The sequence below is a fragment of the Triticum aestivum genome, chromosome 2A, assembly GCF_018294505.1.
Source record: "Triticum aestivum cultivar Chinese Spring chromosome 2A, IWGSC CS RefSeq v2.1, whole genome shotgun sequence".
Lineage (NCBI taxonomy): Eukaryota > Viridiplantae > Streptophyta > Magnoliopsida > Poales > Poaceae > Triticum > Triticum aestivum.
Window position 1 is genome coordinate 665057094 of NC_057797.1, and position 72089 is coordinate 665129182.

Here is a 72089-nt window from a genome sequence, read left to right on the forward strand (position 1 = left end):
ATAGATATGGAGAAAAATAATATGTCTACAACCCTTAAACATTGCAAATCGGCTGAACTTCTGACTTTTGGAATGTTCCTATTTCTTAGATGACCGCTTCTGTTAAAAAACACGATCCACAAATTCAAAGGCCAACCGAAAATAGAAAAACAAACATGGGCATGAAAATGAGCCCACTTGATTAAAGAAGAAAAAAGGCAGGGCTACAACAAATAACAAGGAAAGCGAATCAGGCCCGAGCACATGGATGACATCATCTCGATGAGACTTACTAAGTGAGCAAAAGGGAGGAATATGGAAATAACTAGTTTTTTTAGGGAACAGAAATAACTAGTTACCCTTTTGCAAAAGTCACTCCCCACCTTTTTAGGTGGTTACAAGTAGCCCACCTGGGATTTTGTCGTTTTTCCTAGACTGGTTTATTCAAAATATTTTATCTTTTGAATCATGTGTCCTAATCCTGAATCATTTTCGTGGTTGGATTTCTCGCTTTGAGATTTTCAAAACTTCCCATGTTAATAGGGTTTGACCCAAAAAACATGAAAAACCAGCAACGAAAAAACAAATTTCATAAAAAACAAAAAGCAAAAAATAACGGCAACCAAAAAAATACCAATTAACAAAGAAGGCGAAAGAAAAAAAACCTAAGCCCGAAAGCATAGTTATGGCTTTTCACCCTTTTTCCACTTTTCGAGAAGCACAAAATATCTTTTCCCGAGAAGTATATCGTGGAAGCAAATATGTGCCTCTCATGGAAGCATATTTAAAAAAACAGAATTGTGTTTCTAGCGAAAGCAAATCTATACTTTTCATGGACGTACATATTTTTTTTTTATTTTGAGAACCACAGTTGCACTTCTCACGGAAGCAAATTCATGCTTCCATGAGAAGCAAATATGTGCTTCTTGTAAACTCATAGTTTGTTTTCCTTTTCGAGAAGATAGTTGTACATCGCAAAAAGTTTTTCCTAAACCTGGGAAATACCAAGCAAAAAACAAAAGACCAAAAAAGAAAAAAAAACTCAAAATGTGAACAGAAAAAATTCAGATGGAGCATCCAGTACGGACATGTGACGCGGCTGGATGCACCACTTGGCACGCTCACATGCCACAAAAGTGACCCTTGCGAGGCTTAGTTAGTCTCCAGAAATTCTAAAACAAAAGGTGAGCACCAGTACCGGGCCTGGTCCATTTTCGGCCCTGTGATCGAGCGATCGCTACAGGCGATAAATACTAGTCCCCTGTATGGACTAAAAAAATCAATATCAGTCTTTGTATCCGCAAGCCGCCGGGCGCCGGGCACAGCATTGCCACCAGTTGACCTGCAAAGTGAAAACTGTGGCAGTAATCACTGTCTAGGTAACTTCCATCAAACACATTAAGCTACGCTACAAGGGCGCCTCCTTGTGCGTGCCACGTCGAACACATTGGTTGGGTAGGAAAAAAAGAGGGGTAAAAAGAAAAAAGGGAAACTAAAAAGGCCTCTCGGGAAACCCTAGAGCCAATCACCACCGCCACTCTCTTCAATCCCCTCCGCCACGCCCGTGTCCCGTCTCCCATTCCAATCCCCTCTGATCCAGCTGCTGTGATCTGCATCTCCTTTGGCTCCTCTCCTCGTCTTTCTTGCGCGACTCCTGCTCGAGTGCGGGGCATGGAGATGGCTGTCCGCGACGCGGGCACACGATGCGGACAAGCGGCGGTGGCGTGCCGTGGCTGTACTGGGTTGGCCGGCCGATTCCGCTCGGATCTTGTTCGACGAGATTGTTGGCGACGTGTTGCGGGAGCAGGAGAGTGGGTTTTGGTCCCGGCAGTTTGGGGCACGCTGTTGGTGCTTGTGCAGGAGAACGGTGGCTGCAGCGGCGCATTCGAGGAGAGCTGCGTCGACCCCCTCTTCGTTATACATGGCAGCCGACTGAGCTCCGCGCGCCGGTGAATCCAGGCTCTCTCTTTTTTGTGTGAGAGGATATCGTTGTCGAGCCTGAGGTGCAGGCGGCCATGGAAAGACAGGAGACGCCACACCTCGCTGCCTCGCCCTTGCGTGCTGTACAGGCCGCTATCTCTCTTTCTCCTCTATCTTGATTCAATCCTCAAAAAATCTCATTTTTGTCTCTATGCCTACAAGGTATTCAATGAAAGAGCATGTACATATGTGATGTTTATACTCGTATGTGTTATCCATTGTCTGTCTTTTAGTTTCAGACGATTTCTTTAAATTTTTATCATTTTCAATTTCATGATGTTACTTCAGGAGCTGAAGTAAGAGAAAATGAAGGATGTTGTGCTGATGCAGGTCTGGAGCACTACTCGGAGGCCTCGTTGAGTGGGAGGCCATGCCGAGTGGATCTACAACAGTCGTGTCAGGTTTGGTGCCCGGGAGCTGGAGGCAGGAAGTCAAGGTCATCGATGTCGCAGTCCATAAATCATCCTCCTTGTTGTGCCACCCCATGGACACTTTCATCTTTGGTCGCCCCTCCTCACGGACGCTTCAGAACGACATCTCAGCACGATGTCGGTGGAGGAGAGGATCACTATCGTGCGCTCAGCGACGGGAATAAGCCGAGGTCGTCATTCGACCTTAATTTCAAGGTACCTTTGTTGTTTAATTACATTCCCTCCTAGCTAGCTAAAAAGAGACATTCACTTCTATGTGTGCAGAATTACGTGAGTTGTCAGTGAAAAGTTAGTAGAGCTTGCTTAATCATGATGTAGTAATTAGTGCATTGCTGCTTATGTGAATTTTTTTAGGAATGAACATAGCCACGAAATAAAATTGACCACTATGCTAAAGAGGCTTATTCTAAACATGGCATCTTTATGTTAGTTACCTATAGTGTCTAAATGCTTACTTCCTAATTTTCCTAGAAATTTTTGTGTCCTTCCTCTTAGCCTTTAGGCACTGCAAGTTACATATATGTGAAATTGTCTGTCTCCAGCAGTAGCATTTCATTCATTTCGTTTGGAGCAAGTGATGAATGCCTTGATGCGCAAGATCTTGAACTTACATGCTGGCAAGAGAATATATTCCTACCATTGACATGGTTCAGTCTCCATGGGTCAAACTGCACAACAGCTTGTAGGCAACTAGAGATGATAATCAAGCCTTTATCGCACACCTTGGACTCGGCACGAAACTGTACCTCCTATTCAAAATCATGTCCTGGTAAGATGAGATGTAACCAAACCTATAGGTAATGTGATTTTATAATTTTGACGTGCCAAGGGATTATGGTGGATGTTGGTTGTTTTTGAAGGAAATATGCCCTAGAGGCAATAATAAAGTTGTTATTTATATTTCCTTATATCATGGTAAATGTTTATTATTCATGCTAGAATTGTATTAACCGGAAACTTAGTACATGTGTGAACACATAGACAAACAGAGTCTCACTAGTATGCCTCTACTTGACTAGCTCGTTAATCAAAGATGGTTAAGTTTCCTAGCCATAGACATGAGTTATCATTTGATGAACGGGATCACATCATTAGAGAATGATGTGATTGACTTGACAAATCCGTTAGCTTAGCACTATGATCGTTTAGTTTATTGCTATTGCTTTCTCCATAACTTATACATGTTCCTATGACCATGAGATTATGTAACTCCCGAATACCGGAGGAACACTTAGTGTGCTATCAAACATCACAACGTAATTGGGTGATTATAAAGATGCTCTACAGGCGTCTCCTATGGTGTTTGTTGAGTTGGCATAGATCAAGATTAGGATTTGTCACTCCGATTATCGGAGAGGTATCTCTGGGCCCTCTCAGTAATGCACATCACTATAAGCCTTGCAAGAAATGTGACTAATTAGTTAGTTGCGGGATGTTGCATTATGGAACAAGCAAAGAGACTTGCCGGTAACGAGATTGAACTAGGTGTGATGATACCGACAATCGAATCTCGGGCAAGTAACATACCGATGACAAAGGGACAACGTATGTTGTTTTGCGGTTTGACCGATAAAGATCTTCATAGAATATGTGGGAACCAATATGAGCATCCAGTTTCCGCTATTGGTTATTGACCGGAGATGAGTCTCGGTCATGTCTACATAGTTCTCGAACACGTAGGGTCCGCACGCCTAACGTTCGATGACGATCGGTATTATGAGTTTAAGTGTTTTGATGTACCGAAGGTAGTTCGGAGTCCCGGATGTGATCATGGACATGACGAGGAGTCTTGAAATAGTCGAGACATGAAGATTGATATATTGGAAGGTTATGTTTGGACACCGGAATGGTTTCAGATGAGTTCGGGCATATACCGGAGGTACCGGGGGGTTACCGGAACCCCCCGGGGGCTTAATGGGCCTACATGGGCTTTAGTGGAAGAGAGAGGAGGCGGCCAAGAGGTGGGGGCGCCCCCCAAGCCCAATCTGAATTGGGAGGGGGGGCCTTTCCTTCTTCTCCTCTTCCTCTTCCTTCCCCCTCCTATTAGGACTAGGAAAGGGGGGAAACCTACTCCTAGTAGGAGTAGGAATCCCCCCTTGGGGCGCACCATAATGGCCGGCCGGCCCCCTCCTCCCCTCCTTTATATACGGGGGAGGGGGAACCCCATAGACACACAAGTTTACAATTGTTTTAGCCATGTGCGGTGCTCCCCTCCACAAATACACACCTCGGTCATATCGTCGTAGTGCTTAGGCGAAGCCCTGCACTGGTAACTTCATCATCACCGTCAACATGTCGTCATGCTTACGAAACTTTCCTCGGCCTCAACTGGATCAAGAGTACAAGGGACGTCACCGAGTTGAACGTGTGCAGATCGCGAAGGTGCCGTGCGTTCGGTACTTGATTGGTTGGATGGCAAAGACATTAGACTACATCAACCGCGTTTCTTAACGCTTCCGCTTTCGGTCTACGAGGGTACTGATATGTCTCCAACGTATCTATAATTTTTGATTGCTCCATGCTATATTATCTACTGTTTTGGACTATATTGGGCTCTATTTTCCACTTTTATATTATTTTTGGGACTAACCTATTAACCGGAGGCCCAGCACAGAATTGATGTTTTTTGCCTATTTCAGTGTTTCGAAGAAACAGAATATCAAACGGAGTCCAAACAGAAAAATCCTTTTTGGAACGTGATTTTCTTCTTGGATAAGACCCAGGAGACTTGGACCCTACTCCAAGAAGTACCGGAGGCAGTCACGAGGGTAGGGGCGCCCCCCCTACAGGGCGCGCCCCCTGCCTCGTGGGCCCCTCAGTGCTCCACCGACGTACTCCTTCCTCCTATATATACCCACGTACCCCCAAACGATCAGAACAAGAGCAAAAAAACTAATTCCACCGCCGCAACTTTCTGTATCCACGAGATCCCATCTTGGGGCCTGTTCCGGAGCTCCGCCGGAGAGGGCCGTCATCACGGAGGGCTTCTACATCATCATATCCCCTCCGATGAAGTGTGAGTAGTTTACCTCAGACCTTCGGGTCCATAGTTAGTAGCTAGATGGCTTCTTCTCTCTTTTTGGATCTCAATACAATGTTCTCCCCCGCTCTTGTGGAGATCTATTCGATGTAATCTTCTTCTTTTGCGGTGTGTTTGTTGAGACCGATGAATTGTGGGTTTATGATCAAGTCTATCTATGAACAATATTTGAATCTTCTCTGAATTCTTTTATGTATGATTGGTTATCTTTGCAAGTCTCTTCGAATTATCCGTTTGGTTTGGCCAACTAGATTGGTAGTTCTTGTCATGGGAGAAGTGCTTAGCTTTGGGTTCGATCTTGCGATGTTCTTTCCCAGTGACAGAAGGGGCAGCAAGACACGTATTGTATCGTTGCCATCGAGGATAACAAGATGGGGTTTATTTCATATTGCATGAATTTATCTCTCTACATCATGTCATCTTGCTTAAAGTGTTACTCTGTTTTTAACTTAATAATCTAGATGCATGTTGGATAGCGGTCGATGAGTGGAGTAATAGTAGTAGATGCAGAATTGTTTCGATCTACTTGTCACGAACGTGATGCCTATATACATGATCATGCCTAGATATTCTCATAACTATGCTCAATTCTGTCAATTGCTCAACAGTAATTTGTTCACCCACCGTAGAAAACTTATGCTCTCGAGAGAAGCCACTAGTGAAACCTATGGCCCCCGGGTCTATTCTCATCATATCAATCTCCATCACTTTAATCTTGTTTTGCTATTTACTTTGCTTTTACTTTTTACTTTGCATCTTTATATCAAAAATACCAAAAATATTCTATCTATCAGATCTCACTCTCGTAAGTGACCGTGAAGGGCTTGACAACCCCTAATCGCATTGGTTGTGGGTAGCTATCGCTTTGTGCAGGTACGAGGGACTTGAGCGTGGGCTCCTACTGGATTGATACCTTGGTTCTCAAAAACTGAGGGAAATACTTACGCTACTCTGCTGCATCATCCCTTCCTCTTCGGGGAAAACCAACGCAAGCTCAAGACGTAGCAAGAAGGATTTCTGGCACCGTTGCCGGGGAGTCTACGCAAAAAGTCAACATACCAAGTACCCATCACAATCCCTATCTCTCGCATTACATTATTTGTCATTTGCCTCTCGTTTTCCTCTCCCCCACTTCACCCTTGCTGTTTTATTCGCCCTCTCTCTCTCTATCCTCCCTCTCTTTCTCTATTTGCCTCTTTTTGCCCGTTTCTTGTTTGCTCGTATGGTTGGATTAGTTGTTTATTTATTACTAAACAGAGAACCTAAGATCTATGGATCCTCATCCACTTGCTAATCTTTTTAAGAGACCCAATTATGATGAGCCAATTGCTAGTGAGTTTTGTGCACTAGATTATTTTTATGAAGTTTTGCTTGAAATTCGTGGATCTGAAAAGTGTGATGAATTACTTTATGAAGCGATTCACAATAGATCTTTGAATAAAAAGCATGATTGCAATGATTTTACTATAAATTCTCTTGATGTCAATTGTGCTAATAGTATGCAAAACCCTAAGCTTGGGGATGCTAGTTTTGCTATGTCTACTACTTGTTGTAATGATCATGATTGGGGTGATTCTTCTTATGATATTGAAAATTTATTTATACCCCATGATGAATATGAGATTGATAATAGTGTTTGCAATATTATTGAAAGTCGGTTTGTAAAGGTCATGACTTTAGTTAATGTGAATCCCACTATTTTGGAAGAATGTCAACTTTGCATGCATATGGATAGTGTTGAAAATATTTTGTGTGATACCTATTTTGTTGAATTTGCTTACGATCCCTCATGCAATTATTATGAGAGAGGAAAAATATGGTGGTAGAAATTTTCATGTTACTAAATTACCTCGTTATGTTGAGATTGCTATTGTTTCTTTCCGCTTCCTTGCATATGCTAGTTTTTGCTTGCGTTGACAATTTGTTTGCCTATAAAATACCTATGCATAGGAAGTATGTTAGACTTATATGTGTTTGTCACTTGTTTTATGATGTTCTCTTTGTGTTTCAATTCTTGTCTTTCATGTGAGCATCATTAAAATTATCAATGCCTAGCTTTAAGGATTTAAAGAAAAGCGCTTGTTGGGAGACAACCCAATATTTATCCTTTCATGTTATTCAATAAATAAATTATTTATCCTCTGTTTTGGTTGTGTTTTTTGTGTTTAATTAGTGTTTGTTCCAAGTAGAACCGTTGGGAAGACTTGGGGAAAGTCTTGTTGAACTTGCTGTAAAAAACAGAAACTTTAGCGCTCACCAGAACTGCTGTCATTTTTATTTCAAGAGTGCTATTTAGTTAATTATTTTTGAAGATGATTAATAGATAAATTACTCACTTACAGAAATTTATTTTAGAATTTTTGGGGTTCCAGATCTTGCGCTAGCTACAGATTACTACAGACTGTTCTGTTTTTAACAGATTCTGTTTTTCGTGTGTTGTTTGCTTATTTTCATGAATCTATGGTTAGTAAAATAGTTTATAATCCATAGAGAAGTTGGAATACAGTAGGTTTAACACCAATATAAATAAATAATGAGTTCATTACATTACCTTGAAGTGGTCTTTTGTTTTCTTTCGCTAACGGAGCTCACGAGTTTTCTATTTTGAGTTTTGTGTTGTGAAGTTTTCAAGTTTTGGGTGAATTCTTTTGATGGATTATGGAACAAGGAGTGGAAAGAGCCTAAGCTTGGGGATGCCCATGGCACCCCAAGATAATCCAAGGACACCAAAAAGTCAAAGCTTGGGGATGCCCCGGAAGGCATCCCCTCTTTCGTCCACTTCCATCGGTAATTTACTTGGAGCTATATTTTTATTCACCAACATGATATGTGTTTTGCTTGGAGCGTCTTGTATTATTTGTGTCTTTGTTTGTTAGTGTGCCACAATCATCCTTGCTGTACACACCTTTTGAGAGAGTCAAATATGAATTAAAATTTGATAGAATACTCTATGTGCTTCACTTATATCTTTTGAGCTATGTAGTTTTGCTCTACGTGCTTCACTTATATCTTTTGAGCATTATAATTTTGCTCTATGTGCTTCACTTAGATATTTTAGAGCACGGTGGTGGTTTGTTTTAAATAAACTATTGACCTCTCATGCTTCACTTAAATTATTTTGAGAGTCTTAATAGCATGGTAATTTGCTTAATATAAATATGCTTGGTGTTCAAGATATGTGAAATTTTCTTTTGAGTGCGTTGAATACTAAGAGAAGATTGAAGCATGATAATTGTTTTGAGATATGGAGGTGATAATATTAGTGTTATGCTAGTTTAGTAGTTGTAAATTTAAAGAATACTTGTGTTAAAGTTTGTGATTCCCGTAGCATGCACGTATGGTGAACCGTTATGTGATGAAGTCGGAGCATAATTTATTTATTGATTGTCTTCCTTATGAGTGGCGGTCGGGGACGAGCGATGGTCTTTTCCTACCAATCTATCCCCCTAGGAGCATGCATGTAATACTTTGCTTTGATAACTTCTAGATTTTTGCAATAATTATATGAGTTCTTTATGACTAATGTTGAGTCCATGGATTATATGCACTTTTTCCCATCCTTCCACCATTGCTAGCCTCTCTAATACCGTGCACCTTTCGCCGGTATCATACACCCACCATATACCTTCCTCAAAACAGCCACCATACTTAGCTATCATGGCATTTCCATAGCCATTCCGAGATATATTGCCATGCAACTTTCCACCATTTCGTTTATTATGACACGCTCCATCATTGTCATATAGCTAGCATGATCATGTAGTTGACATCGTATTTGTGGCAAAGCCACCATTCATAATTCTTTCATACATGTCACTCTTGATTCATTGCATATCCCGGTACACCGTCGGAAGCATTCATATAGAGTCATATTTGTTCTAAGTATCGAGTTGTAATTGTTGAGTTGTAAGAAAAATAAAAAGTGTGATGATCATCATTTTCTAGAGCATTATCCCAAGTGAGGAAAGGATGATGGAGACTATGATTCCCCCATAAGTCGGGATGAGACTCCGGACGAAAAAAGAGGCCATAAAAAAAGAGAAGAGGCCCAAATAAAAAAATGAGAGAAAAAGAGAGAAGGGACAATGTTACTATCCTTTTACCACACTTGTGCTTCAAAGTAGCACCATGATATTCATGATAGAGAGTCTCTTGTTATGTCACTTTCATATACTAGTGGTAATTTTTCATCACAGAACTTGGCTTGTATATTCCAATGATGGGCTTCCTCAAATTGCCCTAGGTCTTCGTGAGCAAGCGAGTTGGATGCACATCCACTTAGTTTCTTTTGATGAGCTTTCATATACTTATAGCTCTAGTGCATCCGTTGCATGGCAATCCCTACTCACTCACATTGATATCTATTGATGGGCCTCTCCATAGCCCGTTGATACGCCTAGTTGATGTGAGACTATCTTCCCCTCTTTTTGTCTTCTCCACAACCACCCTTCTATTCCACATAGTGCTATGTCCATGGCTCACGCTCATGTATTGCGTGAAGATTGAAAAAGTTTTGAAAAAGTTAGAGTATGAAACAATTGCTTGGCTTGTCATCGGGGTTGTGCATGATTTAAATACTTTGTGTGGTGAAGATAGAGCATAGCCAGACTATATGATTTTGTAGGGATAACTTTCTTTGGCCATGTTATTTTGAGAAGACATAATTACTTTATTAGTATGCTTGAAGTGTTATTATTCTTTTATGTCAATATGAACTTTTGTCTTGAATCTTTCTAATCTGAATATCCATACCACAATTAAGAAATTTTGCATTGAAATTATGCCAAGTAGCACTCCACATCAAAAATTCTCTTTTTATCATTTACCTACTCGAGGACGAGCAGGAATTAAGCTTGGGGATGCCTGATACGTTTCCAACATATCTATAATTTTTGATTGCTCCATGCTATATTATCTACTGTTTTGGACTATACTGGGCTCTATTTTCCACTTTTATATTATTTTTGGGACTAACCTATTAACCGGAGGCCCAGCCCAGAATTGATGTTTTTTGCCTATTTCAGTGTTTCGAAGAAACAAAATATCAAACGGAGTCCAAACAGAAAAATCCTTTTTGGAACGTGATTTTCTTCTCGGATAAGACCCAGGAGACTTGGACCCTACTCCAAGAAGTACCGGAGGTGGTCACGAGGGTAGGGGGCGCGCCCCCCTACAGGGCGCGCCCCCTGCCTCGTGGCTCCCTCGGTGCTCCACCGACGTACTCCTTCCTCCTATATATACCCACGTACTCCCAAACGATCAGAACAGGAGCAAAAAAACTAATTCCACCGCCGCAACTTTCTGTATCCACGAGATCCCATCTTGGAGCCTATTCCGGAGCTCCGCCGGAGAGGGCCGTCATCACAGAGGGCTTCTACATCATCATAGCCCCTCCGATGAAGTGTGAGTAGTTTACCTCAGACCTTCGGGTCCATAGTTAGTAGCTAGATGGCTTCTTCTCTCTTTTTGGATCTCAATACAATGTTCTCCCCCTCTCTTGTGGAGATCTATTCGATGTAATCTTCTTCTTTTGCGGTGTGTTTGTTGAGACCGATGAATTGTGGGTTTATGATCAAGTCTATCTATGAACAATATTTGAATCTTCTCTGAATTCTTTTATGTATGATTGGTTATCTTTGCAAGTCTCTTCGAATTATCCGTTTGGTTTGGCCAACTAGATTGGTAGTTCTTGCCATGGGAGAAGTGCTTAGCTTTGGGTTCGATCTTGCGGTGTTCTTTCCCAGTGACAGAAGGGGCAGCAAGACACGTATTATATCGTTGCCATCGAGGATAACAAGATGGGGTTTATTTCATATTGCATGAATTTATCTCTCTACATCATGTCATCTTGCTTAAAGCGTTACTCTGTTTTTAACTTAATACTCTAGATGCATGCTGGATAGCGGTCGATGAGTGGAGTAATAGTAGTAGATGCAGAATCGTTTCGATCTACTTGTCACGGACGTGATGCCTATATACATGATCATGCCTAGATATTCTCATAACTATGCTCAATTCTGTCAATTGCTCAACAGTAATTTGTTCACCCACCGTAGAAAACTTATGCTCTCGAGAGAAGCCACTAGTGAAACCTATGGCCCCCGGGTCTATTCTCATCATATCAATCTCCATCACTTTAATCTTGTTTTGCTATTTACTTTGCTTTTACTTTTTACTTTGCATCTTTATATCAAAAATACCAAAAATATTCTATCTATCAGATCTCACTCTTGTAAGTGACCGTGAAGGGCTTGACAACCCCTAATCGCGTTGGTTGCGGGTAGCTATCGCTTTGTGCAGGTACCAGGGACTTGAGCGTGGGCTCCTACTGGATTGATACCTTGGTTCTCAAAAACTGAGGGAAATACTTACGCTACTCTGCTGCATCATCCCTTCCTCTTTGGGGAAAACCAACGCAAGCTCAAGACGTAGCATGTATGTTTTCATACTCTCCCCTCTCGTTGCTATGCATCCCTAGATAGATCTTGCATGATCGTAGGATTTTTTTTTGAAATACTACATTCCCCAACAGTGGCATCCGAGCTAGGTCTATGCGTAGATGTTATATGCATGAGTAGAACACAAATGAGTTGTGGGCGTGGGTATATACATATTGCTTGCCGTCACTAGTTGTTTCTTGATTCGACGGTATTGTTGGATGAAGCGGCCCGGACCGACATTACATGATTGCGTTCATGAGACTGGTTCTACCGACGTGCTTTGCACACAGGTGGTTGGTGGGTGTCAGTTTCTCCAACTTTAGTTGAATCGGATTCAATGAATAGGGTTCTTACTGAAGATCAAAAAGCAATCACTATACCGCGTTATGGTTTTTGATGCGTACGTAAGAACGGTTCTTGCTAAGCCCGTAGCAGCCATGTAAAACTTGCAACAACAAAGTAGAGGACGTCTAACTTGTTTTTGCAGGGCATGTTGTGATGTGATATGGTCAAGATGCGATTATATAAATTATTGTATGAGATGATCATGTTGTGTAACACTGTTATCGGCAACTGGTAGGAGCCATATGGTTTTCACTTTATTGTATGAAATGCAATCGCCATGTAATTGCTTTACTTTATCACTAAGCGGTAGCGATAGTCGTAGAAGCAATAGTTGGCAAGACGACAACGATGCTACGATGGAGATCAAGTTGTCAAGCTGGTAACGATGGTGATCATAACGGTGCTTGGGAGATGGAGATCAAAGGCACAAGATGATGATGGCCATATCATATCAGTTATATTGATTGCATGTGATGTTTATCCTTTATGCATCTTATTTTGCTTAATACAGCAGTAGCATTATAAGATGATCTCTCACTAAATTTCAAGGTATAAGGTTGTAACACCCCGGATATGATTTGCCTAATATGTTATCCAACTCTTGCCGTTTCCGGCGTTAAGTTATTTTATTTTCTCGGGTTCGGGTTTTTGTCTCCGTGTGTTGTTGTCGTTGTCATGCATCTCATATCATATCATCATGTGCATTGCATTTGCATACGTGTCCATCTCATGCATTCGAGCATTTTCCCCGTTGTCCGTTTTGCATTACGGCGCTTCGTTCTCCTCTGGTGGTCATTTCTACCTTTCTTTCGTGTGTGGGGATTAAACATTTCCGGATTGGACCGAGACTTGCCAAGCGGCCTTGGTTTAATACCGGTAGACCGCCTGTCAAGTTTCGTACCATTTGGACTTCGTTTGATGCTCCAACGGTTAACCGAGGGACCGAAAAGGCCTCGTGTGTGTTGCAGCCCAACACCCCTCCATTTTGGCCCAAAACCCACCAAAACTCTCTCCATCATCTAGAGCGTTCGATCACAATCGTGTGGCCGAAAACCGCACCGCATTTGGACACTCCTAGCTCCCTCTATGTCTATATATAGACCCCTCCAAAAAATCCGCGGTTCCACTCTCCCCCAAACCCTAGCCCCGCTCCATCCGCGCGCCGGACAAATCCCGCCACCGCGCCCGCGCCAATCGGCGCGTGACACGTGGCACGCCCCCGCCGCTCCGGCCCGGGAGGCCCGAGTCGGGCCCCCGCGAGCCCGTCGCCCGCGCCGCCCGGTGGCTCCTCCTCCGCCGGCCTGCTCCGCTGCCCGCCGCCACCACCTCGTCGCCGGCCGCCGCGCCACCTCACTACCGCCTCGCCGCCCGACCTCGGCGGCCTGCTCCACCGCCCGCCGCCACAGTCCTGGCCGGCCGCCGCCTCCTCCCGGCGCGCGCGCCTCGCCTCCGGCCAGATCCGGCCGCGGGAGGGCCGGATCCGGCGACCCCGACCTCGCCGGCCGTCGTCGTCGTCATCTCCGGCGAGATCCTCCACCGCCTCGTTTTGCGTGCCCGGGTCAACCCTAATCCGCGAGGTGGAATTTTCTTCTAAGTCCCCGATTCCCAGATCCATATGCCCATGTTCATCGCATCGTAACTCCGCATCCGTAGCTCCATTTTGGGCATATAGCATATCAAAATGTTCGCCTCAGAGAGAACATCATTTCATCTCATTGCATCATTTTCATTTGAGTTCGTCTTGATACCCGAAATGCTGTTGGAAGAGTGCTATTTGAGATAATTGTCAGATGTGCTGCTCCAATTAGACATTTGTCATTTTTGCCATGATTATTGTGTGCATGATATGCCCCTGAGCTCTACATGAGTTTTGTTATATGCTTTACCATCTATCCAGAGGTGCAACCCATGTATTTTTGTGATGTGTGTGGTGACTAGCACAAGCTTGCAAAGTGGAGCATTCGTTAATGCTGATTTCAGGGACTTAGCATTTCCACTAAGTCCTTGATCTGTTTATCTCCATATGCCATATGTTCATGTTGTTTCCTAGTGATCCGTGCCTCTTTTGAGGATGATCAGTAAGGATGTTTTGTTAATCTTGTAGTGCTATATCCATCCATGTCTTTGTTTGCAATTATGGAGCACCCTAGCTTGAGTCAATCGAGCTCTACTTTTGTCATTTCGTGAATCTGGGCAGATTGTCTACTTGTTAGCAATTTTGCCGAGGATGTTGTAGTTGATCCGTGCATGCTATGTTATTGTTCTTGCCATGTCTAGCTTATATTATGTGTTTTCTTGATGGGTGTATGCTTAGATTGTCGTGACTTGCTCTGTAGTGAGTGCATCAAGCTCGTAAACATGTCTACTTGATATCTGTTTCAGCATGCTCCAGTTTTCACCAAGTCTGAGAACTGATTATGTTTTTGCCATGTTCACATGCTTGCAAATGTATTTTCTGATCCCTTTGGGCTCAAGGTCACTAAGGGACTTTTGTTAAGCTCTTTGAGTAGCTCCATGACATGCTTTACTTTGCCATGTTCAGGTCCTGTAGCATATAGTTTTCATGCTCCAAAGTGTGCTACCTGATCTAAAATTCCAAACAAGTGTTGATTTCACTAAGTCTGAAATCTGTTTACCAAATGCATTTTTGCCATGCTTGTTTGAACCTGTTAATGGATGAATTGGCCATAGCTCAGTGCTAGTCTTTTGTTAAGCATCATGGATGGATCCCTGCCATGTATTTTGATGCCATGTTTGGGTGCTATAGCATGTTCATCTTGTTGCATGTTCATCTTGTTGCATTTAGATGGCTACTTGTAGCGTGGTTGATTGTGTCCTTGTTGCTTGTTTGTCTTGTTTGTGTAGAGCCGGGAGACGAGTTCGCTAACGAGGAGCCCGTTGAGTTTGCTTTCGAGGATCCAGTCAACTCTGACAACTTTGCAGGCAAGATGATCATACCCTCGAAATCACTAATATCTTTGCTTTGCTAGATGCTCGCTCTTTTGCTATGCCTATGCTACGATGCCTACCACTTGCTTATCATGCCTCCCAAATTGCCATGTCAAACCTCTAACCCACCATGTCCTAGCAAACCGTTGACTGGCTATGTTACCGCTTTGCTCAGCCCCTCCTATAGCGTTGCTAGTTGCAGGTGAAGATTGGAGACCGTTCCTTGTTGGAACATTATTTACTTGTTGGGATATCATTATATTGCTTGTTATCTTAATGCATCTATATACTTGGTAAAGGGTGGAAGGCTCGGCCTCTCGCCTAGTGTTTTGTTCCACTCTTGCCGCCCTAGTTTCCGTCATATCGGTGTTATGTTCCCGGATTTTGCGTTCCTTACGCGGTTGGGTGATAATGGGAACCCCTTGATAGTTCGCCTTGATTAAAGCTTTTCCAGCAATGCTCAACCTTGGTTTTACCATTTGCCACCTAGCCTCTTTTTCCCTTGGGTTTCCGGAGCCCGAGGGTCATCTTATTTAACCCCCCCCCCCGGGTCAGTGCTCCTATGAGTGTTGGTCCGAACCAGGCAGCCTGCGGGGCCACCTCGGGGAAACTCGAGGGCTGGTTTTACTCGTAGCTTGACCTATCTGAGTGTGACCTGTGAACGAGATATGTGCAGCTCTAATCGGGATTTGTCGGCACATTCGGGCGGTGTTGCTGGATTTGTTTTAACTTGTCAAAGTGTCTTGTAGAACCGGGATACCGAGTCTGATCGGAATGTCTCGGGAGAAGGTCTATTCCTTCGTTGACCGTGAGAGCTTGTCATGGGATAAGTTGGGACTCCCCTGCAGGGATTTGAACTTTTGAAAGCCGTGCCCGCGGTTACGGGCAGATGGGAATTTGTTAATGTCCGGTTGTAGACAACTTGAACCTTAACTTAATTAAAATGAATCAACAGTGTGAGTTACCGTGATGGTCTCTTCTCGGCGGAGTCCGGGAAGTGAACACGGTGTTGGAGTAATGCTTGCCACAGGTTGCTCTCTAGTTATTCGTTCGCGCTTTGCCTTCTCTTCTCGCTCTCTTTTGCGAACAGGTTAGGCACCATATATGCTAGTCGCTTGCTGCAGCTCCACATATTTTACCTTGCCCTTACCTATAAGCTTAAATAGTCTTGATCGCGAGGGTGCGAGATTGCTGAGTCCCTGTGGCTCACAGATTACTTCCAAACCAGATGCAGGGCCTGATGATTCCGTTCCAGATGACGTGCTTGAGCTCAAGTGGGAGTTCGACGAGGACTCACGCCGATATTATGTGTCTTTCCCTGATGATCAGTAGTGGTGCCCAGTTGGGGTGATCGGGACCGTGTCGCATGTTGGGTTTATCTTTTATTTTGGCGCCGTAGTCGGGCCATGAGTGTTTGATTGATTTAATGCTATTTATGTACTTTGATTGGCGTGGCGAGTGTAAGCCAACTATGTATCTCCCCTTTATTATCTATATTACATGGGTTGTTGTGAAGATTGCCTAACTTGCGACATTGCTTTCAATGCAGTTATGCCTCTAAGTCGTGCCTCGACATGTGGGAGCTATAGCCGCATCGAGGGCGTTACAAGTTGGTATCAGAGCCTTCCCCGACCTTAGGAGCCCCCATTGCTTGATCGTTTTTAGCGGCCGAGTTGAGTCTAGAAAAAAATATTTTGAGTCATTTAGGAATTATATATTGGAGAGTTTAGGAATTCTTTTTACTCCCCATTCTCCTCATCGCTCTGGTAAGGCATCCTGACGTAGAGTTTTGACTATTCTCTTCTCAAATTTCACTAAAAAAATTTAGGATCACGCGGGTATCTTGGAATCGTTTCGATGGTTTTGTGACAAGAACATTGTTCTTGGTGCCTCCTGTCTTTAGGGGTTGTGGCAGTGTCCCAGAGAGTTGAGCTCTGAGGTGTTGTCGTCACAATTTTATCGTTGCAGTTCTGGAATACCTGATTTTAGTATGCTGACATCGAAAATCTCTTTTATGCAGTTCGTTGGTGAGATAACCTCGACGCCACCCAGTACTGGGGCGGGAGTTCGGGAGTATCACCATAACTTGTATAACGGATGCTTTTCGAAGGTTGAGGTAGATGGTTTCCGAAGTTTTTCTCGGTTATGTGTTGAAGGATGGATATAGCTGGATGTAGGATTTGCTAGATTTGGGTGAGATATTATGCTTCCCCTGTATCCCCAACACCTGATTGCATAACCGGAAAGGTTCGGGAGTTTCATAGGTGGGAATTCTTGTAGCTCTAGTTCTTCTTCCACGGATATTGGTTTGAGATTGGGATTTCTTACCGAGTATTTGTTCTTGATCCGTACCTTGTTAATTTATTTCTCTACCTAAATTCTAAGTGGCTTATCAATTTATGGATATGTGACCATTTCAAGTGGAATGCATTCGTTCTTATGTTCGGATGTGAAGACTATATGTTGCAATTTCAACCCGTTTGATTCAGCTTCATTTTATCTATCAATGTGCTAACGGTTGTCACCCTCTTCAGGATGGCTCCCGCTAAGAGCACCAACCAGAATCAGAATCAGGATCCGCCACCACCTCCTCCTCCTCCAGAGGCATGGCAAGCTGTGATGGCCGCAATCAATGCAAACACACAGTTGATCATGCAAATTCTTCAAGAGCGCAATCAAGCGAACCAAGGCAACCAAGGCAACAATCAGAATCACTTTGCTACACTCAACCAGTTCCTTGCTAACGGGCCAAAGACTTTCAGCAATTGTGTTGAGGCAACTGATGCTGACGATTGGCTCATGGATCTGTGCAAGCATTTCGAGTGCAGTAACGTCAGGCCTGAGGACTTTGTCAAGTTCGCTTCCTTCCAACTCAAAGACCAAGCTGCAGAATGGTTCCTGCAGTACAAGGATTCCAGAGGAGGCCGTGTGATTACCTAGAATGAATTCCGTCAAGACTTCAAAGCTCATCATATTCCTCAGAGCGTGGTTGAAAGCAAGCATGAGGAATTCCACAACCTGAAGCAAGGCTCTTTGTCTGTCTATGACTACAACAAGTCGTTTCAGAAGCTCGCCCGCTTTGCTAAGCAGGACGTCCCCGACGACAAGAGCATGATATACCAATTCAGGGGTGGTCTCAGAGAAGAAATTCAGCTAGCTCTTGTTCTCTTTGAGCCCTTGAGATACGATGAGTTCTACAACATGGCATTGAAGCAAGAGGCCGCTCAACTAAGGTGTGATGCTTCCAAGAAGCGAGTCAGAGATGCTACTCCTTCTTCCTCTACTCAAGTGGCCAAGCAGCAGAAGTTTTGGCTTCCTCCTCCTCCATTCCGTCAGCCGTACCAACAAAAGAGCAAACGTGGAAGTGGATGTTCCCACCCACCCAACCCTGGCTTTCAGAACAAGACTTCGTCTCAAGCTCCAAGATCGAGTGCTCCGTATCACCGTCCGCTTTCAAAGGTCACGTGCAACAAGTGCCAACAGAAGGGTCACTATGCCAACAAATGCTTCAATCAGAGGCGTCTTCCTCCTCCTCCTCCTGTGAGATCGGCAAGTACAGCTGTGGTCAAGCATAACCCCAAGCACGCCAAGGTCAACTTGATGAATGCAGCTCAGGCAGAGGACTCGTCAGATGTCATCATGGGTAACCTTCCTGTTAACGATATTCTTGCAAGAGTTCTTTTTGACACTGGTGCATCGCATTGTTTCATGTCAAAGCCATTTTTTACCAAGCATGAATTCGTTTCTTCTCATTTGGGTAAACAAATGGATATCGTTTCTCCTGGCAAACGTTTGAGTGCAAGTCTGGAGGTGCCAGATGTTACTATCACCTTGGGCGACTACAAGTTCCTTTCTTCCCTAATGGTTCTTGGTGACTCGGACATTGATCTTATTCTCGGAATGGATTGGCTTTCTAAGCACAAGGCTCAGCTTGATTGTGCAGCCAGACAGATTCAATTGACTCATTCGTCTGAGGATGTAATTGTCTTTGCCGCTCGTGATGATACCATCCGTCTGTTCTCTCTCAATGAGAAGGGTGAACTGGATGCTATCTCGCAAATTCCAGTCGTTTGCGAATATCAAAACGTCTTTCCAGAAGAGCTTCCAGGAATGCCTCCACACCGGCCAGTTGAATTCGTCATCGATCTTGAGCCTGGCACGGAACCTGTGTGCAAGCGTCCTTACAAGCTCGGACCTGAAGAGTTCAAGGAGCTGAAGAAGCAACTCGATGTTCAAGAGAGAATGGGCCTCATCCGACCTAGTTCTTCTCCGTGGGGTTGTGGTGTTCTTTTTGTGAAGAAGAAGGATGGAACGGACCGACTTTGTGTTGATTACCGTCCATTGAACAAGAAGACCATCAAGAACAAATACCCACTTCCCAACATAAACGAGCTGTTCGAACAACTCAAAGGTGCCCAAGTATTCTCCAAGCTTGATCTCCGTATGGGTTATCATCAGATTCGAATCCGCGAGCAAGATATTCCCAAGACGGCTTTCAGGACAAGCTTTGGTTCATATGAATACACTGTCATGTCTTTTGGCCTCGTCAACACTCCTCCGACTTTCTCTCGCATGATGAACTTCATCTTCAATGCCTACACCAATGACTTTGTTTTGGTCTATCTCGACGACATTCTGGTCTTTTCGAAGAACAAGGAAGATCATGCCAAGCACTTGCGTGTGGTACTCGATAAGCTCAGGGAACACAAGTTCTACGCCAAGTTCTCCAAGTGCGAATTTTGGTTCGATGAGGTTCTTTATCTTGGTCATATCATCTCTGCCAAGGGCATTGCGGTGAATCCAGAGAAGGTGTCTGCAATTGTGAATTGGGAACCACCTCAGAACGTGAAGCAACTCCATAGCTTCCTCGGTCTCACAAGCTACTGTCGAAGATTCGTTGAAAACTTTTCTAAGATCGCGAAGCCTCTCTCAAATCTTCTCCAGAAGCACGTCAAGTACGTTTGGTCTCCGGAGTGTGACATTGCTTTCAACACTTTGAAAGAGAAATTGGTCACTGCTCCAGTTTTGACTCCGCCTGATGAATCCAAGCCGTACGAGGTCTTTTGCGATGCCTCTCTCCAAGGTCTTGGCGCAGTGTTGATGCAAGAGAAGAAAGTTGTGGCTTATACCTCTCGCCAGTTGAAGCCCAACGAGAAGAACTACCCCACTCATGACCTTGAGTTGGCGGCAGTTGTGCATGCTCTTTTGACTTGGAGACATCTTTTATTGGGAAGAAAAGTGGACATTTTCACTGATCACAAGAGTCTCAAGTACATCTTCACTTAGCCTAATCTCAACCTCAGGCAAACTCGATGGGTCGAAATGATTCAAGAGTATAATCCAAGTATCGAGTATACTCCAGGCAAGGCCAATGTGATTGCTGACGCATTGAGCAGGAAGGCTTATTGCAACAGCCTGATTCTCAAGCCTTATCAACCCGAGCTTTGTGAAGCTTTCCGCAAACTTAATCTGAAAGTTGTTCCTCAAGGTTTCCTCGCCAACCTTCAAGTCTCTCCTACCTTGGAAGACCAGATTCACCAAGCCCAGCTTCTTGATGCTATGGTGAAAAAGGTGAAGATTGGGATTGCCAAGAGTCAACCCAAGTACAAGTGCTACCGCCTTGATGACAAGGATACTCTCTTCTTCGAGGATCGTATTGTTGTGCCCAAAGGTGACCTTCATAAAGTGATCATGGATGAGGCTCACAATTCTCTCCTCCCATCCACCCTGGGAGCACGAAGATGTATGAGGACCTCAAGCAGGCTTATTGGTGGACTCGAATGAAGCGCGAGATTGCTTAGTTCGTGAATGAATGTGATGTCTGCAGAAGAGTGAAGGCAGAACACCAAAGGCCAGCTGGTCTCCTCCAACCTCTTGCCATTCCAGAATGGAAGTTTGACCACATTGAGATGGACTTCATGACTGGGTTTCCAAAGTCCAAGCGTGGCAATGATGCTATATTCGTTGTCATCGACAAACTCACTAAAGTGGCTCACTTTCTGCCTATCAAAGAGTCAATCACTGCAGCTCAATTGGCGGAGCTCTATACCTCTCGAATTGTCTCTCTGCACGGTATTCCACAAGTGATCTCTTCAGACCGTGGCAGCATCTTTACCTCCAAGTTTTGGGATTCTTTTCAGAAGGCCATGGGCACCAACATCCGCTTCAGCACAGCTTTCCATCCTCAAACTAGCGGTCAAGTCGAGCGTGTCAACCAGATTCTTGAAGATATGCTCAGGGCTTGTGTGATCTCCTTCGGCATGAAGTGGGAGGATTGTCTTCCTTATGCTAAATTCTCCTACAACAACAGTTTTCAAGCAAGTCCGGGCAAGGGCCCATTTGAAATTCTGTATGGCAGGAAGTGCCGTACCCCTCTCAACTGGTCTGAAACCGGTGAACGTCAGCTTTTGGGTAATGACTTAATCACAGAGGCAGAGGAAATGTGCAAAGTCATTCGAGATAACCTCAAAGCAGCCCAATCCCGCCAGAAGAGCTACTATGATAGTAAGCACCATGATTTGGCTTTCGAGATCGGAGATCATGTTTACCTCCGCGTCTCTCCAATGAAAGGTACTCATTGCTTCGGTATCAAAGGGAAGCTTGCCCCTAGATACGTGGGACCTTTCAAGATCGTCAGCAAGAGAGGCGATCTCGCCTATCAACTCGAGCTTCCTTCAAACTTTGCAAATGTTCATGACGTGTTCCATGTCTCTCAGCTCCGAAAGTGCTTCAAGACTCCTGACCGCACCGTCAACTTTGAGGACATTGAGCTCCAAGAAGATCTCTCTTATCGTGAGCACCCCGTTGCTATTCTTGAAGAGACTGAACGCAAGACTCGCAACAAGTCAATCAAATTCCTCAAAGTCAAGTGGTCACACCATTCCGACCATGAAGCTACCTGGGAACGCGAGGATCACCTCCGTTCTGAATACCCAGTGTTCTTTCAGTCCTAGATCTCGGGACGAGATCCTTTCGTAGTGGTGGAGTGTTGTAACACCCCGGATATGATTTGCCTAATATGTAATCCAACTCTTGCCGTTTCCGGCGTTAAGTTATTTTATTTTCTCGGGTTCGGGTTTTTGTCTCCGTGTGTTGTTGTCGTTGTCATGCATCTCATATCATGTTATCATGTGCATTGCATTTGCATACGTGTTCCTCTCATGCATTCGAGCATTTTCTCCGTTGTCTGTTTTGCATTCCGGCGCTTCGTTCTCCTCCGGTGGTCATTTCTACCTTTCTTTCATGTGTGGGGATTAAACATTTCTAGATTGGACTGAGACTTGCCAAGCGGCCTTGGTTTACTACCGGTAGACCGCCTGTCAAGTTTCGTACCATTTGGACTTCGTTCGATGCTCCAACGGTTAACCGAAGGACCGAAAAGGCCTCGTGTGTGTTGCAGCCCAACACCCCTCCATTTTGGCCCAAAACCCACCAAAACCCTCTCCATCATCTAGAGCGTTCGATCACGATCGCGTGGCCGAAAACCGCACCTCATTTGGACACTCCTAGCTCCCTCTATGTCTATATATAGACCCCTCCTAAAAATTCGCGGTTCCACTCTCCCCCAAACCGTAGCCCCGCTCCATCCGCGCGCCGGACACGTCCGGTCAGCGCCGGACAAATCCTGCCGCCGCGCCCGCGCCAATCGGCGCGTGACACGTGGCACGCCCCCGCCGCCGCCGCTCCGGCCCGGGAGGCCCGAGTCGGGCCCCCGCGAGCCCGTCGCCCGCGCCGCCCGGTGGCTCCTCCTCCGCCGGCCTGCTCCGCCGCCCGCCGCCACCACCTCGTCGCCGGCCGCCACGCCACCTCACCGCCCGACCTCGCCGGCCTGCTCCGCCGCCCGCCGCCACAGTCCTCGCCGGCCGCCGCCTCCTCCCGGCGCCCGCGACTCACCTCCGGCCAGATCCGGCCGCGGGAGGGCCGAATCCGGCGACCCCGACCTCGCCGGCCGCCGTCGTCGTCATCTCCGACGAGATCCGCCACCGCCTCATTTTGCGTGCCCGGGTCAACCCTAATCCGCAAGGTGGAATTTTCTTCTAAGTCCCTGATTTCCAGATCCATATGCCCATGTTCATTGCATCGTAACTCCGCATCCGTAGCTTCGTTTTGGGCATATAGCATATAAAAATGTTCGTCTCAGAGAGCACATCATTTCATCTCATTGCATCATTTTCATTTGAGTTCGTCTTGATGCCCGAAATACTGTTGGAAGAGTGCTATTTGAGATAATTGTCAGATGTGCTGCTCCAATTAGACATTTGTCATTTTTGCCATGATTATTGTGTGCATGATATGCCCCTGAGCTCTACATGAGTTTTGTTATATGCTTTACCATCTATCCAGAGGTGCAACCCATGTATTTTTGTGATGTGTGTGGTGACTAGCACAAGCTTGCAAAGTGGAGCATTCGTAAATGCTGATTTCAGGGACTTAGCATTTCCACTAAGTCCTTGATCTGTTTATCTCAATATGCCATATGTTCATGTTGTTTCCTAGTGATCCGTGCCTCTTTTGAGGATGATCAGTAAGGATGTTTTGTTAATCTTGTAGTGCTATATCCATCCATGTCTCTGTTTGCAATTATGGAGCACCCTAGTTTGAGTCAATCGAGCTCTACTTTTGTCATTTCATGAATCTGGGCAGATTGTCTACTTGTTAGCAATTTTGCCGAGGATGTTGTAGTTGATCCGTGCATGCTATGTTATTGTTCTTGCCATGTCTAGCTTGTATTATGTGTTTTCTTGATGGGTGTATGCTTAGATTGTCATGACTTGCTCTGTAGTGAGTGCATCGAGCTCGTAAACATGTCTACTTGATATCTGTTTCAGCATGCTCCAGTTTTCACTAAGTCTGAGAACTGATTATGTTTTTGCCATGTTCACATGCTTGCAAATGTATTTTCTGATCCCTTTTGTCTCAAGGTCACTAAGGGACTTTTGTTAAGCTCTTTGAGTAGCTCCATGACATGCTTTACTTTGCCATGTTCAGGTCCTGTAGCATATAGTTTTCATGCTCCAAAGTGAGCTACCTGATCTAAAATTTCAGACAAGTGTTGATTTCACTAAGTCTGAAATTTGTTTACCAAATGCATTTTTGCCATGCTTGTTTGAACCTGTTAATGGATGAATTGGCCATAGCTCAGTTCTAGTCTTTTGTTAAGCATCATGGATGGATCCCTTCCATGCATTTTGATGCCATGTTTGGGTGTTGTAGCATGTTCATCTTGTTGCATTTAGATGGCTACTTGCTGTAAATCGCAGAACGTGGTCATATTTGAATTGTTTGCCATTTTCAAACCGTAACTCTGATTCCGGCGTTCTTTATATCGTTTTCAAGCGGTTTGACCTCACCTTTCCAGTGGCACACTTGGATTTCCAAGTTGAGGCCAGGTTCATGCTTTCTTTGTAAAATCTTGCATGTGCATCCCATATCGCATCCCGCATAGCATACTATCTTTGCGTCATTTTGTTTGAGCCTTGCGCGTGGTTGATTGTGTCCTTGTTACTTATTTGTCTTGTTTGGGTAGAGCCGGGAGACGAGTTCGCTAACGAGGAGCCCGTTGAGTTTGCTTTCGAGGATCCAGTCAACTCTGACAACTTTGCAGGCAAGATGATCATACCCTCGAAATCACTACTATCTTTGCTTTGCTAGATGCTCGCTCTTTTGCTATGCCTATGCTACGATGCCTACCACTTGCTTATCATGCCTCCCAAATTGCCATGTCAAACCTCTAACCCACCATGTCCTAGCAAACCGTTGACTGGCTATGTTACCGCTTTTCTCAGCCCCTCCTATAGCGTTGCTAGTTGCAGGTGAAGATTGGAGACCGTTCCTTGTTGGGACATTACTTACTCGTTGGGATATCATTATATTGCCTTGTTATCTTAACGCATCTATATAATTGGTAAAGGGTGGAAGGTTCGGCCTCTCGCCTAGTGTTTTGTTCCACTCTTGTCGCCCTAGTTTCCGTCATATCGGTGTTATGTTCCCAGATTTTGCGTTCCTTACGCGGTTGGGTGATAATGGGAACCCCTTGATAGTTCGCCTTGATTAAAGCTTTTCCAGCAATGCTCAACCTTGGTTTTACCATTTGCCACCTAGCCTCTTTTTCCCTTGGGTTTCCGGAGCCCGAGGGTCATCTTATTTAAACCCCCCCCCCGGGCCCATGCTCCTCTGAGTGTTGGTCCGAACCAGGCAGCCTGCGGGGCCACCTCGGGGAAACTCGAGGGCTGGTTTTACTCGTAGCTTGACCTATCTGAGTGTGCCCTGAGAACGAGATATGTGCAGCTCCTATTGGGATTTGTCGGCACATTCGGGCGGTGTTGCTGGATTTGTTTTAACTTGTCAAAGTGTCTTGTAGAACCGGGATACCGAGTCTGATCGGAATGTCTCGGGAGAAGGTCTATTCCTTCGTTGACCGTGAGAGCTTGTCATGGGCTAAGTTGGGACTCCCCTGTAGGGATTTGAACTTTTGAAAGCCGTGCCCGCGGTTATGGGCAGATGAGAATTTGTTAATGTCCGGTTGTAGACAACTTGAACCTTAACTTAATTAAAATGAATCAACAGTGTGAGTTACCGTGATGGTCTCTTCTCGGCGGAGTCCGGGAAGTGAAAACGGTGTTGGAGTAATGCTTGCCGCAGGTTGCTCTCTAGTTATTCGTTCGCGCTTTGCCTTCTCTTCTCACTCTCTTTTGCCAATAGGTTAGCCACCATATATGCTAGTCGCTTGCTGCAGCTCCACATATTTTACCTTGCCCTTTCCTATAAGCTTAAATAGTCTTGATCGCGAGGGTGCGAGATTGCTGAGTCCCTGTGGCTCACAGATTACTTCCAAACCAGATGCAGGGCCTGATGATTCCGTTCCAGATGACGCGCTTGAGCTCAAGTGGGAGTTCGACGAGGACTCACGCCGATATTATGTGTCTTTCCCTGATGATCAGTAGTGGTGCCCAGTTGGGGTGATCGGGACCGTGTCGCATGTTGGGTTTATCTTTTATTTTGGCGCCGTAGTCGGGCCATGAGTGTTTGATGGATGTAATGCTATTTATGTACTTTGATTGGCGTGGCGAGTGTAAGCCAACTATGTATCTCCCCTTTATTATCTATATTACATGGGATGTTGTGAAGATTGCCTAACTTGCGACATTGCTTTCAATGCGGTTATGCCTCTAAGTCATGCCTCGACACATGGGAACTATAGCCGCATCAAGGGCGTTACAAAGGTTCTCCCTGAGTATGCACCATTGCTATAGTTCGTCATGCCGAGACACCACATGATGATCGGGTGTAATAAGCTCTACATTCACATACAACGGGTGCAAGCTAGTTTTGCACAAGCAGAATACTCGGGTTAAACTTGACGAGCCTAGCATATGTAGATATGGCCTCGGAACACTGAGACCGAAAGGTCGAGCGTGAATCATATAGTAGATACGATCAACATAGTGATGTTCACCATTGAAAACTACTCCATCTCACGTGATGATCGGACATGGTTTAGTTGATATGGATCACATGATCACTTAGATGATTAGAGGGATGTCTATCTAAGTGGGAGTTCTTAAGTAATATGATTAATTGAACTTTAATTTATCATGAACTTAGTACCTGATATTATTTTTGCATGTCTATGTTGTTGTAGATAAATGGCACGTGTTATTGTTCTATTGAATTTTAATGCGTTCCTAGAGAAAGCTAAGTTGAAAGATGATGGTAGAAACTACACGGACTGGGTCCATAATTTGAGGATTGCTGCACAGAAGAATTACGTCCTGGAAGCACCGCTAGGTGCCAAACCCGCCGCAGGAGAAACTCTAGATGTTATGAGCACCTGGCAGAGCAAAGCTGATGACTACTCGACAGTTCGGTGTGCCATGCTTTACGACTTAGAACCGGGACTTCAACGACATTTTGAACGTCATGGAGCATATGAGATGTTCCAGGAGTTGAAGTTAATATTTCAAGCAAATGCCCGGATAGAAAGATATGAAATCTCCAATAAGTTCTACAACTGCAAAATGGAGGAGAATAGTTATGTCAGTGAACACATACTCAGAATGTCTGGGTACCACAATCACTTGACTCAGCTGGGAGTTAATCTTCCAGTTGATAGTGTCATTGACAGGGTTCTTCAATCACTGCCACCAAGCTACAAAAGCTTCATGATGAACTATAATATGCAAGGGATGGATAAGACAATTCCCGAGCTCTTCGTGATGCTAAAGGCTGCGGAGGTAGAAATCAAGAATGAGCATCAAGTGTTGATGGTCAACAAGACCACCGGTTTCAAGAAGAAGGGCAAAGGGAAGAAGGGAAACTTCAAGAAGAACAACAAAAAAGTTGCTTCTCAAGTAAAGAAGCCCAAGTCTGGACCTAAGCCTGAGACTGAGTGCTTCTACTACAAAGGGACTGGTCACTAAAAGCGGAACTGCCCCAAGTATTTGGTGGATAAGAAGGATGGCAAAGTGAAAGGTATATTTGATATACATGTTATTGATGTGTACCTTACTAATGCTCGCAGTAGCACCTGGGTAATTGATACTGGTTCTGTTGCTAATATTTGCAACTCGAAACAGGGGATACGGATTAAGCGAAGATTGGCTACTACTATGCACGTAAGCGTACACGCATGGTTAGCTGAGTGTTGCAGGTATTCGGGTACATATGCACGCGAGCTTGCCGGCCGGCTGAGACATCAGAATACATACACCTAGGGCATGTTTGGTTACATTGCCAATCCAGCCTTGCCCGGCGAGCTTGGCTCTAGTAAGCCGGTTTGAGGGGATGCAGGCCAAAAAAACATCAGATGCACATACTTTGGTTGCCTGCATGCCCCTAGTTGCATGACACAACCATTTTTGACCCGGTGTTTGGTTGCCCGTATTGCATTAGACACACATATGACATGGTGTTTGGTTGCAACCTGCATAAGGTGTTGTCACCACTTCTAACTAGTGGTGACCTTACCAACATAATCTGAACATGTAGCGTCAGCTAGTTAAACAAATGACAGTTCATCCTAACTACTATCAAATGACAGTTCAAATTATTAAGAGCCATTGGCCAAATAGGGGACAGTTCATCGGTGTTGCTGCTACCAGATCTTCCTCTTCCACTTCCTATTCTTCTGCTTCTGCTACTGCTTCTTCTTCTTCTTCTTCTTCTTCTTCTTCTTCTTCTTCTTCTTCTTCTTCTTCTTCTTCTTCTTCTTCTTCTTCTTCTTCTTTCATCTTCTTCAAATCCTACACTGACCTTTGTTAAGCCACATTGCCTCTGCCCACTCCAACCTTTTGTTCTTCCAAGCGTCATTGTCAAATGCCTACACACCATGGCCGGAGCTAACAACATCGTCAGGCTCGACCTCTTCCTCCTCAGGCACGTGTTCATCAAAGCCCCACTGAAGGATCCAGTTATGCAGAATGCAACAAGCAAGAACAAGCTTAACCTGAGTGGATTATGAGTGGAATGGCTTCTGATCCAGGATCTTAAACTTATTCTTTAGAGCTCTGAATGCCCTCTCAACGGTTACTCTAAGGTTGGAGTGTTTGATATTAAACAACTCTTGTGCAGTCCTAGGATGGTTCCTGCCAGAGAACTCGTTGAGATGGTACCAGGTTTTCCTGAACGGGGGAGAATACCCGGCCGACATGCATAGCCAGCATCTCCAAGGTAGAACTTGTCGTCAGGGATGTTGATCCCATCAGGTCGACTTATGTTGTCACTGAGAATGTTAGCATCATGCGCTGACCCCTCCCTGCCAGTTAGCACATATGTAAACTTCAGATCAAAGTCAACAGTAGCAAGCACATTCTGGCTTGTGTAGTGCTTCCTTCCCCTGCATGCTGCAGACTGTGACCTAGGAACTCTGGCAGTGACATGAGTACCATCTATTGCCCCAATGCAATCCTGAAAATGGCTTCACAAGTCTATGTTGGTGCTCAACTTGAACAATACAAGCATATCAAGCCATGAAAAGTGTATATTGTCAATGCTCACCTTGAAGTATGGATGCCATCTTGGGCTTCCACGAATCTTGGGTGGAGTCTGACCAGATGGTCTCCTCATCATCTCTCCTCTAAGCTCCCCAATAGCAAAAAGCACCTGCTTGAAGTACCTAGAGATGGTCTCCATTGATCTCCTGAACGTGTTATGAATGACACCTGAACCTCTGGTTATGGCCAACAACATGGAGGAACATGGCCACTTGCTCTTCGACACTGGTGTTGATGCTATCTTATAGCAGCCCCCTGCTCCTGAAGGTCTCGACAAGCCTGCCAAATGGTGATTTTTTAATTCGAAGCATCCACAGAGCGACGTCATTGCAGTTGTAGATGTAGTTCAGATTTTGGATCCTCTCCTGTTCACGGAGAAACAATGGACCATAGCGGATCAAAGGTCTCCTAGCATGATGAACAGCTCTCTGGTGCATGAACATGACCCATGCCTGAATCACACTAATCAGTGTTGCTGCCTGAATTATCAGCCTCATCCATGTGTCGATAACCTAGTCGACATCGACGGTTCGTTCAGTGGGAAATCGATCCTACACCTAGCCTAACGGCCTGACCACCGAGCTAACAAAGGGGGGAGGGGGTGCTGCTTACCGGCATCGGAGACGAGGATGGCGTGGGGGAGCCATGGCACCGACTAGGTCAACCAGATGGTGGCCAACAGCAAGGGGATCACTAGATCCGCCGCAAATGCCGCCACCTCTTCCGCCGCCGCAGCCGCTGCCTCTAGCGCAGATTTGAAATTGCAGCTGCCGCCGGTGGTGAGGCGATGGGAAGAAAGGGGGTACTGGCTATGGGTGAACGAGTGAAAGGGGGGTGGGGCTAGATTTGGCACCGAGACGGTGCCAGATTTCCATCTCCCGCCATCGCCCTCGCCCTCGCGTCGCACCCGCCCGTGGGACCTCGCGCCGCACTCAGCCTGGCTCACGAGAAACTGCCAATCCGAGCGTTTCCAGCGAGCCAGGCTTTGGGCTGCTTTGAGAAGCGTGCTTTGCAGACCCAACAGTGAATCCAAACAACCAAACAGGCCTCCTCCTTCTCGCGCGGGCCTGGATGGGCTCGGTGCGGGTAACCAAACACCCCCCTAGTGTGTACATAATATGTCCAGGTCATCCCAAGCCTGAAAAAGTACATGTATAATTTTTTTATGGAACGTGCATTAAGTGATGTGCACATGTGATAATAAGCCATGTCTCACATATATTATCTGCGTCAAAAACACAAAAACAATAATTGGTAATGCATAAATACTCATCGAACACTAGACAAGCTCTTTCTCGGTTTCTTTCCCAGCGTGGTGGGGCTTGATGGCAGCTATGTCATGCCCGTTTGCCAGCCAGTGTTGCTCGGATGCTTTGCATGCCCGGCAATAGTCTCCATGCGTAACAATGAATTGGGGGTTTGAGTTTGTTGATTAGGAGCTTCGTCGTGGCTTTGCACTTTGGTGGGATAGTTTACCTAGGGCAGGCCCCGTGCAACATATCTTGAGCTATATCCAATAACATTAAATAAATGTTTAGATATAACAGTCTCAATGATAGTGCACTATACGTTAGTGTTGTATCTAAACCAAGTCTTTTTGATGCATTTGGTGAGAGAAAACTTATGGGATATCTGCATTTGATGTTAAGATTAATATCAATATTAAGATGTGGTTGATTTCTCTTTCCTCGTTGAATAAGATGCTACATCAGATCTTTGACTATGAAATGATATGGCTAACCATAATGGGAGTATCATAGCTAATATAATGCATATCAATTAGGCAATTTTAATGGGGTGGCGCAAAATTAAAGGAACAATTGTATTGGTGCCCCTAGTTGGGTCACACTCGACTGATTTGCCCCTAGTTTTTCAATAATTGCGGTTTTGCCCACCTCACTTCACTCGCCTTGTGTTTTTGCCCTTCCGGGGTGGTTCCGACCAATGAGCAGTCGCCACGTGGTGAACCGTGATTGGTCAAAACCGCCCTGGAAGGGCAAAAACACAAGGCGAGTGAAGTGAGCTGGGAAAAACCGCAATTGTTGAAAAACTAGGGGCAAATCAGTCGTGTGTGACCCAACTAGGGGCATGAATGCAAAAATCCCAAAATTAAATGAAGAAATAGATAGTCGAGTATCATATTATGATATTGTATCATAATAAATTCTATTCTACTACTGCTCATTCTAGTATGTGTTATGCATTGGAATAAATGAGATATGATACTAATTTATAATAATATGCACTACGATAGTATCATACACTAGTATCATATGCATGATACTGGTACATGCACTAGTAGAAAAAGGGTCATTTGTCCCGGTTCGTAAGGCCCATCTGTCCCGGTTTAGGAACCGGGACTAAAGGGTCATTACTAAAGCCCTTGGCCTTTAGTCCTGGTTCTTATACGAACTGGGACAGATGGGCCTCCACGTGGCCGCTGCGGCGAGCCCAGGCTGGAGGGCTTTTGGTCCCGGTTGGTGGCACCAACCGGGACCTATAGGCATCCACGCGTCAGCTTTTCAGGGGCTAGGGTTTTTGTTTTTTTCTAAAGGGGGGGGGATTTGGGGGTTTTGTATGGTTAATTAAGGTGTTTCACATATTGTGTTAGGTAGCTAATTAATTAATAGAGAGAAGTGTCCTCTATTATCTCTGTGCTTGGTCGACGCTACGTACTATACATATAGAGAGGCCCTCGACACGCTAGCTAGTAAGCAAATGAAGGAAACCATTAAGTACAGAAGTTCATCATGCATACCGAGAGAAGTGATATCGACCTCTCCTTCTCCGAGAGATTGCACGAACAACAAGTTTTCGTATATCTATCCGACGCTACTAGCTATATATATACAATAAGATCTCTTACAATATAATCTCCCCTAATTATATAAGAACTCAGCTTCAACATGGTATTCTCCAGCTTTATTGATGACATGGTCAACAAAGAATCCCGCCAATTCCTCTTGAATTGCTTTCATGCGATCTTTTGGTAGGAGTTCATTCTGCATCTGTCACGTCTAATTTGAAGAAGGGTGTTAATACATATATATGAATGAAACTCAACAGAAATGATGGTGTAATAAAATGAAATTGTGAATATTATTGCTTACGCACATCAAATTGTCTTTCAGAGTAGCCCCGCTTATTTTTGCAAGTCGCGTTGTAGATGAACTCGCAGACGTAGTATCCACAGAAATCATTCCCTTGTTCCTGCCACAAGCACTTTATGAGAAATAGAGGTCAAACAAACTGATAATGAAGCATTATAAAGGGCATCAATGAAATTAGCTAGAATCAACGGGAGATGCACGGAAGTAGCTAGCTAGTAGTACTTACTTTCGGGTATGTATATCGCAGCTCCTTTGGCAGTCCTGGAGCTTTTGCGGTGAACTTTTTCCAAACCCTGCAAGACAAAGATAATAATTATTACTTGAGATATCAGGAAATGAACAAAAAGTTGCCGATATGGTGCGATAATGATCGATTGAACTTACTTGTTGAGAATTTTAGTCATGTCCGCATAGGTCTCGGGATCTTTTTGTCTCGAGTCTAAGACGATTACTAGTCCCTGCTCAAGCTTAATCTCCAGGAGAATATAGTGGAAGCTGCGCACACATGCATAACTCATTAATTAATTACATTACTATAACCTCGAGTAATAAGGGAAACCGAATATGCACAAGACAGTAACACTCACTTGAAGTTTTAAGGAAAGAGTACTTTATCTTTGTTTTGATTTATTACCAACGATTTGAGCAAGTTGGCCTCAGCTTCTTTGGCATTCTTTTTAACAACATATTCATCTATGAGATTTGTGTTAATGAACCCAATATCATATATTTCTGCTTTTTTGCACTTGATGATCTTCAATTTGCATAATATAGTGAGGATAATTATAAATACATGCAATGAAAAAGTTGAGCTATATATAGAGACTTAATGACAGAAGTAGTACTTACAGACAGTAGCAAGTGACCGTTAATTTATCGAGGGCCTTTTGATTGAAAACTGGAAGAACTCCTCAAATGGAATAGACAATAGATCAATTCCAACGAGGTCGTGCTCCTCTTTAACTCTCAGCGTCAAAGTATTCGTCCCCCCAGACTCTCTGCAGGTTTTCATGTACCAATCATGCAACCTTCGCACCATCGTTGTTAGAGATTTTTCATCTTTGACGAGAAGCTTCCCGTAATGGTATTTGTGTTCGTCCACCTCCAAGAATTCATAATGTACATCGTCGGGCAGGTAATCATCAAGATTGGTATAACCGGGCACCATCCTATGATCATTAGCAACGATATCGCTAGACACCTTGAGCGGGGGGCACGATTGGTTCGCTTGTTCGCCGAGCTGGGCAATTTTTTTCCCAGCTCGTCGTTCTGCTAACCTTCGATCACTGATAGTACTTCCCGGCCGCTCCGCTTCAATATATACCTTTTCAGTAATGCGCTCATAGTTTGTTTTCGGCGGAGACTTTGGTGGTTTCTCAGGGCAGCGATAGTGCGCTTTAATTTCACTGAATCTATCTTCTCCTCCGGAGGTGGATGTTTCTTTGCTTTCGCCCATCAAAGAAGTCCTTCACTTCGGTTTCCACGATCTTCGCATTTTCCTCCGCGGTCCTCTCGTATGGTAACTTCTCTAGAGGCTTGAGAGATGGACCGAATCTGTATTGCCTCCCGCCTCTAGTTGTACTGCTAGATGCCGGAGCAGACGGAGTGGCTGCGGCTGTCTTCTTTTGTTGCTTATGAGGCGGAGGTGAAGGACTACAACGCGCCAGAGCAGCCAGAGTGGTGGCGGGTCTCTTCCGTCCTTGCTGGCGAGGCGGATCAGGAGGAGGCTGGCTGCTCGAGCACGCCGGCACAGGCGGAGAAGGAGGCGGAGTGCCGCCACACGCCGAAGAAGGAGGCTGAGTGCCCTGATCACTCGCCGGAGGAGGAGGCGGAGGAGGAGGTGGAGTGCCCTGACTCGCCGGAGGAGGAGGAGGCAGAGGCGTCCAGTTTGGAAGGTTGATGAGCTCCTTCCGCCATAGGCATGGAGTCTTCAGAGAAGAACCCGGCCGAGTCTCCCCTTCACCCGTAGGGTGGTCAAGCTCGAGGTCCTCAAATCCTTCAGTTATTTCATCCACCATCACCCTAGCATATCCTTCTGGAATCGGCCGACAGTGAAAAGTTGCGCCAGGTTCAGGAGGTGCAACAGAGCCAACAACCGCCTTCACTTTCAATTTCATCCATTGCGTCATAAGGTAGCAATGTTGAGACTCCGTGATTAAGTCCACGGGGTAGCTAGCAGGAGCCGTGAAGATAGGCTCCAGCTGAAGCAGCTTGGTGGAAGCCACGCTGCTTCTCCACTGAGATGGCGGGGTAGCTTCAGGGGAAGCTTCGGCAGGTCGCTTGCTGCGATCTGCTTCTCGTTCCTCTATCGCTTGTACCCTTGCGTGCAGCGCCTGCATTTGGGTCTACTCCACTTTCTTCCTCCTCTCCTGGCATTTGTAACCGCCTACGTCCAGAAACCCAGCCTTCCACGAACGGAGCCTGGCGTGCCTCGTGTCCGTCCAGGGTGCTCAGGATTCCAAAGGGCAATTGTGAGCTCGCCGTTCTCTCTGTCTAGAACGAATGTCCCTTGTTGCGCTGCATCGATATACTGCAGTTGCTCGTGACGGGTATTCACAATTGCTCGTTCGTCCAACGGCACTTCCCTGATACAGGGTCTAAGGTTCCGCCAACCCTGAAGAACCAAGTCCGGCAACGGTCTGGCCAGTTCAATGTCTCTGGTTTGACCCCTTTATCAAGCAGGTCATTCTCAGCCTTGACCCACAACGGTTGGGCTTTGAGGTAGCCACCTGACCCCGTGCGATGGTGAAGCTTCTTCTTCACAGCATTTTTCTTATTTGTCGCTGACATCTTCTTACTCTTGCCCGATGTCTTGTGGGCCACAAATTCATCCCACTGATCTCTGATCTTCTCATACCGGCCGGTGAATTCTGGTGTCTCTTCTTTGTCGACAAACGTTGTTTTCAGCTCATTCTTCCACCTCCTGAATAGTTATGCCATCTTCTTAAGATCACGAGACTTGATCAATTGCTCTTTAACTGGCTTCTCCAGATCCTCCTCTGGCGGTAGGGTGAAATTTGCCTTCAACGCGGTCCAAAGATCATCTTTCTGCATATCATTGACATAAGACACCTCAGGGTCATCTTTAGCCGGCTTATACCACTAGTGGATGCTGATCGGGATCTTGTCCCTAACAAGAACCCCACACTGAGCAGCAAATGCTTCCTTTGTCCAGATGGTTCAATCGGTTGGCCATCACGTGCGATTGCTGTGATCTCAAACCTTTCATCGGAGCGCAACTTTTTCTTTGGGCCTCGTCTCTTTACCGAAGATGTGCTCGATCCGGAGGGCTAGAAAAAAGAAGAAAGATGAGGGTTATTAATTAATATGTGTACATACCAAAAACAATTAATGCATCAATTAGCTATAGTCAGCACATGCTTAATTAATATATATACCTGGCCGGACTCCGTTCGGTCACCGGAGTCGTCATCACGGTGTCCTTCTTCCACCGGCATTTGGTCACCGGAGCCGTCATCAAGGTGTCCTTCCACCGGCATTCGGTCACCAGAGCCATCATAATCATGTCCTTCCTCCTCCATTGTTCGATCATCGTAGTCTGCTTCTTCACACTGTCCTTCCAGACCATCGGTTTCATTGAGAAACGACATGACGGCATCACTTCCGGCTGCGATTATGTCCCCCAACATCGCTTCTGTTTCTTCGTCTCGGGGTGCTCCATAGTTTCTGCAAATATTTACAACATGGAAATTATTATTCAAACATGACAGATGGATATATTAGTGGCAAACGTAGAACTAGCTAGCTAATCACAATAAGGAATCATATTAGTGGCCTCGACGCTTCTCTAGGGTTTGGGTGGCCTCGGCAACGCTTCAAGGGTTTGGGTGGCCTCGACGACAACACTCTTTTAACTTGTTAAATTTGGCTGACCTCGAGAGAGTTTGTCGGGTAGGGGCGCGGGAGGGGGTAGGAGACCGACATCGTTTTTTTCTAGGGTTTGGGTGTCTAAGTTATCACGGTCGAGAGTTTTGGTCGAGCGAGAGGGTCGGGGGGGGTGCTCTTGTGGTATAAGTTATCACGGTCGAGAGCGGGTATATATATCGACCGCCCCTCATGTCGAAGTTATTCGGGAGGGGATTATATCGACAAGACGACATACATACATGGGAAAATAATGTTATCGGGGAGGGGGTATATCGACCCCCCCCCTTGTATTGAAGTTATCGGGAGGGGGTATATCGACAACGACATACCCGATAAAAAATAAGACGACAAAGAAGAAATAAAAAGATGAGAAGATCGAAGAAAAAAAGAAGAAGAAAAAAGGAGAAGAAGAAAGGAATAGAGGAGAAGAAGAAAAAATAGAATATTCTTCTTCTCTTTTTTCCCTTTTTTCATCTTCTTATTTATTTCTCCTCTTCTTCCTCTCCTCTTCTTCTCCTTTTTCTTTTCCTTCTTCCTAAACTAAACATAAACTAAAATAATCCTAAAACTAAACGAAACTTCTCCTCCTCCCTTTCTTTTCTTCATCTTTTTTTCATCCTAAAACTTTATGAACAAAATTACAACAGAAAAAAAACAATAAAAATTCTATGAACAAAATTACAATGAAAAAAAAAATAAAAATTCTATGAACAAAATTACAACAAAAAAAATCATTAAAATTCTATAAAAAATGACATATTCTTTGCATATGAACATACAAACATTTGCATATTCTACAATAATATCACCAAAAAAATTCTATGAACAGAAAAAAATCCGAACTTTTGCATATGAACATACATACATCATCATCGTCATCATCTACTACTACAATATGAACAAAAAAAATCTATATATGTGAACAGGGCCTTCGTCGGTGACGTCGGGGCGGGCGGCGGCGGCGTTGGGGCGCGGGAGGAAGGGGGAGAGGAGGGGGAATGTCGCGATGAGGCTCATAGTGCAGGCGAGCGGCGGCGAGGTCGGGGCAGGGCTCGGCGACGGCGAGGTCGGGGCAGGGCGCGTCGAGGTCGGTGCAGGGTACGGCGAGGCCGGGGTAGGGGTGACGGCGACGACGGAGACGGCGGTCGGGGGCGGCAGCCTGGCAGCGTCGATGTCGTCGGGGCGGCAACTGCGAGATGAGAAATGGAAATTTTCACAAGTCTTGCTTATATACACGAAGCATTGGTCTCGGTTCGTGCCACCAACCGGGACCAATGCCCCCTTTAGTCCCAGTTGGTGCCACCAACCGGGACCAAAGGTCTCTTTTCAGCAGCCCAAAGGGCGGGGGGTCCCGGTTGGTGGCACCAACCGGGACTAAAGGGGTGGCATTGGTTCCGGTTGGTGCCACGAAGCGGGACCAAAGGCCCCCTTTCGTCCCTGTTCGAGCCACGAACCAGGATCAATGGTCTTGTGCTGGAACTGTCGCGGTGTGGTGGGATGTTTAGTCCCACCTCGCTAGTCAAGAAGCTTCGATAGTGGTTTATAAGCGTTGCTGCGCTGACCACTTCGAACTCCTCTCTAATGCAGGCTTACAGGCCTAAAGTCACTTTTATCTGCCTGTGGGCTTACTGGGCCTAATGCAGGCCTGAATCCTGGTCCATGGGTGGGTTTCTAGTCGTATTCACGCCGTGGTGGCCCAGTAGGTGGCATTTTTATTTTTTTCCAGTTTTTTTATTATCTTTGTTGCTTTATTTATTTTATTTTGTTTTTATTTACAACAAAATACTTACTATTTTTCAGTGATTCTTTTTGATTTTAGGTAATAAAAATAATAAACTTTCTGTTAGTGCCATTAGTTTTCCAATTTGAATAGTTTAAATTTGAATTCTTTGAAATTTGTGTGAGTCACTACTTTGTGATTAACTTTACTATAAAAATAAAATACTTGCTGTTTTTCAGTGATTCTTTTTGATTTTAGGTAATAAAAATAATAAACTTTTTGTTAGTGCCATTAGTTTTCCAATTTGAATAGTTTAAATTTGAATTCTTTGAAATTTATGTGAATCACTAGTTTGTGATTAACTTTACTATAAAAATAAAATACTTACTGTCTTTCAATGATTGTTTTTTATTTTAGGTAATAAAAATAATAAACTTTCTGTTAGTGCCATTGGTTTTCCAATTTGAATAGTTTAAATTTGAATTATTTGAAATTTGTGTGAATCACTAGTTTGTGATTAACTTTACTATAAAAATAAAATACGTACTGTTTTTTAGCGATTCTTTTTGATTTTAGGTAATAAAAATAATAAACTTTCTGTTAGTGCCATTAGTTTTCTAATTTGAATAGTTTAAATTTGAATTCTTTGAAATTTGTGTGAATCACTAGTTTGGGATTAACTTTACTATAAAAATAAAATACTTACTGTTTTTTAGTGATTCTTTTTGATTTTAGGTAATAAAAATAATAAACTTTCTGTTAGTGCCATTAGTTTTCCAATTTGAATAGTTTAAATTTGAATTCTTTGAAATTTGTGTGAATCATTAGTTTGTGATTAACTTTACTATAAAATAGATTTTGGAGTGATTCTTTTTCCTGTTATTGAATATTACAGTGTTTTATCATTATATTCAAAAACATTTTTTATATTTTAGTTTCTAACAATTTTTTTATGATAATTCTTTTTGCTATTAAAGTTTCTAACAAAAAAAGTTATTTATGAAAATTCTTTTTGCTTATAATGTTTTGAACAAAAAATACTTTGATAATTTTAGTTGTATAAATTTTATATAATTTTAGTTTTAATAATACTAGAGGTTTATGAAAGCTTTTTAGTTGATTCCTTTTGCTATTAGAGTTTCATTAAAGTTTTCTAGTTCATTGTTTTTTCTATTAGAGTTTCATTAAAGTTTTCTAGTTCATTCTTTTAGTTTATTATTTTTTCTATCAGAGTTTCATAAAAGTTTTCTAGTTCATTATTTTTTCTATTAGTTCATTCTTTTTGCACTAAATGACCCTGAAATTGAAAACCACTACAAATGAACTCTGAAAAGGTTAAAAGTTGGCATGGTATCATCATTTCACCCATATAGCATGTGCTAAAAAGTAGAGATGGTTACGGCAAAAACTAGATGCACTTCGTGTACAAAATGCACAATCTCTTTCGAAGTATCAGGGTTTCATACGAAAACTCATCTGTTACAAAGGGATTTCATTTTTTTGAACTTATTTGAACTCCAGACTTTTGTGTGTTCATAATGCACCATTCAAAGCCACATCATCAATTTTCAACCATTTCTGACTTCATTTGTTATTTTTTCATTTAACCATTCTGCTTGTTTGCCTCAGCCACTTCGAGAAACATAATTATGTGTGTCTGTCATCGTACATCCATTGCCGGTTCATCTGCTTGCATTATATATAATTATGTGTGTCAAAAACCATTACAGATTCACATGGATAGATAAATGACCAAATTAATAAAAGTTCATCATCACATTAAAACCAAAGTACATATATAGTTCAAATTGAACAACATATAGCTCTCCAGAGCATCTACTTAAACCATACATTGAAACTATTTAAAACATTTCAATGCAACAACAAATGCGATCATTATCACACAACCAAGGTAACAATTGATCCAACGGTATAATGATACCAAGCCTCGATATGAATGGCATATTTCGTAATCTTTCTCATCTTCAACCGCATTGCATCCATCTTGATCTTGTGATCATCGACGACATCCGCAATATGCAACTCCAATATCATCTTCTCCTTCTTAATTTTTTTTAATTTTTTCCTTCAAGTAATTGTTTTCTTGTTCAACTAAATTTAACCTATCGACAAGAGGGTCGGTTGGAATTTATGGTTCAACTACCTCCTAGATAAATAAAATCTATGTCACATTGGTCGGCATAATTGTCATAAACAATAAATGAACCAAATAGTTATAAAAAGATAATATATACCACATCTGAATCATAGCCAGGACGAGGGCCGACGGGGGCGGTTACCAAAACCATCACACTATATTATAACAAGCAATAGTAATAGTAAGAAAATTAGACAAGTATCTATCTAAAGTAAGAATATGTTTTCTTTCAGAAAGAAGATAAGAACAAGAGGCTCACCACGGTGGTGCCGGCGACGAGATCGACACAGGCGATCGACGGCGGTGAAGACAGGGATGGGACGTGACGGACCGCTAAACCTATGCAAATCTCGGGGAAAATGGAGTTTGGAGGCCGAGCTTCGAGAGGAGAAAGCTTAACTAGTGTGGCTCGGTCATTTCATCGAACATCTCATGTGCATAGGAGGTGAGCTAGAGCACCCAAATGCCCTCCCCTCGCCGGCCAGAAAAAACAGAGCACTGTGGAGTGCTCTGCTGCGGCGATGGAATATATATAGGCAGCTCATTTGTCCCGGTTTGTGGCTGAAACCAAGACAAATGGGTCCAGACGAACTGGAACCAATGCCCACGAGGCCCAGGCCAGCCCCCGGACTCACGAACCGGGACATGTACTCCCATGGATCCCGGTTCGTGACTGAACCGAGACTAATGGGCTAGCCAGGCCCGAACCAAAGCCCTGTTTTCTACTAGTGATAATACTCCCGGTACAACCAGGCTACTAAGATATAGGCATTAAAAGTGCACCGAAATTGTTTACACAAACCGGTACAACGATTAAGCATTATATCTGCGTGGTCGAACGTATATCTCTTTTTTTTTTGCTAGGCAAACGTACACGTCACTCCATCGATCTTCATTTCTTCGGCGCGAGAACACGATGAAGGATCCATCTGGTACTGGTGGGTGTTGACAGATACATGATCTAGCAAAATGCCATGTGGCTTCAACACCGCTTTGGCAATCTTCAACACCAAAACAAACAGTGCCGCCTCTTTCAAAAAAATAAATGATGAAAAGGTGCCGCCCCCATTTTCGACGCTTCTCCGGCGTACCATATATATACCCCCACAGGAAAACATTTTAGGATCGAACAGAGCTTGGCACTTGATTCCACTCAGAGACTGCAGCGAGAGTGGAGACATTGCACGAGTCACCGACCTTACGAGACCTACACAGATGGTACGTACTAATGTCGTCTAAGCAATATCAAATAACTAGATTAGTGCACACACTCTATGGTCAGATTCATCTGTAGTTTATAGAGTAGTAATAACAACTAGTACGTACGTGCTGGTGAATTGGCGATAAATGCAGGTGCGTCCGCGTGAGACGTGCTTACTAATTACTCTTGCAGGGCATCATCGGCATCCGCACGGCCACCCTGCTCCTCGCTGCCCTCGCGTGGCGTAGTGTGCTCGTTGCCGCCGCCGGCGAGGCGGACGGCGTGTTCAACGTCAAGGACTACGGTGCTCGAGGCGACGGCACCACGGACGACACCAAGGTACGTACGCACGCGCGCGACGCCCGAGTTGACGTTGCGCTCTCGATCGATATAGCTCACGCATACGTGACGGCCGGATGTGTGTTGACTATCTGTCCTGCGTGCGAAGGCGTTCATAGACGCATGGAGCGCGGCGTGCGGCGCCAGAGGCTCGTCGGCGTCGCTGCTCGTACCGGCGGGCAAGTCCTTCCTCGTCGGCCCCGCCAGATTCAGCGGGCCCTGCGCCTCCACCAGAATTACCGTCCAGGCACGCATGCACCGTCCGTCTTTCCTGATCTGCTCTTAGATCTGGGCCGTGGTTTGCGTGGCTTCATCTGACGGTCAGGAAATCTGCTGCCCTTGCTTTGACTGTCGTAGGTCATGGGCACGATTACGGCGCCACCGCCGGGCGCATGGAGCGGGCAGAAATATTGGATGATGTTCTACCAGGTCCAGGGGCTCACGGTTACCGGCGGCAGCACCGGCTTGCTCGACGGCAGAGGCCGGTCGTGGTGGTGGAGCGATCAATGCAACCGCTACGGTGTGAGAGCCCAACTCACCTCTTGCAAGAAAGAACGAAAATCTTTTAATTCCTCCGTGCATTTGTGCCTTTAGATTCATTTTTCAAATCTTCGTCTGAGAGAAAGTGTATTTAATTGTCTATCTTTTCTTCAAGGCGAAGCATTTATCAGTTTTCACTCACCTGTTATTGTTCTTTTCTTTCAGGACATATATAAGGCGCCGACGGTTAGTACAAACGTGTAAAGCAAGTATAGTGTCGGAGGCGGATTTGTGGTTTATGGGGACACCTACACACTATATGAGAAAAAAATTAGTAATTCAACAAAAAGTCAAAAATTCCTGAAAATATTTTTGAAATAAACTTGACCTTCTATTGTACTAGTGAGAAAAAATTCATAAAAAGAAAATTTTCCCTTTGACTTCTTTTCAAAAAAAGACAATTTTTTGGCTAAAATAGTGTGAATAGTGACCTATAATAGCAAATAAATTTTGTCTTTTTTGCTGTGAGGTCAACTTTTGTTTTTTTTCATGGAAAATTATATTCTAGTGCAAAATTAAGTCAAGTTTTTTGTCAAAATAGTTCTTAGCTATTTTGACTTTTTAAATATTTTAAAAAATCCTCATATAGGGTGCATATACAACCAGGAACACAAGTGTATTTCCCGTATAGTGTCTAGATAATTAGCATTCGCAAATCAACATGCATGTAACCTCATTGCGTACTGCGTGCCACCGCATGGATCGTACAGGCCTTGGTGGTCATGAACTGCACCGACGTGGAGCTGAGCAAATTCAGCAGCAAGAACAGCTCGCAGATGCATATTGCCGTCAGCCAGAGCAGCAAGGTCCACCTGACGCAGCTGACCACCACCGCGCCCTGGGACAGCCCCAACACCGACGGCGTGCACATCGACCAGAGCGAAGACGTCCGCGTCACCAGATCGACCATGGGCACCAGCGGCGAATGCGTCTCCATCGGCCCCGGGAGCCGATTCGTCACCGTGGACGGAATCGTCTGCGGCCCCGGCCGTGCTGTAAGGTAACAAAGGGTTACAATAAGGAGGCTTCTTCCATCTGCATTTTCTATTTACCATGCACTCCAAGAAGAGGAGTAAAATGACGTGATTGTGTTTCTTGGCTAGTGTGGGGAGCCTTGGCAAGAAGGGAGCAACCGAATCCGTGGAGTACATCGACGTAAAAAACGTCCACTTCATCAATACCTTGAGTGGAGCAAGGATCAAGACGTGGCAGGTACAGTACTGAGGTGCCATGAAACCAAGCTGAAACCGGCCTTCTCTTGCTAACTTCCGGGTGATTACACTGTTTCTTCGCACTGCAGGGTGGGAAAGGTTACGCGAGATCCATCTCCTTCACCAACATAAACTTCACCAACGTGGACAATCCTGTGGTCATCAACCAGTTCTAAGCAGACCCCTACCACGTCCCAAACATGGTAGTAGTGCATGTGTTCATTAACTGTTGGACTATCTGTGTACGTGTGGAGCAGCTAGTGCTAATGTTTGTGCGTCTTCTTCTGGGGATCATAATTTGCCGTAGGGGGCGGTGGCGGTGAGCAACATAACGTACACGAACCTCAAGGGGACTTCGAGGTACAGGACGGCCGTCGAGTTCGTCTGCAGCGAGAGCCGCAGCTGCACCAACATCCACGTCAACTCCGTGGCGATCACATTTCCGTACGGAGAAGCCCTGGCCCTCTGCCAGAACGCGCAAGGGGACACCTCCGGATATGTCTACCCCAAGATCCCTTGCCTTAGATAATGTATGTAACAGAAAAAAAATACATAATGTAATAATACCCAGCCCAGGGTTTAGCAGTGCATTTGGAGAGAGTGTCCGGTGATGCCATCTCCCACATGTTCCCATGCTCCAATTTCAAATAAATCTGTTTAAAATGTTTCAAAAATTCTGGAGAAAATTGAATCTTCGCAAGGAATATGTCTACAGCCCTTAAAAGTTGCAAATCGGCTGAACTTCTGACTTCTGGAATGCCCCTATTTCTTGGACGACCTCTTCTGCTAGAAAAACACGATCCACAAAATCGAAGGCCTAGCCAAAAATAGGAAAAACAAACACAGGCATGAAAATGAGGCCAGTCGATTAAAGAAAAAAAGGCAAGGCTACGACAAATAACAATGAAAGAGAATCAGGCCCGAGCACATGGATGACATCATCTTGATGAGACTTACTAAGTGAGCGAGATGGGGGAATTCGGAGATAACTAGTTTTTTTAGAGAACGGAAATAACTAGTTAAGGGTTGCCCCTTTGCAAAAGTCATCCCCCACCTTCTTAGGTGGTTGCAAGTAGCGCATCTGGGAATTTCTCCTTTTCAGTAGACACATTTATTCAATACTCTCTTCGTCCGAAAATACTTGTCATCAAAATGGATAAAAAGGGATGTATCTAGAACTAAAATACATCTAGATTCATCTCATTTTATTTATTTTGATGACAAGTATTTCCGGACGGAGGGAGTACATTTTATCTCTTGAACCATGTGTCCTAATCTTGAACCGTTTTGATGATTGGATTTCTCGCTTTGAGCTCCTCAAAACTTCCCATGTTAATAGGTTTTGACCCAAAAGATTCATGAAAAACCAGCAACCGAAAAAAGCAAATACCAAATAAAAACAAATCTGATAAAAAAATAACATCAACCAAAAAACAAATAAAAAAGACGAAAGAGAAAAAACCAGAGCCCGGAAGCATAGTTATGGTTTTTCACCTTTTTCCACTTTTCGAGAAGCACGAACTTTCTTTTCCCGAGAAGTATAGCGTGGGAGCAAATATGTGATTTCTCATGGAAGAAGATTTTTAAAAAACACACAAATGTGTTTCTCGCGAAAGCAAATCTATACTTCTCTTGGGCGCACTTTTTTTTGAGAACCACAGTTGTACTTCTCACGGAAGCAAATATGTGCTTCCATGAGAAGCAAATATGTGCTTCTTGTAAAACCATAGTTTTTCTTTCATTTTCAAGATTACAGTTGTACTTCACAAAAAAAATAAAAAAAGCTTTTCCTAAACCTAGGAAAACCAAGCAAAAACCTAAAGGCCAAAAAAGGAAAAAAAATCTAATGTGAACAGAAAAAAATTCAGACTGGCGACGGAGGCTGGACGCACCACTTGGTACGCTCACATACCACAAAAGGGACCCTTGAGAGGCTTAGTTGGTCTCCAGAAATTCTAAAACAAAAGGTGTGCACCAGTACCGGGCCTGGCCCATTTGCGGCCCTGTGAGCGAGCGCTCGCTACAGGCGATACATACTAGTCCCCTGTATATATGGACTAAAAAACAATATTAGTCCCCTGTATCCGCCGGCACTCAGGTCACAGCACGAAGCCGCCGGGCGCCGGCCACGCCATTGCCACCAGTTGACCTGCAAAGTGAAAACCGCGGCAGTACTTTCTGGGGATTGCACTTGGCTAGCCGTCGAAGGCGATCTATCAGACTATCACTGTCTAGGCAACTTCCATGCCCATGAAACTACATATTTTTCTCCCCAATTAATGACAGAACCCAAAAAAAGAAGAAAAGAACATATCGTATCTCTACATCGATGCACATCGCCGCCGCCACGATCCACACGTCCGCCCAAGCTTAGATCACCAACTGAAACTCGTAATGGATGAAGGGCTTGTTCAGAACTTTAGATCTGCAAACATGGATATATCAGCCTGAACTTCAGTTTCGTTCCCTTGTTAAATGGACTCGAACCTGACGACGGAGCACAGCGGCTCTTTTGCTCTGACAACACTAAATCATGCTGTGCTACTGTTGTGGGTAGTACAGCAAAGCTCTCAAATGCGCGTGCGGCAATTGAAAACGACTAACACAAGGCAAGCAACGACCCTGCAGAGCACTGGACTTGTCACTTGTCAGATATATGCAACGCGGACCAAGGTTCTTCAGCCAGAACTTCGTGCTGAAAATTTTCCGCCGGCGATTATCGTTTCGCCCAAAGCGCTGGCGCGACAAATTGTCAACGACACAGCGCCCCGTCCAAGCTCTCTGGTCTTCTGCACGAAAGCCCATCCATAAATTAGTTACCCTGAAGACTCAGGAGCCTCCAGTTTACAGTGCCTAACCAAGGGCACCATGCTGCCACCTCTGCATATCATATAATTTCACCTCAGTTGGTCTCTGCTTTCCACACAGCGAGGAGGCGTTGACATTTTTTGTAATCAACAAAGCAGGGCACGATCACGATCACCCGGTTCCAGCCTTCCCATTAGAAAAGAAGACACCACCATACTACCACCAATCTACCATAGCCTTACCTTACACAAGACTAGCCCACAAACGCTTCAGTGAAACAAAAGCTAATTACACGAGGATATCGGCACCGCCGTATATCCCCCCACCAAAACGCCACCAGGCTAGCATCAGCATGAAACTACAGACTACTCATCCAAATCCACAGATTGCAAGTTCTGGAAAACACCTTACAAGCAGGTCACCGTGGCACCCTCGAACTCCCTCTCGACGACCTTGTCGTCTCTTCATCTAGTCTCGGTATCTCCTGGAAAGCTTCTAGGGAACTGGCAGCAAAGCTCTCCAGAGCCTGAAGCAGCAGCCTCAGGTTCACGTGCACGCTGCTACCGTCGATACAATGCGCCTCGTACGTTCGTATCGTCGGGCACCGCTGAAAGCTCTGCTGCTGGCCCGGCACCAAGGCCAGCTTCCTGTTCAACTCGTCACCTTCCTTGTTGATCTCCAGCGCCTTCTTCTCCAACATCTTCATCCACTTGTCCCTCTCTCGAACCGCGACGATCCTTTCGCTTTGATCCAGGTTTTGCTGCTCCCAAAGATGGCGCACGCTCGAGACAAGGGCCTGCATTGCGTTGACCACATCCTTCTCCGAGATCCTGTCCATGGCTTGAGACCATTTGTTGCAGATGACGAAAATCACCGGAGCGCCTATCCTCCCGGGCGAGTAGGTGGGTGCCTCTTGAGGTTCGTAGTTGAGGCAGAGTGCTAGCCATCCATTGAGTGACTTTACGAAGTTCCTGTGCGCGCTCACCCAGGAGGAAAAGTTGATGATCCATTTAATCAGTTCTAGCTCCAGTTCCATTGCTAAACCAGGGCTGTTGTTTCCACCTGATGTGACCGAAGCCAGGTTTTTGGCTTCTGATATCACTTGAAGTTGAATCTGATAGGAGTGTAGCTTGTCTTGCCACATTTTTGCAAACCTGAAAAGAGGTGATCAGTTTGTTAGAATCAGCTTGCACCTAATGAGAAATAGATACAGCTTCAGAGAGAACGTATGTCAGAAGAGCAATCGGAATTTTTATCTTCGGCGCGTAACATGTTTTCACAATGAAATACAGATTATGCAAGAGTAAGACAGACTCCTGGAACAATCCTAGATGTAAATGTATGATTTCATCGTTAGATTCAAATGTGTGCTCCATTCATATGATATGGCAGTGCATAAGATGAAATTAACAGTTCATATCTTATGACTGGCCGACCGAAAAGAACATTTTGCAGCAAGAAATCAGAAAACACAATGAGAAAATTAGAGCAATTATCCTACAGTTTAAAAGGAGACGTACCCTTGGATCAAGGTGTTAACTTGTGGCACTAGTTCCTCATCCCTTACTTTGTTAATTTTTCTTGAAACCTTGGCAATGACACGAACAGCTATCCTTATCTTTGTTGACAGCTTCCTGAGCAAATTTTGAGTTGCGTCAACCTTATGAGCTTCAGCACCCCTTTGATCTAGAAGCTTTAGTCTCTTAGAGTTCTTGGCAAGGCGTAAACGCATTTTCTCTTCAGCCTACAAGAGAAGTGCCACACAAAGGAGAAATACTGTCAAGTAGGATACATATAGACATGATCTATTGAACCAGTAGTTCTAGTTAGAAGCATATGGGACACTAATCCTTTAAAAAAAGCATATGGGACACTACCCTAATCAATGGTACAAAAGTAGTTCCAATAAAGTGGCAGATCCAGTCAGAAAAAAGTTGATTGCGTCATTTTGATACGATGACCTTGTTAACAAAGTTGGAAGCTATAGTAAATTCTTACCTAGCTTACAAAATAGAAGGAAAAAAATAAGAACAGCCAGCTTAGCATACCTAATCCTTTTTTAGCAACCAGGGTGAAAACCAGTAGACCTAATCTCAATTGTTCAAGCAACCGCACCATGTTTTCTTGCAAGTTCTTCTATATCCAGCCATTAGGCTTTGAGAAAGATACTTTCCATAGTGGATCTTTATCTAATTGATCATTGATTTATGGCAAATTTTAGCATGGTCCCTCTTACCTCCTCTTTTTACATGTGAGGTAAGAAGGTAAGAGTTAATCAGGCCATTAATTAATGAGATCAATGGCTCAGATCTATTTTATACTCTTACCTCTCATGTGAAAAGCGGGGGTAAGAGGGACCATATTAAAACTGCTCTTGATTTATTATCATGCCAAGACCACCTGGACTCCTAAAGTGCACACAAAAATGGTAACATGCTACTCGAGTACCAGAACCAACCAACCAGTTATAAATAGCAACAAGTGAAAATAGTAATGTTTTGCCTTTAATTAGTGGGTGCTGAAAAATTGCAAGACTTTTGCTTGACATGAATCTCCCCACAGAAAAGATTAAGTTTCCCTAGTAGGGGCAGGGTGCCCACTCCATTATTCAGCTCAAGATGCTTTTATTCAAACAAAAAGGCCATTGGACTAAATTAAAAAGCTACCTAAAGATCCAGAAGACCACACCTAGGAAAGGTTGATTCAGATTAAGGTGAGGTAACATGCCGGAGGACCCAGATGACACTGTTTTCAGCGACAGAATTGTAACCTGGCATAGATTACCTTCTGTTATATTCACAAGCATTCTTACTCAAATTCCCTTGCACATTTCATGAAGAACTAAAATCACAGCTCAAGATCGGAGACCATTTCTACTCATAGAAAGGTGCTTAACGGAAATATGAGTTTACCTTGACCTCGCCATACAGCTTCCTCTCCCAAAAGTACAGCTTCTCTAGTGTCAAGGATAAGCTCCACGAGCCCACCACCTTGCCTTCTTCCCCAATCACCATGCCCAACATGTCCTCGTCTTTGCACCCCAGATGCGCCACAGAGATTGCGGACATCATCCGTGATGAAGCAGCTTCAAACAATGAAACAGTGAGTCAGATCATTCAGATATGTTGAGATGAAAATGAATCAGATCATTCAGACTCTCTGAACTAGTAGCTCACCGTGGTAGACCGAGTTGCGTCCTTGGTAGCTCGGCCTCCCGACCTCGAGCAGCGGCGCGAGCTCCCTTGCTGCCTCCGCCACCCGGACAAGCTGCGTCTTAACGGCGGTGGCGGCGTCCATCGCATTGCCGACGACCCTCTGCGCCGGCGGCTCTCGTGTCAGCGGGGCCACATTGCGGTATGCTGGTCGCCTGCGTTGTACATTCCTCCGGTTGTCGACCTCCGGGATGGTATTGACAGGACCGAACGAGCCGCGATGGCTGCGGCCGGTTCCAACCGTGGAGTACTCGCTCGCCATCTCCTTCACGACCACTGTTTCCTCGTCGTCCTCCTCCAGCTCCGGAATGCCCTCCTCCTCCCGCACCTCCCGCGAGCTGCGGCTCGGCGTGTACGCGGCGGCTGCGGCAGCCGCGGTGGTGGTGGGGTTGTAGTAGTAGCCGTCGTACGAGTCGTCGTAGTTCTCGAACACATTTAGGAAGTCCCACGACGAGCTCTCCCTGGGCGGCGGAAGTGGAGCCGGAGCCGGAGCCGCTGCCCTCTGCGGCGGCGGTGGCGGCGGCGCTGCCGCGGCCGGCTCACCGCCGTAGGCGTAATACTGCGGGTAGCCGCCGCCAGCAGTTGCCGCATCGAAATCCCCGTAGCGCGCGCGCTCCGACACCGGCGGGCGCTGCGCGACGGCGACCGACGCCGGGGGCGGGCGGCTGCGCGCGTAGTAGAACTGCATCGTGCTCTGCGGCGGCGCCGGGTAGGCGAACGCTGGCTCGGGCGCGTACCCGTAGTAACTCGGCTGCGGGAGCAGCTGCTCGGGGACGCGGCGGGGAGGCGATCCGGGCGGGGAGGAGGCCGAGTCGGATCCGGAGGACGACGTGGGCTCGAAGTCGACATGCGAGGAATGACGGCGGTCCGGGAGCGGCATACCGCCACGACGGCCGCCGCCCTTGCGGTCCTCAGGCAGCGAGAGCCGCGGCGGCTCGGCCTGGAGCCGGAGGAGGAGGTGCAGAGGCGCGGCGAGCGCCTCGTAGGATCCGGCGAGGGCGGCGTGCGCGTCGGCGAGCGCGTAGCGGTGGCGCACGGCGGCGGCGATGAGGTCGGCGCGGCCGCGGCAGAGCGCCACCGCCTCCTGGCTGTCCAGCTTGGAGCCCTTGCACCCCATCGCGCGCGCGCGGGGCGGGCCGCTCCAGCCCAGAGGAGAAACAAAAAGGAGCTCGAGCCGATCGTAGTGTACCCACCTACTGCTCGCCCCGCATTATGGCGTTCGGTGCGGTTGGCGCGAGGACGCCGTCGCGCGAAATGCGGCCGAGCGACAATGGCGACGTGGGGACAAGCAGAAGGGCAGTGAGTAGGGGAGCTGGGCTGGGCTGAGCTGAGCTCGGCTGAGGAGGCAGAGAGGGGGTTGGGGGAAGGCGACGCAGGGAAGGTCTCCGCGGAGGGGCAGCAGGGAAGAGAAGGATCTTCTTTTTTATCGTTTACACTTTTCTTTTGCGGGCCTTGTCGTTTGTCCCGTGGGGGCGCGGGCGTGGACGGAAGTGGAATCAGCAGAGGGGAGAGCCCATGGCGGCCAGTGCGGGGAATGTGAGGATCCGGTGACCATTGGATGGACGGACCGGATTGCGCGGCAGCGAGGGATGGGAGGGACGGGAGGGGAGGGGACCCCTTCCTTTGTCAAAGGGCAAGGGAGCGAGTGACGGAGTGGTGGCGGCCTCGGATCCCTAATCTTCCCGGCGTTGGGTTAACTTGGGTTTGGGGGCATACGGTTTTGTTGGCGCGGTGCATTGACGGACGCCTGTACTGCCTGGCCTCCGTGGATCTACTAGCAGGTGTGAGGTTTGCTGGGTCGTGCCGGTTGGCCGGGGTGCAGCGCCGCTGTAGACTGCCTGCCGCTGCTCTGCTCTGTGCTGCCTCCATCCGGCGCTTGCAAACACAAGACCAACATTTGGTTGCTGCTGCTACGTAGTACAGTTTTGGCAGGAAGCATGCGCTATGATCTGTGACCGGTTAAGCTTTGAGGCACTCAAGGGTGAGATGCTTATCTACGAGTGCAGCTTGGATACGCTCGTCTCAACCGGAACCGGGTCCTTTAACACCCTAACTTTTCTTCTTTCTATTCATATGATTAAGGCTAAAATGACTCAAATTAATTTGTAAATTGATAATGTACTGTATACATTTATAGTAATTCCAGACAATTAAGTTGATGGTGAAATAAAATTGATTTTAAATTATTTACATATACAGTAAATATCAACAGTAAAAACCTGCTAACTACCTACTAACCTTCTTCAACTTCCCTTCTTTATTTTACACCGAAAAAAAAACCTTCTTCAACTTTCCTTCTTTATTTTACACTAATCTAGTACTGTAGCTCTGTGATTCCGTCCCAACGGAGGAGCATTGAATTTGGGACGGGAAGTAACGCCACGGGTCATATCGCCGAATTAGTACAGTGGAGGAGAGTAGCTTCGAGCTGGTGGTAGTAAATTCATGACTTGTTACGTCAAACATTACTCCGTTACTTACAGCGTTTGACGTGCACATAAGGTCATAAGCTACTCTAGGGAGCTGCGGTGATGGCCTAGTGTACCGTACATAAATGACGCCTGTACATGGACGGCTGCAACAGTGGACGTGTGCTACCAGCTTTTGGGGAGCTGCGTTTTCTTTTTCTCGACAAAGCATGGATGTACTGACAAAAAATGAAGTATCGAAACGATTTTTTTTGGGTGAACTTTGTATTACTCAAGTGGTAAAGCCACGGTTCGTATTACAGAGATCTATAACCTCTGACAAGTCAGAGTTAAGTCAAACGACGGTTCTACTTTCAGTTCTAGCAAATTTTACCAAATAATCACTAACGTTATTTTGGCTACGATAAACATGAGTAAAAACAGTTGTATGAAGATTGCTAAGAAGCTTGATTTCCTCCACCAGCGAGGTAAAGACCTCGCTATCAATGGCCACATCATTTATCATCCTTACAGCTTGCAAAGAGTCCATCTCCACATGTATAGGCAGCTCCGTTCTTTCGATTGCAACTGAAAGTCCCTCCATGCAAGCACTGAGCTCTGCTTCTAAGGCATTCCGAGAATAGCACTCTGCATGATGTAAAGATGAATCATATCAAAAGGAGAAAGTCGCTTGTGTCCTCCCCCGCGTGCGACCCGGGCGAAACCCTAGCCGCCACTCCAACCCCCCCCCCTCCCCTAGATCTCCCCCTCCCCTCGCCGCCGCCGGCAAGCGCCGCCGAGCAAAGCCTGCGCGGCGTCAGCTGCAGCGACGGGCCTCACTTTTCCCCTCTCGCGAGGTTAGGGTAGCAGGGTGTCGCTCGGCCAAGGAGAGGCGTGGGGGCGCGGCGAGCCGGCGCTGTGTCACAACCCTAGAATAATTGCATTACTGAGTATCATCATGCATCATGTTAAATTCAAGAAATTGAATTGAGGAATATTCAAAGCCTCAAAAATTATTCTAATAAAGGGCAATGAACCCTAAAAATTGCATTCACTGATTCCAAGAAGTTCTTCTTTAATGTTTGTTATTTTTGGCAAGGGTTTTAATCCCAACAAAAATTTATGAACATTTATAGGGATTGAAGAAGTACACCCCTGCAGGGTTATAAATGATCTATTCGAATAACCGCGTCCTCAGTTATGGACTACTTGGAAAGTTTATATGGTTCATAGAGAAGTCGAAATGGATACTCCAAAATGCGCAAGATCAATGTTAGTGCTATGGATGGCCTTCCCGTAGGGAGAGGGGAGCGGATCCATAGTGGTGTATTGATATGGAGAATATGTGGACTCTGAAGGAAATATGCCCTATAGGAAATAATAAAGTTGTTATTTATATTTCCTTATATCATGATAAATGTTTATTATTCATGCTAGAATTGTATTAATCGGAAACTTAGTACATGTGTGAATACATAGACAAACAAAGTGTCACTAGTATGCCTCTACTAGACTAGTTCGTTGATCAAAGATGGTTAAGTTTCCTAGCCATGGACAAGAGTTGTCATTTGATAAATGGGATCACATCATTAGAGAATGATGTGATTTACTTGACCCATCAGTTAGCTTAGCAATATGATCGTTTAGTTTATTGCTATTGCTTTCTTCATAACTTATACATGTTCCTATGACTATGAGATTATGCAACTCCCGAATACCGGAGGAACACTTAGTGTGCTATCAAACGTCACAACGTAACTGGGTGACTATAAAGATGCTCTACAGGTGTCTCCGATGGTGTTTGTTGAGTTGGCATAGATCGAGATTAGGATTTGTCACTCCGTGTATCAGAGAGGTATCTCTGGGCCCTCTCGGTAATGCACATCACTATAAACCTTGCTAGCAATGTGACTAATGAGTTAGTTGTGGGATGATGCATTACAGAACGAGTAAAGAAACTTGCAGGTAACGAGATTGAACTGGGTATTGAGATACCGACGATCGAATCTCGGGCAAGTAACATACCGATGACAAAGGGAACAACGTAAGTTGTTATGCGATTTGACTGATAAAGATTTTCGTAGAATATATAGAAACCAATATGAGCATCCAGGTTCCACTATTGTTTATTGACTGGAAGTGAGTCTAGGTCATGTCTACATAGATCTCGAACCCGTAGGGTCCGCACGCTTAACGTCCGATGACGATCGGTATTATGAGTTTATGTGTTTTGATGTACCGAAGGTAGTTTGCAGTCCCGGATGTGATCACGGACATGACGAGGAGTTTCAAAATGGTCGAGACATAAAAATCGATATATTGAAAGGCTATGTTTGGACACCGGAATGGTTCCGGATGAGTTCGGGCATTTTCCGGAGTACCGGGAGGTTACCGAACCCCCCGGGGAGTCAATGGGCCTTGTTGGGCCTTAGTGGGAGAGAGGAAGAGGCGGCCAAGGTGGGGGCGCCCCCCTCCCAAGCCCAATCAGAATTGGGAGGAGGGACGGCCCCCCTTTAATTCTCTCCTTCTCCCTCTTCCTTCTTCTCCTACTCCAACTAGGAAAAGGGGGGAAACCTACTCCAACTAGGAGTAGGAATCCCCCTTGGGCGCGCCATAGAGAGGGCCAGCCCTCCCCTCGTCCACTCCTATATATACGGGGGAGGGAGGCACCCAATAGACACACAAGTTGATTGTTTAGCCATGTGCGGTGCCCCCTCCACAGAATTCCACCTCGGTCATATCGTTGTAGTGCTTAGGCAAAGCCCTGCGTCGGTAACTTCATCATCACCGTCATCGCGCCGTCGTGCTGATGAAACTCTCCCTCGGCCTCATCTGGATCAAGAGTACGAGGGACGTCACCGAGCTGAACGTGTGCAGATCACGGAGGTGTCGTGCGTTCGGTACTTGATCGGTTGGATCATGAAGACGTTCGACTACATCAACCGGGTTTCATAACACTTCCGCTTTCGGTCTACGAGGGTACGTAGACATACTCTCCCCCTCTCGTTGATATGCATCTGCTAGATAGATCTTGCATGATCATAGGGAAAAAATTAAATATTGCATTTCCCAACACTGGCATACGAGCCATGTCTATGCGTAGATGTTATATGCACGAGTAGAACACAAAGGAGTTGTGGGCGTGGGTATATACATATTGCTTGCTGTCACTAGTTGATTCTTGATTCAGCGGTATTGTTGGATGAAGCGGCTCAGACCGACATTACGCGTACGCTTACGCGAGACTAGTTCTACCGACGTTCTTCGCACACGGGTGGCTAGTGGGTGTCAGTTTCTCCAACTTTAGTTGAATCGGATTCAATAAACAGGGTTCTTTCTGAAGATCAAAAAGCAATCACTATACCGCGTTGTGGTTTTTGATGCGTAGGTAAGAACGGTTCTTGCTAAGCCCGTAGCAGCCACGTAAAACTTGCAACAACAAAGTAGAGGACGTCTAACTTGTTTTTTGCAGGACATGTTGTGATGTGATATATGGTCAAGACATGATTATATAAATTGTTGTATGAGATGATCATGTTTTGTAACATAGTTATCGGCAACTGGCAGGAGCCGTATGGTTGTTGCTTTATTGTATGAAATGCAATCGCCATGTAATTGCTTTACTTTATCACTAAGCGGCAGCGATAGTTGTAGAAGCAATAGTTGGCGAGACGACAACGATGCTACGATGGAGATCAAGGTGTCAAGCCGGTGACGATGGTGATCATGGCAGTGCTTTGGAGATGGAGATCAAAGGCACAAGATGATGATGGCCATATCATATCACTTATATTGATTGCATGTGATGTTTATCCTTTATGCATATTATTTTGCTTAGTACGGCGGTAGCATTATAAGATGATATCTCACTAAATTTTAAGGTATAAGTGTTCTCCCTCAGTATGTACCGTTGCTACAGTTCGTCGTGCCGAGACACCACGTGATGATCGGGTGTGATAAGCTCTACGTTCACATACAACGGGTGCAAGCCAGTTTTGCACAAGCAGAATACTCGGGTTAAACTTGACGAGCCTAGCATATGCAGATATGGCCTCGGAACACTAAGACCGAAAGGTCAAATGTGAATCACATAGTAGATATGATCAACATAGTGATGTTCACCATTGAAAACTACTCCATCTCACGTGATGATCGGACATGGTTTAGTTGATATGGATCACGTGATCACTTAGATGATTAGAGGGATGTCTATCTAAGTGGGAGTTCTTAAGTAATATGATTAATTGAACTTTAATTTATCATGAACTTAGTACGTGATAGTATTTTGCATGTCCATGTTGTTGTAGATAGATGGCCCGTGCTGTTGTAACATTGAATTTTAATGCTTTCCTAGATAAAGCTAAGTTGAAAGATGATGGTAGCAATTACACGGACTGGGTCCGTAACTTGAGGATTATCCTCATTGCTACACAGAACAATTACATCCTGGAAGCACCGCTTGGTGACAAACCTGCTGCAGGAGCAACACCAGATGTTATGAACGTCTGGCAGAGCAAAGCTGATGACTACTTGATAGTTCAGTGTGCCATGCTATACGACTTAGAACCGGGACTTCAACGACGTTTTGAACGTCATGGAGAATATGAGATGTTCCACGGGTTGAAGTAACATTTCAAGAAAATGCCCGGATTGAGAGATATGAAGTATCCAATAAGTTCTACAGCTACAAAATGGATGACAATAGTTCTGTCAGTGAACACATACTCAGAATGTCTGGGTACCACAACCACTTGACTCAGCTGGGAATTAATCTTCCTGATGATAGTGTCATTGACAAAGTTCTTCAATCACTGCCACCAAGCTACAAGAGCTTCGTGATGAACTATAATATGCAAGGGATGGATAAGATAATTTCGGAGCTCTTCGCAATGCTAAAGGCTGTGGAGGTAGAAATCAAGAAGGAGCATCAAGCGTTGATGGTCAACAAGACCACCAGTTTCAAGAAGAAGGGCAAAGGGAAGAAGGGGAACTTCAAGAAGAACATCAAGCAAGTTGCTGCTCAAGTGAAGAAGCCCAAGTCCGGACCTAAGCCTGACACTGAGTGCTTCTACTGCAAAGGGACTGGTCACTGGAAGCAGAACTGCTCCAAGTATTTGGCGGATAAGAAGGACAGCAAAGTGAAAGGTATATTTGATATACATGTTATTGATGTCTACCTTACTAATGCTCGCAGTAGCGCCTGGGTATTTGATACTGGTTCTGTTGCTAATATTTGCAACTCAAAACAGGGGCTACAGATTAAGTGAAGATTGGCTAAGGACGAGGTGACGTTGCGCGTGGGAAATGGTTCCAAAGTCGATGTGATCGCCGTTGGCACGCTACCTCTACATCTACCTTCGGTATTAGTTTCAGACCTGAATAATTGTTATTTGGTGCCAGCATTAAGCATGAACATTATATCTGGATCTTGTCTGATGCGAGACGGTTATTCATTTAAATCAGAGAATAATGATTGTTCTATTTATATGAGTAATATCTTTTATGGTCATGCAACCTTGATGAGTGGTCTATTTTTACTAAATCTTGATAGTAGTGATACACATACTCATAGTATTGAAGCCAAAATATATAAGTTTAATAATTATAGTGCACTTATTTGTGGCACTGCCATTTAGGTCATATTGGTGTAAAGCGCATGAAGAAACTCCATGCTGATGGGCTTTTGGAATCACTTGATGCTTGCGAACCATGCCTCATGGGCAAGATGAATAAAACTCCGTTCGCCGTAACAATGGAGCGAGCAACAGACTTGTTGGAAATAATACATACTGATGTATGCGGTCCGATGAGTATTGATGCTCCCGGCGAGTATCGTTATTTTCTTACCTTCACAGATGATTTAAGCAGATATGGGTATATCTACTTGATGAAACATAAGTCTGGAACATTTGAAAAGTTCAAAGAATTTCATAGTGAAGTGGAAAATCAACATAACAAGAAAATAAAATTTCTACGATCTGATCATGGAGGAGAATATTTGAGTTATGAGTCTGGTCTTCATAAAACAATGTGGAATAGTTTCGAAACTCACGCCACCCGTAACACCACAGCGTAATGGTGTGTCCGAACGTCGTAATCGTACTTTATTAGATATGGTGCGATCTATGATGTCTCTTACTGATTTACCGCTATCGTTTTGGGGTTATGCTTTAGAGACGGCTGCATTCACGTTAAATAGGGCACCATCTAAATCCGTTGAGACGACACAATATGAATTGTGGTTTGGCAAGAAACCCAAGATGTCATTTCTTAAAGTTTGGGGCTGCGATGCTTATGTGAAAAAGTTTCAACCTGATAAGCTCGAACCCAAATCGGAAAAGAGAGGAAGCTAATGATGATGATCATGAAAATTCTGATCAAGTTACTACCGAACCTCGTAGGTCAACCAGAGTAAGATCCGCACCCGAGTGGTATGGTAATCTTGTTCTGGAGGTCATGTTACTTGACCATGACGAACCTACAAACTATGAGGAAGCGATGATGAGCCCAGATTCCGCGAAATGGCTTGAGGCCATGAAATCTGAGATGGGATCCATGTATGAGAACAAAGTGTGGACTTTGGTTGACTTGCCTGATGATCGGCAAGCCATAGAGAATAAATGGATCTTCAAGAAGAAGACTGACGCTGACGGTAACATTACTGTCTACAAAGCTCGACTTGTTGCAAAAGATTTTCGACAAGTTCAAGGAGTTGACTACGATGAGACCTTCTCACCCGTAGCGATGCTTAAGTCCGTCCGAATCATGTTAGCAATTGCCGCATTTTATGATTATGAAATTTGGCAATTGGATGTCAAAACTACATTCCCTAATGGATATCTTAAAGAAGAGTTGTATATGATGCAACCAGAAGGTTTTGTCGATCCAAAAGGTGCTAACCAAGTGTGAAAGCTCCAGTGATCCATATATGGACTGGTGCAAGCCTCTCGGAGTTGGAATATACGCTTTGATAGTGTGATCAAAGCATATGGTTTTATACAGACTTTTGGAGAAGCTTGTATTTACAAGAAAGTGAGTGGGAGCTCTGTAGCATTTCTGATATTATATGTGGATGACATATTGTTGATCAGAAATGATACTGAATTTCTGAATAGCATAAAAGGATACTTGAATAAGTATTTTTCAATGAAAGACCTCGGTGAAGCTGCTTATATAATGGGCATCAAGATCCATATAGATAGATCAAGAAGCTTAATTGGACTTTCACAAAGCACATACCTTGATAAAGTTTTGAAAAAGTTCAAAATGGATCAAGCAAAGAAAGGGTTCTTGCATGTGTTACAAGGTGTGAAGTTGAGTTAGACTCAATGCCCGACCACTGCAGAAGATAGAGAGAAAATGAAAGTCATTCCCTATGCTTCAGCCATAGGTTCTATCATGTATGCAATGTTGTGTACCAGACCTGATGTGTGCCTTGCTGTTAGTTTAGCAGGGAGGTACCAAAGTAATCTAGGAGTGGATCACTGGACATCGGTCAAGAACATCATGAAATACCTGAAAAGGACTAAGGATATGTTTCTCGTTTATGGAGGTGACAAAGAGCTCGTCGTAAACGGTTACGTCGATGCAAGCTTTGACACTGATCCGGATGACTCTAAGTCACAAACCGGATACGTATTTTTATTGAATTGTGGAGCTGTCAGTTGGTGCAGTCCTAAGCAAAGCGTCATGGTGGGATCTACGTGCAAAGTGGAGTACATAGCTGCTTCGGAAGCAGCAAATGAAGGAGTCTGGATGAAGGAGTTCATATCTGATCTAGGTGTCGTACCTAGTGCATCGGGTCCAATGAAAATCTTTTGTGACAACACTGGTGCAATTGCCTTGGCAAAGAAATCCAGATTTCACAAGAGAACCAAGCACATCAAGAGATGCTTCAATTCCATCCGCGATCAAGTCAAGGAGGGAGACATAGAGATTTGCAAGATACATATGGATCTGAATGTTGCTGACCCGTTATTGACTAAGCCTCTCTCACGAGCAAAACATGATCAGCACCAAGACTCCATGGGTTTTAAAATCATTACAATGTAATCTAGATTATTGACTCTAGTGCAAGTGGGAGACTGAAGGACATATGCCCTAGAGGCAATAATAAAGTTGTTATTTATATTTCCTTATATCATGATAAATGTTTATTATTCATGCTAGAATTGTATAAACCGGAAACTTAGTACATGTGTGAATACATAGACAAATAGTGTGTCTCTAGTATGCCTCTACTAGACTAGCTTGTTAATCAAAGATGGTTAAGTTTCCTAGCCATGGACAAGAGTTGTAATTTGATAAATGGGATCACATCATTAGAGAATGATGTGATTGACTTGACCCATCTGTTAGCTTAGCACTATGATCGTTTAGTTTGTTGATATTGCTTTCTCCATAACTTATACATGTTCCTATGACTTTGAGATTATGCAAATCCTGAATACCGGAGGAACACTTAGTGTGCTATCAAGCGTCACAATGTAACTGGGTGACTATAAAGATGCTCTATAGGTGTCTCTGATGGTGTTTGTTGAGTTGGCATAGATCGAGATTAGGATTTGTCACTCCGTGTATCGGAGAGGTATCTCTGGGCCCTCTCGGTAATGCACATCATTATAAGCCTTGCAAGCAATGTGACTAATGAGTTAGTTGCGGGATGATGCATTACGGAACGAGTAAAGAAACTTGCAGGTAACAAGATTGAACTAGGTAGTGAGATACGGACAATCGAATCTCGGGCAAGTAACATACCGATGACCAAGGGAACAACGTATGTTGTTATGCGGTTTGACCGATAAAGATCTTCATAGAATATGTAGGAACCAATATGAGCATCCAGGTTCCGCTATTGGTTATTGACCGGAAGTGAGTCTCGGTCATGTCTACATAGTTCTCGAACCCGTAGAGTCCGCACGCTTAACTTTCAATGACGATCGGTATTATGATTTTATGTTTTTTGATATACCGAAGGAATTTCGGAGTCCCGGATGTGATCACGGACATGACTAGGAGTCTCGAAATGGTCGAGACATAAAGATTGATATATTGGAAGGCTATGTTTGGACACCGGAATGGTTCCGAATGAGTTTGGGCATTTTTCGGAGTATAGGGAGGTTACCGAACCCCCCAGGGAGTCAATGGGCCTTATTGGGCCTTAGTGGGAGAGAGGAGGAGGCGGACAAGGTGGGGGCGCTCCCCAAGCCCAATCCGGATTAGGAGGGGGGCGGGCCCCCTTTCCTTCTCTCCTTCTCCCTCTTCCTTCTTCTCCTACTCCAACTAGGGAAAGGGGGCAAACCTACTCCAACTAGGAGTAGGAATCCCCCTTGGGCGCGCCATAGAGAGGGCTGGCCCTTCCCTCCTCCACTCCTTTATATACGGGGGAAGGGGGCACCCCATAGACACACAAGTTGATGTTTTAGCCGTGTGCGGTGCCCCCTCCACAGAATTCCACCTCGGTCATATCGTTGTAGTGCTTAGGCGAAGCCCTACATCGGTAACTTCATCATCACCGTCATCACGCCGTCGTGCTGACGAAACTCTCCCTCGGCCTCAACTGGATCAAGAGTACGAGGGACATCACCGAGCTGAATGTGTGCAGACCGCGGAGGTGTCGTGTGTTTGGTACTTGATCAGTTGGATTGCAAAGACGTTCGACTACATCAACCGCGTTTCATAACGCTTCTGCTTTCGGTCTATGAGGGTACGTAGACATACTCTCCCCCTCTCGTTGCTATGCATCTCCTATATAGATCTTGCGTGATCGTAGGAAATTTTTTGAAATACTGCGTTTGCCAACAGACTCGTGTGCGATCTCTCACTCAGGATGTCCTGGACCAATGGGTCCTTGGGCTGCCGCCTTATCTCTCATGGGCCGGACTCGTGGGCCGCTCTCCTTTCATCAAAGGAAACGACCCGTGCTCTTGAAGGAAATCTCTGAAGACTTGGCGTATCCTCCAAGCCTGGTTTAGCGTAACCGACATGTTTATGCCCTGATGATGACCGGCCATATGTAACCCTAGGTACCCAAGGTGTTTATATAAAGCAGAGGGTTTAGCCCGTAGGTGAGATAAACCATTACCATCATACCCATCGAGGGTTTAGTTCAACCAATCACGTTGTAGATCTACTCTGTAATTGTCATACAAACACATCAATATAACCAAGCAGGACATAGGGTTTTACCTCCTCGAGAGGGCCCAAACCTAGGTAAACGATGTCTCTTCGTTCCCTGTTACCCATCGATCCAAGATCCACAGCTTGTGACCCCCTACCCGAGATCTACTAGTTTTTACACCGACATTGGTGCTTTCATTGCGAGTTCCATTGCACGATCGTCAAAAGATCGATGGCTCGCTTAGTCATCGACGATGGCATCTGCACCGGGGACGTCTTCGTGCCCGGCCAGCTCTTCATGTTTGGCAGCATGTTCTACACGCCAACCCGACCGGCCACCTTGATCTGATCGATAGTTTCGCCCTTGAGCAGGAAATCAAGTTCGACAACCTAGAGTTTGTCGCCGATGCTCGGGGCGATCCAATTTATTGGGTTCTCAGCTTTACCTGAGGGGCACAGTAATCCCGAAGCCTCAACTTCGGACCTCCTCCCCGAACCCATCTCCAGGTCGGCCTCTATCTCGGATCTGGCTTCGAGCTCGGATCCGATCTCAGCGTCTGATATGTCTCCAACGTATCTATAATTTTTTATTGCTCCATGCTATGTTATCTACTGTTTTGGACATTATTGGGCTTTATTATCCACTTTTATATTATTTTTGGGACTAACCTATTAATCGGAGGCCCAGCCCAGAATTGCTATTTTTTTGCCTGTTTTAGGGTTTCGAAGAAAAGGAATATCAAACGGAGTCCAAACGGAATGAAAGCTTCGGAAACGTGATTTTCTCATCAGATAAGATCCAGGAGACTTTGACCCTCCATCAAGAAAGCCACGAGGCGGTCACGAGGGTGGAGGGCGCCCCCTAGGGCGCGCCCCCTTGCCTCGTGGGCCCCTTGAAGCTCCACCGACTTACTTCTTCCTCCTATATATATCCACGTACCCCCAAACAATCAGATACGGAGCCAAAAACCTAATTCCACCGCCGCAACTTTCTGTATCCACAAGATCCCATCTTGGGGCCTGTTCCGGAGCTCTGCCGGAGGGGGCATCGATCATGGAGGGCTTCTACATCATCATCCAAGCCTCTCCGATGAAGTGTGAGTAGTTTACTTCGGACCTACGGGTCCATAGTTAGTAGCTAGATGGCTTCTTCTCTCTGTTTGGATCTCAATACAATGTTCTCCCCCTCTCCCGTGGAGATCTATTCGATTTAATCTTGTTTTTGCGGTGTGTTTGTTTAGACCGATGAATTGTGGGTTTATGATCAAGTCTATCTATGAATAATATTTGAATCTTCTCTAAATTGTTTTATGTATGATTAGTTATCTTTGCAAGTCTCTTCGAATTATCAGTTTGGTTTGGCCTACTAGATTGGTTGTTCTTGCCATGGGAGAAGTGCTTAGCTTTGGGTTCGATCTTGCGGTGTCCTTTCCCAGTGACAGAAGGGGCAGCAAGGCACGTATTGTATCGTTGCCATCGAGGATAACAAGATGAGTTTTTTATCATATTACATGAAACTATACCTCTACATCATGTCATCTTGCTTAAGGCGTTACTCTGTTTTTAACTTAATACTCTAGATGCATGCTGGATAGCGGTCGATGAGTGGAGTAATAGTAGTAGATGCAGAATCGTTTCGGTCTACTTGTCTCGGACGTGATGCCTATATAAATGATCATACCTAGATATTCTCATAACTATGCTCAATTCTATCAATTGCTCAACAGTAATTTGTTCACGCACCGTAGAATACTTATGCTCTTGAGAGAAGCCACTAGTGAAACCTATGGCCCCTGGGTCTCTTTCTCATCATATCAATCTCCATCACTTTATTATTGCTTTGCTTTTACTTTTTACTTTGCATCTCTATACCAAAAACACCAAAAATATTATTTATCATCTCTATCAGATCTCACTTTCGTAAGTGACCGTGAAGGGATTGACAACCCCTAAGCGCGTTGGTTGCATTGAGCTATTGTTTTTGTGTAGGTACGAGGGACTTGTGCATAGCCTCCTACTGGATTGATACCTTGGTTCTCAAAAACTGAGGGAAATACTTACGCTACTTTGCTGCATCATCCTCTCCTCTTTGGGGAAATCCAACGCAGTGCTCAAGAAGTAGCAAGAAGAATTTCTGGCGCCGTTGCCGGGGAGTCTGCGCAAAAGTCAACATACCAAGTACCCATCACAATCCCTATCTCCTGCATTACATTATTTGCCATTTACCTATCGTTTTCCTCTCCCCCCCAATTCACCCTTGTCGTTTTATTCGCCCTCTCGCTCTCTTTCCGCTTGCCTTTATTCCGCTATGTCTGAATCAAAAAGGGTTGGGGGTTCTTTCTAGAGTTTTAGTACTTTGGACAACCCCTCTATCCTCGCTAAACTTATAAATAAGGATACTATGGAAAAACCTACCGAAGTTATCAATGAGAGTCTTAATAATTTTGATGAAGATGATTGTAGAATTTTTCGTTATTTACTTGATGAATCTTTGAAAGATGCTTGGTATAGACTATTAAGGATCAGGGCTAGCTATGTTCCTCAATATCAAATTGAAGTTTACCTAAAAAGCTTTTATATTGCCCTTCCTTCTTCTTTTAAGCATCTCTTAGATTCTATATTTGAAGAAGTTTTCCTTGAAGGGGATGTCGTAGACACTTATGAAAAAATGAAAACTATATTTGGGCACCCCATGAATGAGAAAGTTGAATCTACATCTCGTTTGCTCTCTTACCAAAATGAATCTATTAAAGAGATAAAGGCTTAATCTTTCTTCTACCATTAATAGCCATGTGCTTTATCAAAATAGAAGGATTAATTCTATAGATAGCAAGTTTGCTCTTTTCTTTCCTAATACCAAAGATGGTAATACCTAGATCTATTCTTGCTTGTTATGCCTAGCTAGGGGCGTTAAACGATAGCGCTTGTTGGGAGGCAACCCAATTTTATTTTTATTCCTTGCTTTTTGCTCCTCTTTAGTAATAAATAAATTATTTAGCCTCTGTTTTGGTTGTGTTTTTGTGTTTAATTACTGTTTGTGCCAAGTAGAACCGTTGGGAAGGCTTGGAGAAAGTCTTGTTGAACTTGCTGTAAAAAACAGAAACTTTAGCGCTCACGAGAACTGCGTTCATTTTTATTTGGAGAGTGCTATTTAGTTAATTGTTTTTGAATATTATTAATAGATAAATTCCTCAAGTCCATAAATTTATTTTAGAATTTTTGGGGTTCCAGATCTTGCGCTAGCTACAGATTACTACAGACTGTTCTGTTTTTGACAGATTCTGTTTTTCGTGTGTTGTTTGCTTATTTTGATGAATCTATGGCTAGTAAAATAGTTTATAATACATAGAGAAGTTGGAATATATTAGGTTTGACACCAATATAAATAAAGAATGAGTTCATTACAGTACCTTGAAGTGGTCTTTTGTTTTCTTTCGCTAACGGAGCTCACGAGTTTTCTACTTTAAGTTATGTGTTGTGAAGTTCTCAAGTTTTGGGTAAAGATTTGATGGATTATGGAACAAGGAGTGGCAAGAGCATAATCTTGGGGATGCCCATGACACGCCAAGATAATCTAAGGACACCCAAAATCCAAAGCTTGGGGATGCCCCGGAAGGCATCCCCTCTTTCGTCTACTTCTATCGGTAACTTTACTTGGAGCTATATTTTTATTCACCACATGATATGTGTTTTGCTTGAAGCGTCTTTTATGATTTGAGTCTTTGCTTATTAGTTTACCACAATCATCCTTGTTGTACACACCTTTTGAGAGAGCCATACATGATTTGGAATTTGATAGAATACTCTATGTGCTTCACTTATATCTTTGAGTTATATAATTTTGCTCTAGTGCTTCACTTATATCTTTTAGAGCACGGTGGTGGATTTGTTTTATGGAAAACTTTGTTTTTGCCACTCTAGTTTCTGCCCAGTTTTCTTATGCCACTCTATAATTTGACATCTCACTTTTGCCACTCTTAACTTTTGACAATACATCAAAAATGCCATTCCATGGCAAAAACGGAGTCCAAACGGAATGAAAGCTTCGGAAACGTGATTTTCTCATCAGATAAGATCCAGGAGACTTGGACCCTCCATCAAGAAAGCCACGAGGCAGTCACGAGGGTGGAGGGTGCCCCCCCTAGGGCACGCCCCCCTGCCTCGTGGGCCCCTCGAAGCTCCACCGACGTACTTCTTCCTCCTATATATATCCACATACCCCCAGACGATCCGATACGGAGCCAAAAACCTAATTCCACTGCCGCAACTTTCTGTATCCACAATATCCCATCTTGGGGCCTGTTCCGGAGCTCCGCCGGAGGGGGCATCGATCATGGAAGGCTTCTACATCATCATCCAAGCCTCTCCGATGAAGTGTGAGTAGTTTACTTCAGACCTACGGGTCCATAGTTAGTAGCTAGATGGCTTCTTCTCTCTTTTTGGATCTCTATACAATGTTCTCCCCCTCTCTCGTGGAGATCTATTTGATGTAATCTTCTTTTGCGGTGTGTTTGTTGAGACCGATGAATTGTGGGTTTATGATCAAGTCTATCTATGAATAATATTTGAATCTTCTCTAAATTGTTTTATGTATGATTGGTTATCTTTGCAAGTCTCTTCGAATTATCAGTTTGGTTTGGCCTACTAGATTGGTTGTTCTTGCCATGGGAGAAGTGCTTAGCTTTGGGTTCGATCTTGCGGTGTCCTTTCCCAGTGACAGAAGGGGCAGCAAGGCACGTATTGTATCGTTGCCATCGAGGATAACAAGATGGGTTTTTATCATATTGCATGAAACTATCCCTCTACATCATGTCATATTGCTTAAGGCGTTACTCTGTTTTTAACTTAATACTCTAGATGCATGCTAGATAGCGGTCGATAAGTGGAGTAATAGTAGTAGATGCAGAATCGTTTCAGTCTACTTGTCTCGGACGTGATGCCTATATACATGATCATACCTAGATATTCTCATAACTATGCTCAATTCTGTCAATTGCTCAATAGTAATTTGTTCATGCACCGTAGAATACTTATGCTCTTGAGAGAAGCCACTAGTGAAACCTATGTCCCCCGGGTCTCTTTCTCATCATATCAATCTCCATCACTTTATTATATCTTTGATTTTACTTTGCTTTTACTTTTTACTTTGCATCTCTATACCAAAAACACCAAAAATATTATTTATCATCTCTATCAGATCTCACTTTCGTAAGTGACCGTGAAGGGATTGACAACCCCTAAGCGCGTTGGTTGCGTTGAGCTATTGTTTTTGTGTAGGTACGAGGGACTTGTGCGTAGCCTCCTACTGGATTGATACCTTGGTTGTCAAAAATTGAGGGAAATACTTACGCTACTTTGCTGCATCATCCTCTCATCTTCGGGGAAATCCAACGCAGTGCTCAAGAGGTAGCAGCGTCCAAGGACCAGGGGTCAGCCTTGGCCGAACGTACCCCCTACATAGACATACCGGGGATTAACTCCGAAAGACGCCAGAGTATGAATCCGGCTGACCTCTCGTTGTTAAACGAGACATTAGATCGGATCCAGATGATGCACATCATGAATGGCCCGCCCTTGATCTATGATCAGATCGGACTTGAGGCCAGCCATGGGGAATTTTACGTCCCACCCACCACCCACTTAGTAGCCATTATCGGTGACTTAACCGACATGCTAGACTACGCCTCCGAGGAGGCTGACGACATAGATGAGGATATCAACATCATGACCTATACTGCTCCCTCCCCGACCACTCCCAACACGGGAAAGTGGACTGCCACCTCCACTTATGATGTTCACTTGATTGGTGGTTACATTGAGTGGGAATCCATCAAGGGTGATTCCTTGGATTCCCCCCTTGCTATTTTTGGACACACGTTACTTTGATTTTACCACAGAACCATGCTAAAGACGGGGCGGCCCCGAGGGGTACCCGTGAGAGAAATGTAAAGTCGGGTTGACCGTGAGGGTGCCCGCGAGTGATGTGGAGTCGGGTTGATCTGGAGGATACCTGCGAGATAATTATGCGGCACGGACGGGCATTCTTAGTCCTTGTCGTAAGTCCGTGAGACGGGGCGACAGGACCACATATCATGGGTCATTGATCGTTACCGCGCACTCCCAAGACACTAACGGTTTGGATATGTGATCCGAGTAGGCCTTTGGCATTTTTGCACTAACCACCACGCAAGAATAAGTATGGGCACTCTGCGTCGTATGTTCTTCCAAAAGCTCACTAACGTCAGCGGTTTAGCGGCACGTGCCCGGGACTCTCCCTCATCCTCAACTGGATCAAGAGCTCGAGAGACGTCATCGTGCTGAATGTCTGCTGAACACGGAGGTGCCGTATGTTCGGTGCTAGGATCGGTTGGATCATGAAGACATTCGACTACATCAACCGCGTTACTAAATGCTTCCGCTTTCGGTCTACGAGGGTACGTAGACACATTCTCCCCTCTTGTTGCTATGCATGTCCTAGATAGATCTTGCATGATCGTAGGAATTTTTTTGAAATACTGCGTTCCCCAACACTTTCTCCCTATACCTGATTGTTGCGATCATATGGCGGAGTTCAGGAACCAGCCAACGACTACTACTACCACTACTGCAGGATGCTGCTAACGCGACACTATGATCAAAGACCCTTCGAGAAACTATGTGCAATGCAATAATCGCAAACGGTGCTGTATGAAAGCCGTCAGAACTATGTAAAATGTTTGCGATGACAGATGCATAAAACACGGTTCAGGTTTTATTTGCGTGTGCGATGAAGGGCATACAGTTCAGTTCAATGAACTGTTTGCGATGAGGAGGAACAAAAGAAACGGGCAGCCAGATGAAGGCGTGTGCGATACACATCATACATTTCACTCGGATGAACTATTTGTGATTAGGCAACACAAAAGGAATGGTCAGCCAGATCAAGGTGTGTGTGATTGAGGGCATATGCTTCAGAAGGATTAACTGTTTGTGATTAGGCAACAAAACAGAAATAGGTCAGCCAGATCAAAGTGTTTGCGATTGATGGCATACACTTCACATGGATGAACTGTTTGTGATTAGCCACAACAAACTGAAATAGTTAGATAGATCAACGTGTGTACGCTAGACGGGCATGCACATTCTAATTAAAAGAACCATGTGCGATGGTGTTGACATTGCCTATTGCGGTGCACCCTATGGTGCAAACGCCATGTACGCGGCCGAGAAGGCGTACGTGGCCACGTTACGCCTTCCGAGAATAGTGCCGCACTTATAACCGTCGGTAAATTTTGAGCATGTGTCCCGTCACATTCCAAATTGCAAACCTGTTCACACCGATGAAAACCTAAACGGTTTCCCACTTAGGAGCGTATTACTACGCGGTTAGAAACACTACTACTCCAAGATGACTGCACATTCCTCCTCAACTCTTCATCCACAAAAAGTCAAAAACAAACAAGTCATTCATCATCGTTCCCTTGCGTCCACCATGGCTAGTGTGAGTTCTGGGTCGAGAGATTGCCACCAGGGAGAGGCGAGCCTGGAAGCGGGAGCACGGGAGATGTCCCGCCTCGCCGCGAAAGCAGCCAACATGTCCTGCCACATGGCCGTAGCAGCAGAGAGGTCCTGCCGCACCGCCAAAGCAGCACGGAGGACCCGCCATGCCGTTGATGCAGCAAACTGGTCCCGCCGCGCCGCGAATGCAGCAGAGATGTCCTCCCACGCCGCGGCGGCCTGGAAAATTTCCTCGCGGGCAAGCGAGGACTCTTACAGGCGCATGCGTGTCCTCGTCCTCAGGCAGATGGATCAGATCTCCAGGTGGGCGAGGTTGCAGGATGACCTGCAAGCCTCGTTTGAACAGTCTACCGACGTCATTCGGCAACTAAATGAGATCAATGCGAAGCTCCGGCCTGAGCGCGACCTGCTGAGGGCGAAGATCGTCAAAAGTGCGGAGCAGCAGGAGCAGACCACTGCCTTGTTGAAGAGGACCGGCGTCATCGTCGAGAAACTTATGGACGAGAATGCCATGCTGCGCATCGGGCACAGAAGGCTAGTGGAGGAATCCATGGATGCTCTCAACCAGCATCTTGAGGACAAGAAAGAGCTCGTCGCTGCCCGCCGCGGAGATTACTTCCTGCTGTGGCTTCCTTCTTATTTTGCCCTCGTGTATATCGGGCGTTGCCGCATGTGGATTTTTTAATTATGTTTATAAATATGTAAGACAATTATTATCCAATGTCATCGTCCTTATATTCATCATGCTTGTTATAAGTCGCAGTCGATGCTATATAGGTCCGTCGGATCTTACATCAAGATCCGTGCAAAAATTTCTTTTCAAATTTTCATTTTTCTCTCTTAAATCTTAGTCCAGTGAGGCATATAGCCACGCGCGTAGAACCGGTGCTCGAGCGCCATTAATGGAGACGTTGGGAGGGAGGTGCGCGGTGGGTAGCAGTCAAAAGGACTCTCCTCCCGATGAGCACGCGCAGGGGTCTGATTGCACGCCTCCCACACTCAAATAGCTACCCCGCACGACACCTCCTAGCCAATAAAAAAAAGGGACGCGTGGACGCACGTAATTGGTAAGTCGAACGCCCACGGTTTCAATAATACTTGCGTTTCCGATTTGTAACGTGATAGCACTTGTTCCAAAATGACTTTGTTGATTGTTAATGTGTGCGCCTTCACAAATCGGACAGAAAAATTATCATATCATGTTGGTGCCATGTCATGAGACCATGCCAGGTTTCATGATTTTCAGGCGTGTTTTGGAATTACAAGAATTGAAAACCTAGTTTCTCAATCTTTCCGGCCGAGCCACGATGCCCAGATGTTTGAATTTCACTATCTCTTGCATGGGACCTGGAAATTCACCCAAGGACACACATGTGATTTTTAAACAACTTTGGTGCACTGGAGCATGTTCTTGTAGTTTAAATTTGAATTATGCACATTAAATGCCCAAAAACTCACTTAATGTATAAAAAGGCCAAACGAACCCGGAATAATTCCAAAATTTAGCACGGTACTTCTATTTGGTCTAATATGGATGTGTAAAAAAATTAAGGCGGGAGAAGGCAGTGTACGTATGTCATTTCACACACGGAGGTGACACGTTCCATCTCGGAACCACGAACTTCTTGAGGAAAGCTCCGGTTTGCAAGAAGCTTACACCGAAGCTTGTCCCAATTCGGCCAAAAAAATTATTGCAGCATGTTCGTGCCATGTCATGATACCATGCCAAGTTTCACGATTTCCAGGCGTGTTTTAGAATTATAGGAATTAAAAAACCAAGTTTCTCAATCTTTCCAGCCGAGCCACGACGCTCAGATGTTTGAATTTCACTCCCATCTCTTGCATGCGACCTAGAAATTCACCCAAGGACACACATGTGATTTTTCAAACAACTTTAGTGCACTAGAGCCTGTGCTTATAGTTCAAATTTGAATTGTGAACATTAAATGACTAGAAACTCAATTAATGTAAAAAAAGGTGAAATGAGTCCGTGGAATAATTCCAAAATTTAGCACGGTACTTCTATTTGGTCTAATCTGGATGTGTAAAAAAATTAAGGCGGGAGAAGGCAGTGTACGTATGTTGTTTCGCGCACAGAGGTGACACGTTCCCTCTCGGAACCACGAGCCTTCTTGAGGGAAGCTCCGGTTTGCAAGAAGCCTACACCAAAGATTGTCTCAATTCGGCCAAAAAAATTACCGCAGCATGTTGGTGCCATGTCATGAGACCATGTCAAGTTTCATGATTTTCAGGCGTGTTTTGGAATTATATGAATTAAAAAACCAAGTTTCTCAATCTTTCTGGCTGAGCCACGACGCCCAGATGTTTGAATTTCACTCCCATCTCTTGCATGGGACCTAGAAATTCACCTAATGACACACATGTGATTTTTCAAACAACTTTGGTGCATTGGAGCACGTGCTTATAGTTCAAATTTGAATTATACACATTAAATGCGCAGAAACTCAATTAATGTATAAAGAATGCCAAACGGACACGGAATAATTCCAAAATTTAGCACGATACTTCTATTTGATCTAATCTGCCTATGTAAAAAATTAAGTCGGGAGAAGGCAATGTACGTATGTCGTTTCGCACACGGAGGCGACACGTTCCCTCTCAGAACCATGAGCCTTCTTGAGGGAAGCTCCGGTTTGCAAGGAACTTACACCAAAGCTTGTCCCAATTCGGCCAAAAAAATACTGCAGCATGTTGGTGCCATG

General features: G+C 44.8%; 1 protein-coding gene and 1 pseudogene across 1 annotated transcript; one reads left to right on the forward strand and one right to left on the reverse strand.

Moving 5' to 3' along the window:
- Positions 1-1650: 1650 nt before the first annotated feature.
- Positions 1651-44007, forward strand: LOC123191818 (polygalacturonase ADPG1-like; annotated as a pseudogene).
- A 2202-nt stretch (positions 44008-46209) lies between these two features.
- LOC123190065 (protein ALTERED PHOSPHATE STARVATION RESPONSE 1) lies at positions 46210-50814 on the reverse strand. Its single transcript, XM_044602629.1, has 4 exons — positions 49307-50814; positions 49043-49215; positions 47651-47874; positions 46210-47284 (listed from the first exon to the last, which is right to left on the reverse strand). The coding sequence occupies exons 1-4, from the start codon at positions 50457-50459 to the stop codon at positions 46549-46551; spliced, it is 2286 nt and encodes a 761-aa protein (XP_044458564.1). The 5' UTR covers positions 50460-50814; the 3' UTR covers positions 46210-46548.
- Between the last annotated feature and the right edge of the window lie 21275 nt (positions 50815-72089).

Bases quoted from the DNA above. Each gene is read 5' to 3' on its own strand.
- LOC123190065 (XM_044602629.1), bottom strand. From the start codon at position 50,459: ATGGGGTGCAAGGGCTCCAAGCTGGACAGCCAGGAGGCGGTGGCGCTC. The intron at 47,875-49,042 runs GTAAACTCATAT...CTTCTCTTGTAG, and splicing joins AGCTGTATGGCGAGGTCAAG to GCTGAAGAGAAAATGCGTTT. The intron at 47,285-47,650 runs GTACGTCTCCTT...ACCTCTTTTCAG, and splicing joins GTTAACACCTTGATCCAAGG to GTTTGCAAAAATGTGGCAAG.